We start from the raw sequence: 72,089 nt of genomic DNA, 5'->3' as shown, positions 1-72,089 counted from the left end.
AAACAGTAAAGAAAAGAGATGAAGAAAGTTTCTCTATTGAAGAACTCGGACTTGAAACAATCTTCTACAAAAATCGCATAAAAAAGGCTGAAGGAAAAGGGTTTTTGTAAAGTATGAATGGTTCTCCCTAAAAGCGACCTAAATGACAAGTATTTATAGTCTTCAATACTCCATGGTCTCTAGGGTTCCGGAATTGAGGCTGAAAATGACTTTGGGAATATGGGACTTAATTCGAAACTTGATGGCCGCGGTCGGGAGTGACGTGACCGCAGGGATTTGGTGGTTGGCCGCGGTCGGAAGGCTTCTGACCACGGGAAATAGGCTGTTGGCCGCGGTCGCGTGACTTGCTGGCCGTCTTCGAGTGGCTCCGGGGGAAATGGAATATCTTGAGATCCAACCGTTGGAATGTCTCCAAACCAAGTGCATTTGAAAGCTGGTTGATTCTTCTATAAGTTGTCCAATTTTGAGGGTGATCAGACGGTGAGAAGGTCTTCGTCTCTCCATGAGAGTTCTGACGGTCTGCATTTATCCAAAAGAGTCTTTTTGTTCCAATTTGTGCCTCTTTATCCCAAATTACCTGAAAAGTCTTTTAAAATCCGGAAACATAGAAATCATTTGAAAACCTTTGAAAATGGAGTAAAAACACCTGTAAAAGATATTAAAGTGATCCATAAAAATGGTCAAAATCCGGTGTTATCATTAACCACCCATTAAACCACCTGTAAACCAAAGGAACCCGATTTGATAATGTGACTCTAACGAAATTCGACCACAAAATGAGCCAATCTACACAAATTTCTTCATGGTCAAGCTACTATGTTAAAGGAACTACGAAGCAGTGTTTTAAAAAAATTAAAATAATATAGACATTACACAAATCTCCTCATACACGAATCCATATTCCCTAAAGTGTCATCAGCTTCTATGGTCACTTTGTCAATCTCTAATCCAACAATGATGCAAGTAATACAATATAAAATATTTGTCCGATGTTTCTTTACGAGGACGTTTGTTTATAGCTTTTATAACCTATTAAGAAGCGTCTAACCAAAAGTTTTTCAATTTAATATAAGTATTACTTATAATACTGTAAAACCAGAAGAAGGACAACTACGTGTATGATGAGTATAACTAGAATTATTAGTACAATGACGTTCAACATCCCCAGTTAATATAAACGCTACGTCGGCGAGAATAAAACAAATAATGTCGGCGACACGTGAGTTTAGACATATGTACTTTTCTAGAACACGTGCACATGTGTCCCGTGTAATAGATATAACTGAGACTCAATAAAAGAGAGAAAGTGGGCCCGTTTCAGAGCGACGTCGTTTAGTAAGATGTTAACCACCCATTAAACCACCCGTACACCAAAGGAAACCGATTTTTGACTCTAACGAAATTCGACCACAAAATAAGTCAGTCTACGCAAATTTGTTCATGGTCAAGCTACTACTTTAAAGGAACTACGAAGCAGTCTTTTAAAAAATTTAAAATGATATAGACATTACATGAATCTCCTTATACACGAATCCATATTCCCTAAAGTGTCATAAGCTTCTATGGTCACTTTGTCAATCTCTAATCCAACAATGATGCAAGTAATACAATATAAAATATTTGTCCGATGTTTCTTTACGAGAACTTTTGTTTATAGCTTTTATAACCTATTAAGAAGCGTATAACCAAAAGTTTTTCAATTTAATATAAGTATTACTTATAATACTGTAAAACCATAAGAAAGACAACTACGTATATGATGAGTATAACTAGAATTATTAGTACAACGACGTTCAACATCCCCAATTAATATAAACGTCACGTCGGCGAGATTTAGCGACATGTGGCTTGACCTTATTGATCGAGATGATGAGTTCCAAATTGACCCCACCAAACGAATCTCAAAATTTTTGTTTTCCCCCCTAAATCTGAAAATCAGGAGACATTCCAAATTTGAGTTCCCCCCAAAACACTTCTAAAAGGGATTTTTACCCAAATTCATTTCTGGGAAAAAAGATTTTATTTTGAAAATGCCAAGTCTAGGTTCGTCGTCGTCGTCGGACCTTTCAAGTTTAAGTCCTCCATCCCCAAAGTACAACAACTTTGGAATCCCGCGACTCTGTTACTGTTATGCTTCACCAATCATCGAAACTTTGTTCACCGTTTTGGATCCGGGAAGAAGATTCTTCACTTGCAATAAGGAAAACGTAAGCAAAGTTCAAAATTTTTTGCTATTTTATTTCGTTTCAAGTACCCAATGATCTCTATCTTTATTTGGATTTCGTTCCTGTAGAATCCCGGATGTCATCTCTTCAAATGGTGTGATGAGGCGATGATAGAAGAGCTTGGAGATATTCGGCATGACGTGCGCGATTTAGTCGCCGGAAATGGCTAGGCATCAACAATCGACTGGCTTCACTCGTCGGAGATTTTAAAATTACAAGATTCGGTAAACAAGCTGAAACAGGACATGGTTGAAGCTTCTAGGTCTCATGTACTCCTTCGTGAGGTCGTATGGGACTGGGTTTTGAAAGATATGGATAGGGACTTGGAACAGATTCGGTGCGATAGGTTGTTTAAGGAAGTCAAGGACATGATTGTTCTATCTGTTCTTGCTGTGGCTATGGTTTCTATAATTATCTACCTGTTCAAGTAGTTAAGATGTGTGGTGGTACTCAAACATACAATTTTCTGTTATCCGAATTACTTAGTTATACCAATTCTCTGTTATTCGAATTAAATTTGGTTATACCTGAAAATACTAAGTTATACCAGATTTCAGGCACCCAGAAATACTTGGTATAACTAAATTGGGAAATGGATATGTTGTGATTGTTTTACTCAGAAATACTTAGTACAACCATATTTGGATAAATAGAAATTCATTATATATATGAGACAACTAGGTTCAACTGCATAGCTTAGCTTGGTCAACCTTCCATCTTCTTCTCCAGTGCTGCCTCAAGAGCTTTGATCTTCGCCTCCAGCTTGTTTATCATTGAGAGCATGGCTTCAAACACAGACTTCATATCTTCTTGAGTTTCCTTTGCCATCTTAATCTCCTTTTCAATCGCAACATCCCACCACTTTTTAAATCCACAACTTGGAACCTGGAACACACCAAATCAAATGAAGCTTAATATGGTGCAAAAAAAATAGTGAACATCACTAAAAAGACGAAGATTTAAACACATCTTACTTCTGGGAAGTTTTTGGGTCCACAACAACCGTAAAAGCATCCATAGTACCCCCGGCCCCTGTCTAGTGCGGAGTTATCCATTAGGCCCGATCAAGAAGCAATACGGGGGGACTGCAGTAGCAGAACTCCGGAATTCCCATCTGCTTAGGGCATTCGACGACGGTTCTGACTCCATTAACTTCGGGACCCAATCTTGTGGTGTTGCCGTAATCCTTCTTTGGGAAAAGCGGTAAACCCTTGTCCATTCCTGCAATCGATAAAACAAAACCCTAACAATCGATATACTCAAGCCAAACTAAACGCTCCCAAACTAAACCCTATCTTTCTTGGTAAAAGATTTTCTCAGATCTGAGATAACAATGGGTTTTAATCGATATGAAATAATTTTAAAATTGGGGAGAAAAGAAAACTTGAAATATTTGGAGGGAAATTGAGATAATTTTTGGAAATGGGCTTGGGGGGGAATACTTGAGAAATGGGCTTCGGGGAATAAAATATAAAATAAATTTGGTTATACTTGAGAATACTACGTTATACCAAATTTCAGTTACCAGAAGTAAATGGGGGTTATACTTGAAAATACTGTGTTATACCGAATCTCTATAATCCGAATTTCATGTGGTTATACTCAATAATTCTCAGATATACCAAATTTTAGTTTCCGAATGTTACGGTTTTCCACTTAACTCATAGTTATGCCCATTATTTTAAAATTAATAGTATATTAAAATATTTTACAATAAGTTTTTTTTTTAAAAAAAAAACATACATAAAACAAAAATTTTAAATCACATAAAACAGAAATAAAAAAATTAGAAAATAAAACAGGTAGTTATTTTTAGGGCGAAACGGCATGGATTAAATCATCTGGATGCTTTGGTCAAGCGGCGGGCCTCCTCTTCGTACTTCTCCTTCTCCAAAACGAACATGCGGGCAATCTCGACAAGGTAGACATCGCCCTCCTCCACCTTAGGGTGGAGAAGCATGTCATAGAGCGCCTGGAGAAGTTCCTTCATCGTCGTGCCGGTCTACCACGTGGCGGTGACGAGTAGAGGATGGAAGACGCGTGGATAGTCGATGTTGGGATGCAGGATCGGCGTCTTCCATGACACCGTTGGTGGCCTGAATGGGTACTCCAGTGGGAAACAGAGGGAGAGGAAGAAAAGATTTCCCTCATAGGGACTCCCAGGGGGTCCCATTAGCGTCGCCTGCCACTCGTACATATCGTCTTCCACCGGACCAACACTGAAGCCACTCGCCGGAGACCTCAGCAACTCCCTCAAATGCGTCTGAATCCACATCTTCGATGCCATTTTTTTAGAGTTTGTCTTTGAAGTGATGAAGAGAAAGAGAAAAATTGATTTTAATGTGAGAAGTGACTGAAAAGGATAGTGGGTATATATAGAGAGAGAAAACCTTTGGGTTGCGAGAGGAGCCACATAATAAATACTGTTTAACCGTTTAACATTAAGAGATTTGGCGTCTTTGCACTAAACCCGAACGCGGTAAGAAATTAAGATATAGTGTTGGTAGTTGTACCAGTCTTACGTCAGTTAATGCTCTCATTTACTACTGTAAGACTGGGACAACTACTACCACTACTCCATTATATTTTTTATTTACCGATATATTATTTTTACAGTTGTAATGCGTCTAACTAATGATGTGACTGTTCCTTCTTCTTTCCGTGCAACGATGCAACGCGTCGTAAAGGCCTTATTAAATTACTTTTAAAGAGATATATTCTCTTCATAAAACGAGAGAGTCTCCACACTAATTATTACGATAACTTTAACTTTATCTCTCTACTGACTTATTCTTATTTATTATCATAATTTTAAATGTTCAGAGACAGTTATTCCTCTCTCATAGATTTGTTTCTTATAGAGTCGTGTTTATTCGAGGAGACTTCTCGTTTCCTACATTTTCTTTCCTTTTATTTATATCCACAAAATACAGACGACAGTTCCCAAATCCAGAGATCTCCCAAATCCATCACTTTCTCCTCCTTGAGTTCATCATATTTCTAAGACACTTCTCTTTCTTTTAGGGTTTACAATCTTTCACATGGCAGATTACTCCTACCTTCTAGACCTACTAAACAAACTCATGGAAAAAATTCTAGCAGCGAGTGTTCACATTCTTGGTGACCTAATCCGGATTCGTTTTATTTGTCAGAGATTCAACGCATGCACTAGAAGCCATGGATTCTACGTTGAGTTTGATCCCGTTGACATGGGTCATATGGGTGATCAAGATGTCCATCTCATTGTTGATACCTTCAGAGAACACTATGAAGCCGGAAATCCAGGAATGCTTTTCGAAAGAGGTATGCAACTCTTCTTTCGAAGACGTGATTTTGGAGGAATTCAACTGATAAAGGTTGTGGCGGAAAGAAGATACACCCGTGCGATCTATGTATATGGGATGTTCATGAAACTCATCATGGACCATCCCGAGGGTGATGAGTATCTCGGCCAACTAAGCCGAGACACCATAAGGAAGTGCATCTGCAGAATCATTGCAAACGGATGTCTTCATTGGCCGTTGAAGTTGCCGGAGATGTTCAATCAAGCCCAACGTCGGTTTATGCCTGTCTTTTACCGTACTCTCCACCACTGTCCGTGCGCTCAAGTCAACCAATGGGAGTATTGGTGGGAGGAGATGTATAAACCGGGGAACATCTACTACTCCTGTTTCTTAACTCACGAAGGCGGAAGGTTTTTCCGTTTCGTGTACTGGGTAGTGCGGGTTTTCTTGACATGACGGAATTGTGAATATGACTCATGCATCAAACTAAATAACTTATGTTTTTACATCCTTATGTTCTAGACTCGTTATGTTAGTATTTCATTATGTTTTGTACTTACTTATGTTCTCTGTTTATTTTAATAAGTATTCAGATTTGTTTTTCCTAATTTAGTCGAAATGTTGTTTATAAGTATTCACATTTACGAGATAGTTACACAAGTAATACTTTGTTATACTAAAATTAGGGTTTCTCAATTTACACTTCGTTATATCTGGTAATACTTAGTTATATTCTCTGTCTCCTTTATCTTATTACTTTGAACTAATAAATGTATTAAACTACTAAATAAATAGTTTCCCTCCAATAAGAGAATAACAGAAAATAGAAGTACGTACTCACACCAAAGTTTGCGAGTTTAGTCCCAATACAAATACCAAGAGAAAATACCAAATGTCAACGTTAATAGATGTGGAGAGGAGGAGGAAAAGACAAGACACAACACTAACGTCTCTGCCTTGTGCTTGGCCCTGCCTTCGATTGCTCTTGTCTCCGTTTACCTAAACCCACTCTTTTCTGGAGATTCTCTCCTTTCTCACCCACTTCCTCATTCACAGTGTCAGCAACGTCTGCTTCTCCCTACCAATTAAAGTAATATAGTGTTACTTTATTATACTAAGTGTTACCACATAATACTAAGTATTAACACGTAATACTACGTATTACCGTTTTTCTTCTAAGCAAGTACCGAGATCGGACAAAAACCGGGTCCGCATCCTCTGACTCCTTAAGCTCTGCCTCCTTCGACTCCACCTCCTTCAGCTCGGCCTCCTTCAGCTCCGCCTCCGCCTCCTTCAGCTCTGCCTCCTTCTGCTCCGGGTCCTTATGCTCTTTCTTCTGCTTTGGCTCTTTCTGCTCCGGCTCCTTCTGCTCTGGCTCCTTCTGATCCGGCTCCTTCTGCTCCGGCTCCTTCTGCTTTGGATCTTTCTGCTCCGGTTCCTTCTGATCTATCTTCTGCTTCGGCTGCTTCAGCTTCTTCGGCTGCTTCTGCTTCCTCGCTTTCAAAGTTTTCACCACCTTTTCAACCTTCTCTCCACCTTCTTCTACGTCTATTTCATTTTCTTTTCTACCTTCTTTATTTCGTAAAACTTCTCCTTCTCCTGGTCCTTCTCTTCTTGCCTCTTTCACATTTTGTTCTACACAGCAGAGTCTTGTATCAAAGTCATCCATGCGGGCACTGATTCGGAGAAACTGAGCGTCCATACTCTTCTGCAAGCTCTTCAGTTGTTCCACCACATTGACAGGCACCGCCTTCTCCGTACCTACATTTTTTTTAGCCACTGCATCATCATGGAGTACCCACACCTGCTTATCTCGGGCATCAACATCCATCGCGCATATCTCTTTCCAGAATATCAGCTTCTTTTCCTTAACCAAACGCCTCGTCTAATTGTCAGGAACTATATCATCGACATCTTCCTCTACAATCCTCCTCCCCATGATTCCAGCAAGCATTATATCCTCATCCTCGGATGGTTGCGATATACTCTCGATCTCCCTGGTGTTACCCAGTGCTTCATAGATATCCAAGAGAGAGAAACCTGGAAGGGTGAATGATTGGAACTTCTGCCTGCACATCCGGGGACAAGACCTATCTGCTCTCTTACATCTTCTGTGTACTTGTTCTTCAGACATGGGATGGCTTCAAATGCTAGCAACTACACATAACTCAAGAAATTACATTTCACCATAAAATAAAGCCACAAACCTCCAATGGAGTAACAAAGCTTCAAAATGTCCATGCATCTGTTTCGATCACCCCTTTGAAATGCCTCATTGTATGATCAATCTCCTTCATGTTCACATCAAATGAATACCTACCCCAAGGAAATGTTCTACAAGCATCAAGATCATCAACCATTCTCAGGAATAAGGGGTCAACAGATGGTGCTCCCTTTCCAGTTTTTGTCTTCCCACTAATTATGCAGGATAAGAAGTAGGCGACACACATCTTCAACCGATCAGGATGATCACGATATCGCATTGACTCTAGTTGTTTTTCAACAGCAGCAAGGGAGGGGACAGTATTCTCAAATAGGTGTCCTTAAATGAACTACTTCCTATGCTCTCATAGTCTTCAGGGTAAGGTAGACAGTTTAGTCCAGACAAAAAGGCATGCTATGTAAGGGAATAGCGAATAGGAACCCCATTCACTACAAACCAAGCTTCCCTCTTCTTGTTTGTTTTTGCTGTCCGAAGCAGAAGCATCCACATTCCCATCATCTTGTGTGTTTTCTCCTCATACATGGCCCTATGCATGTGCCAAAACTGCTGTAACTGTGGATGTTCTCTAAACCATCTCAGCTCATCCGGTTCAAGATCTAGTGACTCTAATTTCGCAACAGCTTTGTGGATGTAACATCTTGTTCCCAACTTTATAGCATTATGATATTGACTGGGATCAAAGAACATCTTCACGGGTGGCAATGGCTGGTTCTCCTCCTCCTCAGCCTCATTTTTGGTAGTTACCGTTCTGTCCTGCCACTCCACTATACTCATCTCCGAATTGGCTACTTCTACCATTTTCTCCAGCGACGAATTGGAATCTGAGTACAGTTCTTGCCTAGCATATCTAAACCCACTTTCATCATACCTAAACCCTCTTTCGATACCAATTATGACTCCTATTTTGTAATTACCAACTGAATAGAGAGAAATAGAACACATATAAATCGATTTTGATTCTACACAAAATCGATTTCACATCTACAAAGTTCTCTAAATGATTAGTCGTTCAACCCAAACAATGTAGAAAACAGAGGAGGAAGACGAACGAACCTGATTTAGAGCGTTGCAGCAAATCACTGGTAGTTATCCCAGGGAATACTACACGAACTTGGCGACGACGACGGCGATTTCAAAATTCAAATAACTCAAATCCTTTTTTTAGTATTTTTGATATCTAGGAATTGACCCAATTCTCCATTTTTAACCGAGGATCCGATTATTTATGGTTTTAATCCGAGTGGGCGTGAATCTTGGTGGTTGGGTTTGTAAATATCTAACTTTACTAAGGCCCCCCCCCCAAGAATTGACCACTTTTCTCACATTTTCTTTCTTTAAAATAAATCAAAAACAAATTCATTTTAATGACGATGAATTTTGAGAATTATAATAATGCGAGAGGAGCACGCGAAATTATCTCTCGTTATGAAAATCAATAAAAAAAGTATATGTATATTCAACAATAACAGATAATTTTTTATTTTTGTAAAGTTCATCATCATTATTCAACAATAATTTTTAGTTTTTATCTTCTATAATATAATAATGTTTCGTTCGATTAGAGTATAAATATTTCTCTCACATCTCTTTTTATTAGTATCTCAGATATAAAATTTTCTTTTTTATTTATTTTTATTTTTTATAATCTAAATTATATCTATTATTATCAGTTTGTTCATTTTTCTCTTTTATTTTACTTAGAGCAGGTCCAGTGGGGGTTTGAGGAAAGAATTCGGCTCAGGATCATAGGCAAAATAGGTTTTTTAAAAAAAAAATAAGGCCCATTATTGACGGATCGGTTCATCCTCGAGCCTGACGACCCCGTCTCTTAACCACGTGTCGCACAGAGATTGGAGGAGAAAGCGGGCTAATTTTTGGGAAAGGAAAAAAATATCGGCCAAAAAATCATTTCGTGTTTTCTCGATTTTTCTTCCCCTCTCTTCCTCTTCACCTGCAATTCGCGACGACTCCATCGAAATTGTTCAGTCCGGCGAAAATTTGCTGTGGATTGTTCATCCGAGGATCGTGCATCCGTCTACATCGTCAAGGTAAGCATCTGATCTTGCCTTTTCGCCTATTTCCGTCCGATTTCGTGTATTAGGGTTTGCGATTTTTTTTGGAGAAAAATTTTGTGCTAACTCGGGGGTTTTTTTTTTGGGATTTATGGTTGATTACGAGTCTTTGTCTCCTATTTGAATCCCGATATCGATTTTGCGAACGGTATTTGAATGATTTGAAAAAAATTTGAAAATTTGAAATTAGGGTTTATCTGATTTGGGGAAAAATTTTGGGGCTTTCTTTTGGGGTTGCAATTGGGGTTTCAAACAATGAAATACAACCGTTATAGACCTATTTCAGAACTTGATTGCATGGTTGATGATATATGTGTTGAATTTTGAAGTGATGAAATTAGGGTTTTCTTAATTTGGGGGAAACATTTTGGGGCTTTTGCTCGGGGGTTCAAATTGGTGTTTCCAACTATCATTTGCATCATTCGTCTATATGTTTAACGGCATTATCGAATATGATTTTGTGTTTACGATTTTGTGTGACTTTAAATGCCTTTCTCGAATATGATTAAGTAGTTTATCGGGTTCATATGATTGGATCTTGTGTTTGTTGTTTGGTATATGTGATATGATATGATGATCTTGCATTTGCCATTTTCAAAGTTAACTCTGACATTATCGATGATGAACTGAAACGTTGCAGTTATTTAGATGCTTGGTAGTGTATAGTAGTATACTAGGTACCTGTCCGCGGCGCGCGAACATAATTACGCGGACATAATTACTATACAAATTTTGTTATAATTTGATTATATCAAATTCTTTATTTAACAGATTTTGTAATTTTTTTTAACAGATTTAGGAAATTTTTATAATATATACGTGACATTTTTCGTTCTCAATAGTTGGAACTAAAATATTATATATCCATAAATCACGAAAACTTATTGGATTATTTATTATTCTAAATTGATTCATATAATCCACGTATTAACGTTATTTAACAATCGTCTACATTTATAAATAGATATATATCGTAATATAAGAAGTACTATATTAAACGATAACCAAATGCAAATTATTTATTATTCTAAATTAATTCATATTGCCCACGTATTAACGTTATTTAACAATCATTTACATTTATAAATATATATATATATAACGTAATATAAGAAGTACTATATTAAATGTCTATACTGTATAACTTTAGTGGATATATATATAACATAATATAAAAAGTACTATATTAAATGATAACCAAATGCAAAGGAAAATATAATAAAAGAAATATCAAATAAAATAGAAAGATTCGACATAACATAATATAGAAAGCTTTATCATGAGAAAAAAGAAATGTAGCTTATACAATGATATTATGAGGACATAACTCCATTAAGTCTTGTTGCATGGAATTTAAAGAGATAAAAATTAAAACTCCATCATAATCAAACGATTTTGTTCAAGGGTCCTTTTTGTGCTTGTTCCAACTTGCGTCTCCGTCATGTTAAACTTGTTTCGAATCCTGAAAGCTTCAGAGACACATACGTATTTAAAGGTTATTGTATATATAAAATATTCTTAATATCATTGTCGGATTACTTATTTTCTCTTGAAAATCAGGACATCATCAGTAGTAAGAGCAAAGAGGAGACAGGAAAAACCAATTGCTTCATGAGCATGGATAGTTATTTCATCTATATACATAAAACGATCAGTAAGAACTATACATGCAAAATAAAACATTTATGAAATTAATGAAGATAATAATGGCATATGCTTCATGACGTATACCTTCTTTTTTCTTTATGCTCCAATCGGTTAAAACACAAACTGCAAGAGGACCAGTGAATCCTTTGCTTCTTTCTTTGTTGTCAGCAGCAAATTCTCTGTGTGCGATACATTTCAATTTCAAATCCTTTCAATTTAAACAATAAAAGTTACAAACTTTATTACCAAGTCATAGTGATCATGAAAAAAATATTGCTTACTCGAGATCTCTAATGATGAAAGTTATTTTCTGAACAGTATCTCCATCAAGATTGTCCTCGGTAACGATGTCGCTAACATCATCCATCACACCAATGAGATTTAAAAATCAATCATGATAAATTTCATAGTTATTATATATAGATAATTATCATAAATGAAGTTCACATAAATTGTTTTATAGATATGTACAATTATAAAAACAAAAACTTTATAAGGAATATTAAAAGATAATCTTACCAACAGGGTATAACTGAGCATAAGGAACTCTGTAGATCTCACTGAAAAGGATAAATTTTATGAAGGGATCCACTATCAATGGTCGTAGAGATGATACTTTTGTCTTGGTAGTGAGAATGATCTGATAATTGTGTCTTGTGGTCCTTCCCTCGTTCTTCCACTCAGATGGTATCAAGCCGAATCTAGACAATTCAAGCCAATACCCTTCAGGCCCAACACGACTAAAATATGGGAGGGAGAGGTTATCACATGAAGCATTGATTCTGCAACCCTATATACAGTGAAATTCGAAGAGAGATCAAACAAACAATAAATATAAATAAAAGACTTATATTTGTGTTATATAATACTTACATTTTCGTCGACTAAAATGAAGTTCATGCCTGGTAAGCCTTGTCGATCAGGTTTGTTCCATCTTTTCAAAACTTTGACACGGATTTTCCAATCTCGTCTCCATCCATGCAACTCATCAACAAAGTGATATGCAGCCATAGAGAAAGTGTTTTTAAAAAGGAAAGAAAGGATCGCGGAGAAAGATTGCTTTGCTGTTAGTTTTTATTGAGGAAGAAGATTTGCATGTATAGAAATGAGGATATATATAACGTCTAGTCAACAGTTAAACGGTTGTAGATATTTAAGGGAGAGGATTCGGTGAGTCGATGCCTTTTACATCTTTTCATAATTTATAAATGTTCAATATTTTAAAAGTTGCAACTTATGATGAAGATTGTAGAGATTTTATTAGTTATTGCGGTTTATATGTTAGTAAATGAAGTGCTGAAAGTTGTTTTAACACAAAAATATTGGGCCCATATGGTGTATATAATTGGGGTGCAACATAATTAACCGTTTATATCAAACCAATTCAGGTTTTCTATTATATTAACTGGTTTAAATTATTTTATTAAAATTTTGGACCCTCATCGTAATGCTTGGAATTGAATTTAAAATTGTTAAAGACTATACTCTTTACAAATTTCTCTATAACTTGCTAAAATAAATTTGTTTTCGATATGCTTTTAAACGACATATCACATTTAAAATAACACAAAACATAAAATAAAAATAGGAAAAAACAAACGATACTAAATCCTTAATGAAAGAAACTATAATAAGTTTCCATTTGGAAAAAAATTTATAATAAAATTCGTAAGACTTGACGGATACGCATCATATATATTTGACTAATATTTATAAGTTTAGTGATATGTGTCATTTTTAAAAAAATTATTTGATACATGTTAATTAAATGCATCCTTATAGTTATAAATAACATTTAATTTTATATGACCGTTAAATAGTGAACCTAATTATAATATTCATCATATAATGATTGGTATTTTTGAAGGTGGAATTAACTGGTGTCTTAATGATACACTTGTTCGTTATCATCTATAAAATGACGAAACGATAAAAAAATTTATTAAACAGAGAAAATATTTTTTAAACTCAAAACTTCACAATACAACCATCTTCTCGTTTCTGATCAACTAAAAAAAGGTCTCCATGTGAACGTATCTGAGAACTGGATTTAACTTCAGAGAGTTCTTGGATATGCATTCAGGTTATCAAAATTATCATCGGATACAACGGTTCCAATGCATTAAAAAATGCTTCTCTTGGCGGATGAACATGTAAGTACATAATTGCAATACCATATATTTTAACGAAACGGTTATCTAAATTTTTTATATATTTTGGTCAAAGGATGATAGAATTGTAGCAACAATACCCAGTAATTTAGTGGATCAGTACAGTGACCAAATTTCTGAAAGAAATTGGTATTTTATTCGTAATTTTGGCGTCATACATGATCTACGTTCATCAGCTGCGGTCTTCAACAAATATCAAGTGTGTTTCAACGAACATACTCGCATCCAAGAAACATCATCAGTTCTTAAAGATCATCTATATTCATTCATATCGTTCAGTGAAATATTCAATACTCCATCTACACGCTCAAGGAAGGATTGGTATGTTTCGTATACAATTTGATCGTGTTGTTTTAGACTTATTTAGTATTTAGATCTAACCATAGTGATAAATTTTAATTTTGTAGTTGACTTGATCGGAAGAATTATCAAAGTTCGTAAATTAAGCGAATATGCCGGGACGAAATATGGAAGATGCCATGTTGATTCACATAAATGCATCAAGTTTACTCTTAGAAGTTTGAGTAAGTAAACATGTCATATTTAAAAAAAAAAAAATACACGAACTTAATTTTTTGTATTAGGGAATATTAGTTAAAGTTTGTGAGTGACCATTTGTTTATGTTCATAGATGTGTCAATATCAAATGTGTGGCATTTGGCAAAGATGCTATTGATTTCGCAGCACTCTGGCTAAATATTGAGATGCGGCGCGCGGGCATACTTTAGAATTTTATACAAAATAACATACTGAATTTATAGATAATTAGCTTGTTCACTTATTCATTTTTGAAATTCACTACTCTTTATATCTTTATTGAATTATTTTGAAATTAAAAATTCTAGAAGACTTCTATAAACATTCGTTATAAATCACTTATATAAAATTTATTTTTAACCGATGCTCAATTGACATAATTTTATTAAATATACATAAAACGTAAAGTAAAAATAGAAAAAATAAATGGTATTAGGTCCCTAATGAAAGAAATATTAATAAGTTTTCCTTTTTAGTATACTCTCTAAGCCTGAGCATCTTGAATAAGCTTCTTGAGGCGGTAAATTTCAGGGAATGCAGGGTTTAACAAAATTATACTGCATTTGAAGGGTGTTGTAATAATCCAAACTTCATGCATTTGGATGACCTTCACAAACCTCAACACACAGATGATCACATGTTTATTGGTTGATATAAATATAAGTGATTTTTCAACTACATATATCACTTTTTTTTTAAAAAATAGTAAACATTTTGTATTAATCTATTGAATTTTTAAAATTTTAATTTGTAGATAAGATTAGATAATATGTCTTCAATTGTTGGCCACTTCTCTGCAACATCTCCACACACCTTGGACTTGAAATATTAGAAGAAAAATTAGAATATAGGTAATATGTTGATACACAAAATAAATAATTATTGGCCTTAAAATAAGAATAATATCAGAACTACATCATTAAATAATAAACCCAATTTATTGGAATCAATGAATACCAACGAAAAAGTGTTGATCAAAAACTTTTTAAAGAAAATCAAAATCAAGTAATAAAAGAATCTATAGAAAAAATAACATGAAAATGCATAATATTGTCATAAAGAAACTTCTTTAGAATATGATTTAGATCCGTTTATGTATTAATTTTGATCGTTAAACACACATCTGAATTGGATATAGCTATATACACATTTAATATTTTATGACCATTAAAAAGCTAATCTAAATCTTAATAATTCTCATACAACGATTGGTACTCTTAAAAGTAATTGGAGTCTTAGTGATATATATGTAAGTTATCATCTATAAAATAGTGAAATGATACAATTTTACACAAAATAGAGAAAATTTAGAACTCAGAATTTCACAATATACAACCGTCTTTTCGTATCCGATCAACAGAAAAATGTTACATGTGAACGAATTTCCGAACTGGATTTGACATCCGAAAGATCGTGCATATGCATTCAAGTTATTAAAGATATCATTGAAGACATTGGTTCTAGTGTCTATCCAAGAAAGCTTCTTCTTGCTGATGAACATGTCAGTATAAAAAAAAGAAAACTATATTACTTATTTTTAAATTCACTATCTAACTTGATCATATATTTTGGTTAAAGGGCAACATAATTGTTGCTACGATTCCTAGTAGTTTAGTGGATCAGTACGATAGCTAGTTTTTCGAGGGAAGCTGATATTTAGTTCGTAATTTTAGCATCATTCCTCAACTAAGATCATCAAATACACTCTTAAATAAATATCATGCATGTATAAACGAAGATACTCATATCCAAGTAATATCATCAAAGTCTGAAGACCATGTCTATTCGCTAATGTAAATTTATTAATACTTTTTTTTGAAAAAATTATTAATGTGATTTTTTATGTGAGAAATACGAAATTGTAATTATCTAATGAATTTTTAAATAATTAATTTGTACATAATCATTACAAAAGAAGTTAGGTAAACTTAAAATTTTATAAGATTATAAAAACTATTTAATTTATTTTACCGAATATTTACATTGTCTTCTTACACTTTTTCCAACTTTCTCATCTTCTTATTCTTATTTCTTTTTGTTTTTCGTGATATCCTTATTTCGTTTTGTTTTCCTTTTGTTTATATATTGTTTTCTTACACAAATACTATAATAGATTACAAAATGTATTTAAACGCAGACGCTATTTCCATATTCACGTACATATCAGCATCTCATATAACATTTCACCTGATTCTTGGCTTATCTAGTAAAGCCCTCCTATTTTCCTTCATCGTCAGCACTCGCCTTTGTTGTCTCCTGTTTTTTTTCTTTAACTTTACAAAATGAAATTCAAATGTAAACAATGAATTTAAAAGCATAGACCCCGGCCCCCTCCCCCTGTCTATGAAAACAATAATGAAATTAGTATTAAAACCCTTAAAACTGATATCTTACAGCATCTTCAATCTTCTTGTGTTGTATAAGCTATCTAAAGGGTCAGTACACAGACGTTGTCCACAGGTTATGTTCAATCAGATCAATGAACTCAAAAAGACCAAACTTTGAGTTTACTTCAAGTGTATCTTTTTGTCATTATCGGTAGTTCCTTGTAATTAAAGTTTTCTCTTTGTTCTCTGCAGCTAAGCAGTCTAACAATAACTTTATGAAAGAAATTCCAGTAAATTAAACCAAACCAAAGCCAGATAGTGTATGCATTAGTTGTGTTATTCCAACAAAAAAAAAAGATTATTGGATTAAAAACCGACTTGTATTTTATTAATGTTTGGAATGATTTTATTCATCTATATTTAAAACACGCACTATACGTCTCTCAAAATCAGAAAAAGCGAAAACCAGTAATCTATAGAAAAACCTATATTTATGGCTGCTGTTTGTTTTGAAACTGGTATGGCCTTTGATGATCTAATAACTCAAGTCTAAAGATATTTTCTGTTAGAACAAAAAGAAAAACGACAAAAGAAAAATTAAATAGATAAACAAAGAAAGAGAAACAAATAAATATTCTGGCATACAAAGAAAGAGATCGAGATCATCTCCTTTAAAATTCTTATGACTGATATTTGTCTCTCCTATAATTAAATTTGGTTAGTGAAATAGATTTCTCTATCTATATTGGTTTGTGTAACTGTAAAGTGTTTCTAAGGAATGTTATAAAAAATGGAGTCTGAGACGAATAGAGCAAATCATAGATATGAACACAGAGATTCAAAGAGTAGACTATCGATTGATCAAAAGAATTCCAAAACCCTTAAAAAAAGAATCTCCTTTTTAATCTAATTATTAGAATTTCTCAGAGCTCAAAAGATAATATAAAAATCTAAACCATATATAGATAACAAAAATATAGCAAATCAAAGTGTGGGCAAATCAAGAACAAAGCAAATCTGGTACATAGATCATAACCTCTCTTTCGTATATAATCATCAAGATCACAACAATACTCCTCCTTATCATCTTCTTGTTCTTATTCTTGTTCTCATTCTTTGATTGTGTAGATTAGACCACAAAATTGGAAAGCTAAACAACAAATCAGATAACAGTGATGATTTATTTAAAACGAAATAACAAACACTACTCAGAGGACAATAAACAAATTGAAAAAAACACTTAGATGACTTAAGAATTACCTTCATCTTAATAGTTGTATCCTTCTCCTTTCTTGTCTTGTTTTTGCTCTTCTTTGCCTTATACTTTAAAGATTTTTAAAAAATGTAGACAACTACAATGAACCTAAAGATCTGACACGCTCTTACTACGTATTCTTCTTCTTCTTGAAATAAAAAGGGAAATAATTACATGATACTTATGATTTATTTAGCTAAAGCTAGTATTGAATGTACACATATACTACATTGATGCCCTTCGTTGTGGAACTTCATCTCGAAAACCATCTCTTGGTTTTTCTGGCTTGTTTTCGTTTTTACTCCTGGCCAAAAAGAATAGTCAATCATCAAAACAAACCACTTCAAAACTTATGATCCAACATTTTTTTGGTTAGAAGACATAAATTTAAATCAGCACAATTAAAATAAAGAATCAACTTCTGCTGTCTTGATTATAGTTGTTGCCATATCCGGTATATGTCACGTTTTTTTGCCACCGACCATTTTCTATTTCATGTATATGTGTCAGTATAATAAAATTCATATTACAATAGGAGATATCAAACTGAACACAAAAACCTAAAGCATATATCTAACCATCTTGATCTCGATCAAAATCGATTTCAAACTCTCGTAGTACCTGAAGTAGATCAGCTTATATTTGAAAAAATTATATAAATAAATTATCAACTAAAAAGGCATCACAAAACATGAAATATATGAAAATATGACAATGTGAAAAAGAGATACCCATATGTTTGGAATTGAGATGGTGCAGATTACGCAACTCAGTCTTCCTCCAAATCTTTCCTAGGCATAACAAAACACAAAATCTATGAAAATATGATAATGAAAAAAAGAGATACCCATTTGTTTCTAATTGAGATGGTGCATATTACGCAATCTGTCTTCCTCAAATTCTTTCCTATGAATATTACCTTCATCTGATGTACAAACAAAATCCAACAAAAAGAACATAGAAGTAGACCAAACGATTGTATAACTAAGGAATTACCTTCTCTTCTTTGAGTTCTCTTCACCGTCTTCCTCTTTTTCTTTGAGGATATAACATGCTTTTGAAAATTATAACAAACAATTAGATGACGGTGAGGAATTATTTATCTATAATGATTTATAGAACATAAATATCAGAACTGAACAACTTAAAAAACATATCGAATAATCAAATAGACAACACAATAAGATCACAACAACAGTAAAAAAATACCGATTAAATATTCAAATAACACCAAACCAAACGAACACTACAAGAAAACAATCGTTTTCCAACGGTCCATTACGACGGTTTTTAAATCGTCGCAAATTTACAACGATTTTACGACGATCGTACGTCTAATTTAAAAACCGTCGTAAAATCATCGTATATAAAAATCGTCGTAAACTCGACGTACAATTTACGACGAATTACGACGATTATACATCGATAACGAGAGATTTGCTAGTAAATGTAAAATTGTCGTAAATTCGTCGTATAATTACAATGAATATACGACGACTACATTTCGATGTACATATTACGACGATTGTACGTCGAAAAAGGAGTTAGGTGAAAAACATTTAAAACATGTTTACCTAACAATTGTAGATGAAAAATTTTATCGCAAAATCGTCGTAAACTCGTCGTAATATTATTGTTGAATGTAAAACCGTCGTAAAAAGTCGTCGTAAAAGCGTTGTAAAGCCCGAAATTTTCCTATAAATAGATCTTCATTCCTTCATTCAATCACAACACATCATCATTCAAACATAACAGCATCTTCATCTTGGAGACCCATTGTAGGTCTCTTAAATTTTAGTATAGTGTTGTAAAGCCTTATATATTGGGTTGTCCATTGCTGAAAACCCGAATTAAGAGTTATATTACTTTGAATCAAAGAAGTAATAATATTATAAGGTTAATTTACTTCATTCACGTGGCTAGACGTGACACAAGAGACCACCTCCTTTATTGTCTAATCAATAAAAAGAGATAGTATTTTGAGTTTATTTTCAAGATGTCTATATACGAGCTAAGAAGTTGGATGTATATGCGTAAAGATTCAGATGGGGCGTTGACAGAAGAGTTCAAGAACGGTTTAGAAATATTTATGTATCAGGCTACAAATATGGAGAGAACGAAAGATAGTGGGAAGATGTTTTGTCCTTGTTTGAAATGCATGAATACGAGGTATACACTAACCAAAACCGTGTGGACGCATTTATTAAATAGAGGGTTTATGCCGCAATATTTTGTTTGGTATCTACATGGAGAAGGATATGGCAGTAATACTCCTGGAAATGCTAGTAGTAGTAGTAATTATCAAATTCATGTTGATATTGATGAATCGAATTATGGTCATCAGCCTAATCAGTATCAATATGACCAAAGTGTAGATCATGATAGGATGCACGAAATGGTGACTGATGCATTTCATGAAACGCATACGGGTAATGCTGTTGAGGAACCTAATGTAGATGCCAAACGATTTTATGATTTGTTAGACAATGCTAATCAGCCAATCTACAAAGGATGTAGAGAAGGCTTGTCTAAATTATCGTTGGCAGCTAGGATGATGTCAATTAAAACAGATCATAACCTGGCTGAGGTTTGCATGGATGATTGGGCTGATCTTCTGAAGGAGTATCTACCGGAGGATAACTTGGCAGCGGGAACATACTACGAAATTCAGAAGTTGAGTTTTAGTCTTGGTCTACCTTCTGAGATGATAGATGTATGTGTTGACAATTGTATGATTTTTTGGAAAGACGATGATCAGCTGGAGGAATGTCGATTTTGCCATAAACCAAGATACAGGCCTCAAACTGGTGGGCGTAAAAGGATACCGTACCAACGTATGTGGTATCTCCCTATAACTGATAGGTTAAAACGGCTTTATCATTATGAAAGGACAGCTGCATCAATGAGATGGCATGCGGAACATACACAAGTAGATGGAGAAGTTGTTCATCCATCAGATGCAAAGGCATGGAAACACTTCAATATGGTATACCCAGATTTTGCTAAGTTCAAACGGAATGTCTATCTTGGTCTGTGCACTGATGGTTTTAGTTCATTTGGTATGTCTGGTAGACAATATTCATTATGGCCAGTAATCCTAACTCCTTATAACCTTCCTCCAGATTTGTGCATGCAAAGGGAATTTCTTTTCCTAAGTATTTTGGTTCCAGGTCCAAATCATCCGAAGCGAGCTCTCGATGTATTTCTTCAGCCACTCATACATGAGTTGAATCAGTTATGGTATACTGGCGTTCGTACATATGACTGTTCTACGAGGAAAAATTTTACTATGCGAGTTGTGCTTATGTGGACAATAAGCGATTTCCCCGCTTACGGTATGCTATCAGGATGGACTACACATGGGAGGCTATCTTGTCCTTATTGTCTTCATCGAACTGATGCGTTTCAGCTAAAACATGGTAGAAAAACTTGTTGGTTTGATTGTCACCGGAGGTTTTTACCGGATAACCATCCATATCGGAGGAACAAGAGGTTATTTTTGAAGAACAAAAGTGTACATGTCCCTCCACCCGTTAATTTAACAGGAGCTGATATACAGGCGCAAATAGATCATTGGAGGACAGAAGAAACAGTAACTCGTGGGGGAAACTGGCACACTCCTGCAAATATGCCTGAAGGTTATGGAGTTCATCATAATTGGCACAAGAAAAGTATCTTCTGGCAACTACCTTATTGGAAAGATCATCTGCTCAGACACAATCTTGATGTCATGCACATTGAAAAAAACTTTTTTGATAACATCATGCATACAGTTATGAACGTAGCGGGAAGAACAAAAGACAATGGTAAATCAAGATTGGACTTGCCTGATTTATGCAACAGAAGTGAGTTGCATCTACTGAGAAACGGGAAAGCACCAGTTCCTGTATTTCGGTTGAGTGCAGATCAAAAGTCAGCATTGTTCAGATGGGTTTCTTCTGACGTTAAATTTCCTGATGGGTATGTCTCTAATCTTTCCAAATCTGTTGAGAATGGGGTAAAGTTTGCTGGGATGAAAAGCCATGACTGCCATGTCTTTATGCAACGATTATTTCCATTTGCATTTGCTGAACTCTTGCCCAAAAACGTCCATGAAGCTATTGGAGGCATTGGTGCTTTTTTCGGGATCTTAGTACACGAACATTATCAGTTGATGTAATATCACAACTGGCATTGAATATTCCAATCTTGTTGTGCAATTTGGAAAAGATCTTCCCACCATCATTTTTTGATGTTATGGAACATCTTCCTGTTCATCTCCCATACGAAGCAGAGCTCGGTGGACCCGTTCAGTACAGGTGGATGTATCCGTTTGAGCGTTTCATGAAGCATCTTAAAGGTAAAGCCAAAAACCTAGCTAAAGTGGAAGGCTCAATTGTGGCGGGAAGCTTAACGCAAGAGACATCACACTTCACTTCATACTATTTTGCACCGAAAGTACGAACTCGCAAAAGAGCTACTCGTCAATATGATGATGGAGGAGTTGGCCATACATATGCCGTTGAAGGTGTACCTGACATATTCTCGCCGATCGGACGTCTTAGTGGAAAACTAAAAGATGTTTGGTGGTCCAATGAAAAAGATTATCACAGTGCACATACGTATATCCTGTTAAATTGTGAAGAGTTGTCATCGTATGAAAGGTACCTTTTTAATTAATAATATCTTTATATGATCGAGTTGTCAGAATTAATAACTATTTGTTGTTTTTCTCAGCACATTTGTTGATGAGGTTGAAGAATGCATATCTGGGGTTTCTGAAACTGAAATCAATGATCGTAAAGATCAACACTATGCCCAGTGGTTAAAAGGACAAGTACGTATAAAATTTTAATTAAAAGAGTACTACTTTAATTTGCTATATATCGAAATCAAGAAATCAAAGCAGAATTTTTTTCTTATTAGGTGGACCCGAATGATCCGGATGAATTTCCAACATGGTTCCATGAGTTACTACTAGGTCCGATGGCAAAAATAACTACAGCCTCAATGTATTTCACTCGGGGCTATGTTTTTCACACATACCGTCACGGTGCAAAGCGGGCAACAACAAATTATGGAGTTTGTGTGAGGGGTGAAATCGATTTTTATGGAGTTTTGCAAGAAATAATTGAAGTAAAGTATCCTGGATTGTTAAGGCTGAAAACTGTTCTCTTCAAATGTGATTGGTTTGATCCAACTGTTGGACGAGGGGTACGTCAAAACAAGTTTGGAGTTGTTGACGTGAACAAATCATGACGGTACAACAGGTTTGAGCCATTTATATTAGCTTCTCAAGCAGAACAGGTAACGTTTCTGCCATACCCTCGAGTTCGATTAACAGGAATTTCATGGTTAGCTGTAGTTAAAGTGGCTCCGAGGGGCAAGATTGTAGGGGTTGAGGATGTTCCACTTCAACAGGACACTTGCGTAGATCTGTCTGAACCAGATGTTGACGAGAATATTTTCTTAATAGACCCTCGGAACAGGCAACTTGAAGATCTTCCCGATGATACAGAAGAAGAATGTGATGATGAGTTTGCTGAAACCGATGAAGACGATTTGGCGGAACAAGACGGTGATGGTGATGAAGTAATAGAGGAAGATGAATCTGATTGAGTTTCATGCATTGTATTTAGTGAATGTTTGTTATTATGTAATTTGTAACTTTGTTTGTTTGAATTTTTTAAAAACCATAAAATTCGATTTTACGATGGTTTTACGACGGTTTTTCTAAACCCTAAACCCTAAGTCTAGGTTTTAAACCCTGAATGAATAGGGTTTCAACATTACGACGTCTTTACGATGAACCATCGTAATATCGTCGTAAAGTTACGACGGTTTTACGACGAGTACACTATTTCGTCGTAAAAGCGTCATAATGTTGAAATCCAAGAATTTGAATCTTTTATATCTTATTGGTTGTAAGGTATTTCACAATTGTTTTTGATTGGTTATCTTATTTTATATGAAATGCTATCAATCTGATCAAAATCAAAAATTTGAAAAAAAACATACATATTTACAAGTTCATGCATGTTTTCGTAAATGTTAAGTGAAAGGTTATATATTAGATTACGGAATTTCATTTTTTACTATCTCATGTCATAAATCCATCATACATGCAAAGTTGTAAACCTTTTATTATATGTTAGGATACACCTTTGCATTGTTCTTTATGCAATATCCCATTTATAAGATTTAGGGTTTACTCACTTTTTTTAAAAACATCGTAAAACCGTCGTAATATAATCGTAAAGTACGACGATTTTACGACGATCCCATCACGACACGTGTCGTGTCATGCAGTGGACCGACTGTTATACAACCAAATCGTCGTAAAACCGTCGTAAAGTTACGACAATTTTACGACGATCACAAAATCTATATAAGAGACGCGAGATTTCTTCATTCGTCGCTCATTCCTCTCTTCCCTCTCTGTCTCTAGAAATCTCTCTATCTCTCTAAAAAACAAAATCTCTCCTTCTCTCCCTACTCTCCAGCCAATTAATTTGTAAGTATTTTTTAAATTAATTTCATTACATATTATTTTAGATTTAGGTTCGGAATTTAGATTTAGATTCGGAATTTAGATTTAGGTTTCGGAATTTAGATAGGCCCGGATTTTGTAAATTTTAATAAAATGTTTTTGAAAATTAGTAACAAATTTTTTAAAATTTTGTAGATTCTGTCTCGATGGCTCCTCGAGCTAAGAGATTTCACTACCGACAGCTCGTCGATTCTGACGGTACGGCCCCGTCTACCTCGGCGACCGGATCAGCCATCCCGGAGTCCTCGGGAACACAACGGACTGTTTCCCAACCGGTCGTTGTTCCACAGCCGGCACCACCTCCACCACCACCAGCCGAACCAGCGGCTCCGGCACAGGCCGAGTCTGAGGCTGATCCGATCCCTCGTGTACCGTATGCCCAGTTTACGGTACAGGATCTTCTAGCGCAACCCGATCGTGGGACCATGAACAAACTCGACCCGGATCGAGTCCCCGGCACCTATTGGTACGTAATTTTTTTCCAACAATATTTTTAAATTAATTAATATTTATTCTTATATATTTGATACTAATTTACTTTTTCTCTTTCCATTTGACTAGGTTTACGACCGACAATGCAGTCGGTCGTAACGTTGCAGATATCATCAAGGGGTTTTTCGTACAATCCCATACCAGCTAGAAGAAGCTGGATCGGGCCACACTTGACACTTGGTTCAAGTGTTTTGCGGTAAGTAATTTACCATTTCGTTTAATTTTAATTTTAAATTTTAACTTTTTACAATAATTACTAACTTCTTTTTTTTTCCTAGCAAAACTGGCATTGGGAAACATCCGCACACGGACGTGTGGAGACGGCCTTCAAGGAGAAGGTCAAATTCCGCCTCAACAACACCGTTTCCGACTAGAAACGGAAGTGGGAGGTTGACGGCGACAAGGCCAAGCCGGCGCCTATGTCCAATACCGTCTTGCGGGGCCTTGTCCAGTACTGGTTGGATCCGCACAACCAGACTACGGCCGCCAAGTGTTCCGGATCTAGGTAAGTCGTAGTTAATTTCAATAATATTTACATTATTTTTTTCTTATAATAGATTCTAATCAAAATATTTTTCAGGAACGCTACTGACGATGCGGGAAATCGGAAAAGCGTCCCGCACACTTCCGGCCAGATTCCTTTTGCCGGAAGACGGCTTATGATGGTAAGTAAATTAAAACTATTAATTTTTTTGTTTTCAAATATTTAACTCTTATTTTTTGATACTAATTAATTTTTCCATTTTGATTTTGTAGGTCGAAGATAACGGAGGAGAACTTCCTCCGATGACGAAGGTTTTCGCCGAGACGCATAAAAAGCGTAACGGCGAATTCACGGATCCTCGGGCGGAGGAGATCTACAACGCCGCCTGTGCGGCGATCGAGGAGCGACAGACGCAGCTGACTCAGCAGGCGCGTCAAACATCTCCCGGAGGTAGCTCGGTCCAATCGACCCTGGCGCTGACGGTGGCGGAGATGGACCAGATCTTCGAAGAGATAATTTTAATTACTATATTTAATTAATGTAACTTTAGTTTTAAATTATATTTCTAACCATAATGTTTTTAAATATTTGTAGGTTGCCCTAAAGAAAAAGGGGCGGGTATTAGGGATGGGGTCCATCCGTGATACCCCGAGAGCTACGGCGACTGGTCACGTCCGGGTTCCGGATCCGGTTATCCGCCAGGAGATCGATCAGATGCGGACCCGGTACGAGACGAGGATCGACCAGCTCTACGGTCTCTTCGAGATCATGGGAGCCGACAACCCGGTACTCATAGCGCAGTTGGACAAGCTGCGGGCTGATGGGGTTGTCGGATCATCTGCCGCCGGGTCATCCACTAGGACGCAACCGCCAGTGCAGACGGACGAGGAGATGTTCCGATCTCTCGGGGTTGAGCCTCCTAGAACCGGAGATCAGGCGCCGGCGGAAGCATCAAACCGACGACCCGGCAAGGAACACGTCCAGGACGATGGGGAGGAGGCCGGTGACGGGATCGACGGGATCGATTTAGATTTAGATTTAGATCTGTAGGGTTTTTTTGTAAATTACAATTAATTTTAATTTCAAATTTTCATAAATTTTAAATTGTAAATTATTTTTTTTATTTGAATTTTAATTCGAATTATTTTTTTTTTTTAATTTTCAATTATATTAAACGTTGTATAATCGTCGTAATAGATTTATTAAAACCGTCGTACATTCGTCGTAAATATTACGACGAATTTACGACTACAATGTACGACGACAAATACGACGATTATACGTCCGAGAGTTACGACGATTTTACGACGAAATGAAGAAATACTTTACGATTGATTTACGACGATTTATGCGTCGTACATTTTACGACGATCTTACGTCGACCATTAACGACCACTTAACGACGGTCCAGGCGAAGATCAAGTCGACGCAATTCGATGTAAACTCGTCGTAAACTGTACGACGCATTTACGACGATTTTGATTGCCTCGACGTTACGACGAAACAAAACCGTCGTATATTATACGACGATTTTACGACGATTTTACGATGATTTGTCTATTACGACGATGACTTTACGACGATTTCGAAATCATCGGTAGTCCGTCGTAATGGCCCTATTACGACGAAATAAAGACCATTTCGGCCGTTGTAAAATGATGTTTTTCTTGTAGTGGAAAACTTACCTAACAATATGCTGCGAAGCCCAAAATTGTGATCATACTTTTCGATGGATTCAAAATACCATATCTAGAAGAATACATAGTTAAATTAGTCTGTAAGCAAAGGAACATATCGGAAATAGCACAAAAAAAAACTAAAAAAACCACGTAGAGTAACCAATCGCCAAAACCCTAGAACAAAACGTAAAAAAAATAATAGTATATGAATATGAGCGGAGGCAGAAAATATTTATTTATATAGAAAACGATTTAGGGTTTCTTTATAAATATCATTAATATGGGCTTGGACTCACTTTTCTCTAGATCTGATCCACGATTGGTTAAAAAAATTGATTTAGAATTAGAAAAATTTAGGGAAAAAACACGATTAAATTAGTCTAAGATTCGAACTTGCTACCTATGAGATAAGAATTCATGTCACTAACCATTGTAGTTTGTGTTATTTTTATGTTAACCAATCAGCATTTAAATATATATTTTTATTGTCGACAAAAAATGATATTATGCCAGTTATTTTGTTGTGTATTAATTATGGAATATTTCATTTTAATCAGATTTTATTTTTAATTGCAGAATAATCAACTGACCAATCAGAATAGAGTATTTTTATTAATGGCATAAGTGTAATTTAACACCTTCCATCAAAACGACAGAAAAAATAATAATAATTAATTAACATCAACCAATCAAAATATAACATCAGATGACCAATCAGAATATAAGGATTTCATTAATCAAAACGGCATCAAAAGATGTGCATTGAATCACTGTTCAAATCACTTCACAAATACTATAATAGATAATATGGATGGTTGTGGTAATGTAGTAACTTGATAATATTGAAAATCAACTGAAATGGGCTACATGTTTGTATTTGTATTGGTTGATCAAAATGTATTTGTGCTGTATCGTTTGTCTTTGTATTGTACTGATCCCTTTCTGTTTTGGGCAGATAATGCCAAGGTACAACAGCGGTTCATCTGAGGAAGCTTCGGAGATCCCGTACTGGGCTTACGCGGATGCCACTTATGGCATACCCGAGAAGTGCTTCTGTGGGTGGGTTGTGAAGCTCCAAGAAAACGCAGCCGATCGTAAGTATTATTCTTGCCCAGAATGGATTAACGAGGTAGGTGTTCTGTCTCTTCGTTCAGTCTAAATTTTCAATATTTATGTTATTCTCGCTAACATTTTGTAATGTTTCTAGGGCACTTTTGACCACATTCACCAATGGTGGGATCACGCGGTAACAGAACAGTTTGAAATCCTTGAGACAAGGATAGAAAAGCAGCAGGACCTGATCCTCAGTGTTGATCGGGTCACCAGCACCTCTGTTGATCCAGCCATAGGAGAAAACCGGGAAGAGATTGCAAGGCTTAAGGGTGAAGTCAGGGATTTGGAGGAGCAGCTTCGTACTCAAAGTGACAGGTTGTCTATGCTTTTCTTTGTTTGTGTTATTGCAGCTTTTGGTTATATCTGTAGGGTTTAGAAATGGCTAGCATTGTTTTTTAAGTAATGTAACATTAAGTAGTTACCTTCGGCTCAAGTTATTTAGGGCTTATAATGGTCTGTTTTAATGTTTTTTGTGAGGGAATTTGGACTCCACGGGAACTGAAATGATAGTTGACGGCATATGGCTCACCCAGTAAATGTCAGTTCTTTTGTAACTTGAATGTTTAGTAACTGGTTCTTTGTTTGTGTTTAATGCGTTAGGTAACTGGCTAGGTTTTTTTAGTTAGCTTTATGACTGTTATTGTTTATCAATGCTTGATATGACAGGATAGGTTTAGGTAGTGTTTTTAATGGTTGTTAAAACCTGTTCGCAAATGTTTACAACTTTATCGTTAACTTGAAAACTCAAATTAAAAGACTCCCAACTACTATTTTATTTAACATAAAAGACACTTAACCATAAAGACACAGAAAAGACTGTCAACCATAATTTAAAAGACAATCAACCATAAATTAAAAAACACTTAACTCTCATTCACTCTCTTTCACTCTCTTTCACTCTCTTCCACTCTCTTTCACTCATAAACACTTTCAAACTGTCTTCTCTATGTTCACTCTCTTCTCGGGTTCCATTCTCTTTAACTCTCGTCTCTCTGTTCAGTCTCTTCTCGGGTTCCATTTTCTTCAACTCTTTTCTCTCTTTTCCACTCTCATTTCTCTTTAAGTCACAGTCCTCTTTCACTCCTTTCACTAGTCTTTTAACTCCTTCCACTCGTTCCAGTCTTTATGGCTTCTCAGACCGCTTTTACACAGTCGGAAGGGTTTGTAAACCTTCTAACCAGTCAGTTAAACCCTGACTGTTACTCACCGTGCATAGAAATAGGATCATCAGAGATTCCTTTGTTTAGTACACAAGGATCTGATGATCCTACTGATGGTGCACTGAAGACGAAAGTCTGGTCGCCGAAGGAAGACTTGGTCCTCATCAGTGCGTGGCTCAACACCAGTGAGTAAGGACCCGATTGTCGGCAATGAACAGCGAGCTGGTGCTTACTGGAAGCGTATTCAAGCGTATTACAACAACAGCGAGGATATAGTTGGAATGCCAAGGAGAGAGTGGTCTCAATGTAAACAAAGATGGGGAAGGATCAATGACCAGGTATGTAAATTCGTGGGATCATACGCGGCTGCGCAGAAGGAGAAAAGAAGCGGTCAGAATGAAAACAACGTTATGAAGCTTGCGCATGAGATCTTTTTCAATAACTACTCCATCAAGTTTGCTTTGGAACATGCCTGGAGAGAGTTGAGGTTCGACCAGAAATGGTGCACGAGTAGCAAGTCCAAGATGGTGCATCGACCAAAAAAAGAAAGGTTGAAGACTCGGCTCAGTCATCAACCTCCATACCTGCAAGCGAAAATGAAGATGTAGTCGAGGTTCGTCCACCTGGAGTCAAGGCTGCGAAGGCCAACGCAAAGAAGTCATCACGTCTTAAACCCGAGAACAAGGACATGAAGGAGTTTTCTTCCATGTGGGAAATGAAACAAAAAGATCTAGAGTTGAAAGACAAGATTAGGGACAAGAGGATTCTTGAGACCATTTTGGCTAAGACTGAACCACTCACTGAGATTGAAATGGCATTAAAAAACAAGTTAATTTGTGCGATGTATGATCTTTAGGGTATGAACTCTGATATTGACTTTGTGTTAGTCTTTGTTTCTATGTTATTGCTTCATCCGGTTTGTATGATATTTAGTTTATGAACTTTTATTTGCTATGGGCCTTCGGCTTCTATATGTATGAACTTTGTTAAACATTTCTTTATGAAGTTTGGTTTCAGTTTTGGTACTTTGTTCAACTTTTGTTGTCTATGAACTTTGTTAAATTTTTGAGTTTCAACTTTGTAACTATGTGTTGCTTTGTCATTCAATGTCTGTCATGGGACATATATCTCTAACTCTCTTTGCTTTTATTTTTGCAGGTAGTGTCACATCAATTTGGCCACTACAAGTTGGCTATTGATCCGTGACCACATGCGCCAATATTCGAGGGGCCATAAAGCTTTTGTCTTCCTTGTTTTCTAACCGCATATTTATTTTGTATGTAGACCATATGTTCCAACTATCATTTTGGCCACATCTTTTAACTTATTCCGTGTATTTATATGACAGAAAACAGACCATATGTTATTCATAGTTGTAAACTTCTTTCTTTCTCATCTTGATATCAAAGTGTTTTACTTTCTCATCTTGCTATCAAAGTGTATTTCTTATCACAACCTCTATATCAAACACCATAAAGTTCCCAAAAACACAAACCTCTTTATCAAAGACAAAAACCGCCTAGTACTTTTATCAAACACAAACCTCTTAAAACTCATTTCTTTTCACAAAGTTTTCATCTCTTTATCTCTTATCTCAAACTTAAAAACACAAAAAATGGCAGCTTCTTCAAGCAATGGATTTGATGATAAAGCTGATGATGCATTTGATGATGCATTTGATGATGCATTTGATCAGAAGTTTGATGATATGTTTGATTCTATAGTTAATCAACATGCAGAAAAAAAGAAAAAAAGAAAAAAAGCATTTATTGAAAGAAAGCGGGAAGAAGGTCACAACCGCTTATGGAACGATTATTTCAGCGACGAAGCAACCTATCCGCCACATACATTCCAACGCCGTTTTAGAATGAACAAGGACTTGTTCCTGCGTATTGTTCACCGCCTCTCCGATGAAGTTCCATACTTTCAACAAAGAAGTAATTCTATCGGGAGATTAGGTCTATCTACTCTACAAAAGTGTACAGTAGCAATTCGTATGATGGCATATGGTACAGCAGCTGATGCAGTTGACGAATATCTCCGGCTCGGTGCTAGTACAGCATTGTTATGCTTAGAAAATTTCACTGAGGGCATAATATCCTTGTTTGGAGATGAGTATCTAAGAAGACCTACACTTGATGATCTTGAACACTTACTGGACCTTGGAGAGGAACGAGGCTTTCCCAGGATGATTGGAAGCATCAATTGTATGCATTGGGAGTGGAAGAATTGCCCAACCGCATGGAGAGGTCAATATACACGCGGAGCAGGAAACCCGACAATCGTTTTAGAGGCACTAGCATCACAAGATCTTTGGATATGGCACGTATTTTTTGGACCTCCAGGTACATTAAATGATATTAACGTTCTTGATCGGTCACCAGTTTTTGATGACATCTTGCAAGGTTGAGCTCTATAAGTGAGATACTGGGTAAATGGTAACGAGTATCGTTTGCCATATTATCTCACAAACGGCATTTATCCGAAATGGACTACATTTATACAATCAATTCATCTTCCTGAAAGAGAAAAAAAATAGGTTATTTGCAACTAAACAAGAATCCGTCCGAAAAGATGTGGAGCGGGCTTTTGGCGTTCTGCAAGTTAGATTCGCAATAATAAAAAATCCCGCTCTTTTTTGGAATAAAGAAAAGATTGGGAAGATTATGCGGGCCTCTATCATATTACACAATATGATAGTAGAAAACAAACAACATGGCTATAGTCTATACAATTTAGAAGAATTCGAACAACCACAAGGAAGCAGAAATTCGCATATCGATAGGACGTATTCTACACGTATGTCTACAAATGTCTCAAATTTGATGATGGCAAAACGAAACGAACTCCGTGACAGACAGATACATAAATGATTGAAAGCAGATTTAATCGAAAATATCTGGAATAAATTTGGTTAACTATTTTTATATTACAAATATTATATGTTTTTAATTTTCTTGTATTAAATTGTGTTTTTATATATTGTATGTTTTATGATTATGTGTACTGAATTCTATTTTTAATTATAAATTATTGTGGCTTTTTTTTTAAAGAAAAGAAAAAATTATTTTTAATTCGGGATGAACCTCATTTTTACTCCAAGTTTTTCCCAAACAACACAAACCAAAAATATTATTTTTAAATTCGGATGAGGTTCACTACATCTGCTAATTGTTTCGTCTAAACTATCCACTGTATATCTGTTTTGACTCTGCGTCGTCTATAGTCTTCCAGTCACACCGGAAACGTTGAAAAAAATACCCGAGTTTTCTATTCTCTATTGACTCTGCGTCGTCGCAATACTCCAAAACCTTCGACGCTCGAGTCACCATCTCTTTTCAATTCTCCGATCTCAACTCTCTGATTGCTTTGATCCAATTTGTGTGGTTTTGTCCAATCCTTTGAGTTGGTTGTGCTGCTAGCGGAGATCTCGAAGATGAAGCAGCTCCTATGTTTTCTTCTTCCATGGCTGCTTCTATCCATCCCCTTTTCTTGCGAGGCTCGATTCGTGGTGGAGAAGAACAGTTTGTCGGTGACGTCGCCGGAGAGCATTAAGGGGACTCACGACAGTGCAATTGGCAACTTCGGGATCCCTCAGTACGGAGGAAGCATGGCCGGCACGGTGGTTTATCCCAAGGAGAACCAGAAATCGTGCAAAGAGTTCAGCGATTTCTCGATTTCTTTCAAGTCACAGCCGGGTGCTTTGCCTACCTTCCTCTTGGTTGATCGTGGAGGTACTCATTTTATCTTCAATGTCAGAACTAGAATCGATTTGATCCATCTCTGCTTCTCGCTTTCGTTTCTCCTTGGCTTGATTTAGGAGATTTTGTTTGTATTGCCTTTTATCTTAATTGGTTCAAGTGTGTGCAGAACTTGCCTTACTCTTGTTGTTATGCATAGACATATATACACTTTAGCGTAATGGATGGTTATATTATGTTGTGTAGATTGTTTTTTCGCTTTGAAAGTCTGGAATGCACAGAAAGCTGGTGCTTCTGCTGTTCTTGTGGCAGACAATGTTGATGAGCCTTTGATTACGATGGACACACCAGAAGAGGATGTTTCGTCTGCAAAATATATTGAGAATATTACCATTCCTTCTGCTCTTGTCACGAAAGGTTTTGGTGAAAAGTTGAAGAAAGCAATCAGTGGAGGGGATATGGTCAACTTAAATCTTGACTGGAGGGAAGCTGTTCCGCACCCTGATGACCGTGTCGAGTATGAACTGTGGACCAATAGCAATGACGAGTGCGGGGTCAAGTGTGACATGTTGATGGAGTTTGTGAAGGATTTTAAGGGTGCTGCTCAGATTCTCGAGAAGGGTGGTTACACGCAGTTTAGACCTCATTACATTACTTGGTATTGTCCTCACGCTTTCACGTTGAGTAGACAGTGCAAGTCTCAGTGTATAAACAAGGGAAGATACTGCGCTCCTGATCCTGAACAGGACTTTAGCTCAGGATACGATGGTAAAGACGTGGTTGTAGAAAACTTGAGACAGCTTTGCGTTTACAAGGTGGCAAATGAAACCGGGAAACCCTGGGTCTGGTGGGATTATGTCACTGATTTCCAGATCAGATGTCCCATGAAGGAGAAGAAATACAACAAAGAATGTGCTGATTCTGTTATCAAGTCTCTTGGTGAGTGTTTCTTGTATAGCTCGAAAATTAAAACTTTTTTTCCCAGGAGAATAATCCAGTTTTTCTATGTCTTTACAGGAATCGATAGTAGAAAACTTGATAAGTGTATGGGAGACCCTGATGCGGACTCGGACAATCCAATTCTAAAGGAAGAACAAGATGCTCAAGTAAATTACTTATGTTTCCTTACTTATGTTTTTCTTACGTTCCTCCGGGCATCTCAGAATCACAGTCATGTTTGGGATTATTATGTAGGTTGGCAAGGGTTCAAGGGGTGATGTTACCATATTGCCTACCTTGGTTGTCAATAACAGACAGTACCGAGGTTTGTCTTGCAGTGTTAACTTAAGGCTTTTCATACTCTATGCCCTGGTTTATCTTGTTAAATAAATGTTTCCTTTCAGGCAAGTTGGAGAAGAGTGCAGTACTCAAGGCTCTATGTTCTGGTTTTGAGGAGACGACTGAACCAGCGATATGCCTGAGCACAGGTGAACCTTTGTGGGTTTAGTATCCAAAGTCTGTGTTCATCAAATATTTGAAAAACCCGAAATACCTCACCCATACCCGAGAAATAACTGGTCTTGTACCCGAAGTATCTGATCCTTACTATTCTTGGGATTAGTTTGGTTATCATACTGATATACCAACTTTAACTTTGCTTGATCACACCTTTTAACACTTATGTGAACTTTGAAATTCGTATCTTCTATTGCAAATGACAGAGATGGAGTCAAATGAGTGCTTAGATAACAATGGCGGATGCTGGCAAGATAAATCAGCCAACATAACTGCTTGCAAGGTATAATTTGATATTATTCCTGGCGAGAGTTTCAACAGTTTCAACATAACTGTTTCTATATATCTTTTTTTTTGGTCAAACGTTTCTATATATTTTAATCTGCTTAATTTGCAGGATACTTTTCGTGGAAGAGTATGTGAGTGCCCTCGAGTTGATGGTGTGCAATTCAAAGGGGATGGATACAGCCACTGTGAACGTGAGTGTTCCGTGTCATCTTTTTAGTAATTTTTATAATATTAATGTTCGTCGCCTTTGTTGGATGTCACGTTTCATAATTAATTGGTGTTTGCATGGCAGCAAGCGGGCCAGGGAGATGCACGATCAACAATGGAGGTTGTTGGCATGAAGAGAGAGATGGACATGCGTTCTCTGCTTGTGTGGTTAGTGTTTCTTCTGCACTTTGCTTCACTTTTGAGGCACAATCTCACCGTATAATAAGAGACTCATGTCTCAACTCGTAATGTCTTCAGGATAAAGACAGTGTTAAGTGCGAGTGTCCTCCTGGATTTAGAGGAGATGGTATTAAGAAGTGTGAAGGTTAGACTCTCTGTTAAACTTTTCGTACCGTACATCTACTTCTAATCATCTTTTTAAGGATTTCCGTGCTTCTTTCACCAGACATTAATGAATGCAAAGAGAAGAAAGCCTGTCAGTGCCCGGAATGTAGCTGCAAGAACACCTGGGGAAGCTACGAATGCTCTTGTAGCGGGGATCTTCTCTACATCAGAGATCATGACACTTGCATCAGTGAGTTTTCATGAAGTTGAATATCTGTAATTCTATTAATATGCATCATGCGTGATTGACACGTACTAAAAACAATACTCGTGCATACACAACCTCTCTGTGGCATTGGTTCTTACGTATGAAATTTAGGCAAGACGGGTTCACAAGTGAGATCAGCGTGGGCAGCTGTTTGGCTTATAATGTTATCATTGGGACTTGCGGCCGGTGGGGCATACCTCGTTTACAAATATAGGTTAAGGGTAAGCTTCTGATTCATCCTTCTGATCTTATATCTGCTGTTTTGTTAAAAGCAAAGGTTAATCTTTTTGTATTCTGGCCTGAAATGTCTGTTAAAACATATCTTTGGATCTTAAGACGGTTGCCATATCCGTTGCTTGGGGAAATTGTTATGAACTTTCTTATGTCCCTGATTTTACAGCGATACATGGACTCAGAGATCAGAGCTATAATGGCACAGTACATGCCACTGGATAGCCAACCCGAGATCCCGAACCACGTGAATGATGAACGTGCCTGAGAGAGCGGAATGGTGCATCTATTTATTCCTCGGAAAGGACTCAAGGTGACACGTTCTTTTTAACCGTTGTGGCCTTTGATGCTTGTGTAACTTATTTACCAAATAGTGTATTTGCAGAAAGAGGTTTGGGAATCTTCAAATGACTTGATACTGTTTTATACATTGTAACTCGTGTCTTTTTTTTTCTTTTCACTTGTGTGCATGGAACTTCTGTTATAGGGAAACTTTGATTGTAGAATGGAGAATTAGACAAGAAAGAATGAATCGAATTAAAAGTTCATGTTGTTGGTTGCTTTTCTTCTAAAATCGTTTGTGTTCGAAAAGTCTGATTCTGGTTATTTTCGGGTTTTGAATTTAAAATCCGAACTGTCCTAGAATTGAACCGAACCAAACCATATTTTACTCCAATTAGTTTCATTATTCGAATAATAAACTTAACAAAGAGGAAATGTTAACAATTGGATTTTAAAATTATTATAAAGAATATGAAAAGTATGTGTTGCCATTAAAGAGATTATTTATTATATAGTTTTTAAAGTTAAATTTTCTATTATATATATATGTTTAAATAATAATTAAATATCATTTGGAAGTTTATATTTTTTTTTCTCCTCTGTTCTCTCTCCTAAGGCGACTCTTAGAGAAAACTTCCATTCTCCATCGTTTCCGGCCGACGCTGGTTTTTCTGGCGTCGGTACAGCTTTCCATTCTCTGTAATCTTTCATATTTCTTTCTATTGTAAGATTTACGTGAAAAACTACGGCAAAAATCTTCTCTCCATGATGATTTTTAAGGTTGGTATCCATCTTCAAATTTACCTGGAGATTTTCGTTCCGATGTTTGTTCGGCAAAATTGTCCGACCATTAGTGTCGGTTTCCTTCCGTTGGAGAAAACTCCAGGCGGTTTCCAGTTTCAATGGAATGTTCAGATCCAATTCCTTAAACCGCCGTGGAATCTCTCCTCTATAAACAGCCTCATCAATATGATTTTCTTATTAAATCAAATCATCAATGATCATGATCGATATTACCACACACCATCGGCAAGAGATATTTGGTGTTCCCCTCTTCTATATTCTATCACAACTAGTAGAATGGCAAATATGTAATTACTTTGTAATTGAACAAAACGATTTGTCTCCACTCAGCAACCCAAACGCTGTTCATCGGAGACATATGCATTTGTTTAATTTATATGTTCTTTCTTTCATTCTTGTATATTTTTATTCCTTTGTAATGTCGGCCATGGGTTTAGATCGAGTTTCCTTTTATGGGCAAGGTTTTTATTCTTTGAAGTTAGTCATGGCCTACACCGATGTAGAAGAGGAACATATGGACATGATTAGTTAGTTCGAACATTTCTGAAAGTAGGCAACTGGAGAATGCAGTAATTAAATGGAAAGTTTCGGCGAGACATGAATATGCATCGATTTGACAAGGAGACAAAGTCAAAGCCAAACCCTGATGGAAGGTATTGGATACGAAAGCCTTGGTATCCAATTGTAGACACAAAACTTCACATGACGGAAGCAATGGGTTTTATCATGTGTGTAATTACGAGGTTTAGCCAAAAATTGCTAACCCAACACACAATTCGCATCAGAAACAGAAAGAATACAGAGAAGGAAAATAACAGACTTAATTATCTATTAGCGAATAAGACTTTACCTTGTAAAGCATCGTCAAATTCACTTCTCATGTTATGTCGCATATGGCGCATATATTTGCATATGTAATAATTTGTTTTTCGGAAGTTTTGTATATTGATTTTATAACCGTATGTTTGATATTAATGAAATTGTTTGCGAAAAAAAAAGTTTAAATAATAATTAATCTCTATATATTCAAAAAAAATCTATTCGAAATTTTCTATATTTTTTACTATAATTTATTATATTTTATTTGAATATATGTTAAAAAAAATCAAAAATATATTTTTCTAATTTTTAGAAAATTAACATAAAATTGATTTTTATAAAAGCTTATGGACTAACTACAAAATCAGAATCATTAGATGGTGCATATTAGAGTTATGTTAACAAAATTAAAAATTTTTTGCTGATTTGTCAGAATAATATTTTATTTTTTATAAAATAGATTAAATAGATAAATTATTCTGACTTAGCAGCTATATTTATAATCATTAAGTTATATATATTGTAAAAAATTCAGATTAAAATTTTTTCTTAAATTTTACAACCATTTTTATTAAAAAAGTACTCCACGTAATAACTAACCCGGATTAAGTCCTATTGAATATTGCAATTATAGTTTGTTAACTGGTTACATAATATGTTTGAGTTCTTCTTCATTCAAGGTTTCGCATTAGTCGCAAATGTCAATCTACAATGGGTTTGTCACATGGGTTATGCTTTGTACTTTTGTGTGAGTGAAATTAAAGAGGTGGTGAAAAAAGACGAGAAAAGCAAGAGTTAGATTGTCAGAGTCTTAAGCCGTTTCTACTTTCTACCTTCTTCTCATTCAGGAAAGTTCTTTGAAATTTGTACTCTTAAACGACTAAACCACTACGTCCGATTTGGAGAAACTAATTATATCTGGTGTCATTTTTGTTTTTTTATATATTTTGTAAGATTACTAAAATATGTGAGATCGTGAATGCATTTTCCATTAGAGTAATAAGAACACCAACATGTGAACTGTTGTTTTTTTAATCATATACTATACTTTTTTTTTAATCATATACTATACTAGATTCTAATTCCGTACGTATGTACGGAAAGTTTTTTGTTTATAAAATTTTATAATAAAATTTGCATTTATTTTATGCTTAGATATAATTTATTTTTGTAGATTTTTAATTTTTCCTAAATCAAAAATTTTGTTATTATTTTTGAATAAAGATATGAATTAGTTATAATATATCGATGTAATGTTAATTGTAAACTTTTATTATTATGTGAATTTAGATTACCACACAAATCTATATATTTATGAGTGTTAAAATAAGCTAATCCATCTGTTTAATTTCCTCAAATCATTTTAATATCTTACATGTTTTAACAAACTAATATGTTAAAATAAACGAATTCGCTCAATCATATTATTGTATAATATAAATATTTACTAATTTTAAATATTTGAAAGTTTAGGTTAATTGATTATGATAAAAAAAAGACAATAACATATTAATTTTTATGACCCACTAAATATAAATTAATATCTCGCTATTAAAATCCCACTACTTTTTTTGTTAAAAATATAATAAAAAGAATTTTTGTGATTTTTGGTAAGTAAATTAATCTATATTTAAGAAAATCTAAAATTATATACTATTTAAGTTTTTGGAATTAAATATAAATACAAAATAATATGCCTGTTTAAATACAAACTAATATTGATTTTTTTGGTCAAATTTATTTTCAAATTAAATCTAACAAAATCCAAAATAATATAAATAAATATCTAATTTTGAAATTATATTTAAATATAAAATTTTGGAATATTTGAATGTTAAATTAACTCTAATCTATGTACATTGAGAAAAATCAAAGTAATCTGAACAAAAATCTTAATTTTTGGAATTAAATGTATATATAAAAGAAACTTGTAATTTTTAAAAATTGAATTATAATAAATTGGGATAATTTTAAAACTGTTTTCAAACTTAATTTTTTTTGTAAAACTTTGGAAATGTTTAGAAGCAAGCACTAAAAGTGTTTCTATTTTAATATAATAGATTCTTTCTTTTTTTTGCCAAAAACTTTCTTTTAATGATATTTTACTAAAATCAGTTTTCTTTTAACAACGATAAAAAGTTGATTATTGTTGTATTAAAAATCTTATAGACTTCTATACTTTGTAATTGAAATGACTGAGACACTTGTAAACTAATCGATCAAATTTGGACACTTGAAAAAAAATATTAAAATTAGAAAATAAAATAAAATAAATTTAATTAAGGGGAAATATGGATAGAAATAGTTAAACATAAAAGAAGAAATAGGAAAACTTAGATATTTTCGTAAGAAAAAAAACCCTAAAATATATGAAATATGCCACATATATTCAGTTTAGAAAACAAATAGTAGAGAAACATAAGAACTAACATAAAAAAATAGCTATTAAGTTTTTCTCTTCTTAGTTTCATCGAAGCATTTGTAATCTTATTTTATTTTATTTTACTAGTGATCTAAGTTTTTTTCTATGTTTTTTTTTTTTCATAAGTTATCAAATAATAGATAATAATCTCACGTAAAAACATGATCTTAATCTAGTTAATAATAAAATATAGAAATATTAAGTCTTTCCAAATACAAAAAAAAAAAGAATGCAATCATCCAACCAAACCATGATTTAAAAATGCAATGGAAAACAATACTATTGCCTGCTATTGATATCTTTAGTACAAGAACTCACGTATTAGAGAAACAAAAACATCTAAGGTTTAGCAATCACTATTGAATCAACGCCATTTCTATAATCTATACAGAAAAATAAAAACTGTAGTTTTTAACCCAACTCGATAGTCTTGTATTATATGTGGTTTGACTTTGACTGGTATGGTCATTGTGTAAAGTTTTAAGAAACTGTTCAAATGACTATTGAAATTTGAATCCATGCCATTTTAGTACAAAAATATTTGGTTTACATCACTTAAAAATAATATTACAATATTAAATAATATTATTTTGAATAATTTATTTGAATTACTTATCAATAAATCATAGAAAATATATGGTTTAACACCAGTTATGATGATTGATACTGTTATTGAATAGTTTGACATCAATTACATAATAAGTGATACAAGTCTATATTAATTTACTTCACTTTTACAAAATTGATACAATAGATTCACATTAACTGAATTATCGATGTTACTATTAATATTTGTTAACATTACTTATATCAAAATATTTAAATCATTAAAATTTGAATTTAGTAATTTTATATTTGAAAATATCTTTGCAAACATATTTGTAGTTTATCCAACATTGCTAACATATAAGGAGCTGAAAGAGAAACCCTTTCTATAGATACTCGTACCTATACCCAACTTGACATGGTCAAATATCTTTTGGCTAAATATCTTTTGGCTGATTTTACTTATGATAAATTACTCTATAAATTGTTTCTTTTCATTTTCAGGGTTATTACAGTATCATCTATAAAAAAAACAAAGTCTACAAAAATAACCAATGATGTCAAGTCTACCAAAAAACAAAATTCATTATTTGGATATGGAATGTAAAATTCATGAGGCTACCAGAGTCCTCCTTTATTCAGAGATCAACACTAGATTTGTATGGCATGTTAAACATAAAAAATGGAGCCTCAGATTAAGAGTGAAGGAAATGCATGTCATATTCGAAACTATTCCATTGATGCTAGTAAGATGTTTTATTTGCGTTGTTTGTTACATATAATAAGAAGACCTTTCTGTTACGAAGATATCAGAACGTCTGATGGTATTATCTACAAAACTTTCAAAGAAGCATGCTACGCAAAGAGATTTGTACCATTCGATGAAGTTGAATGAAGAACTTATGTTTATCATTTTTTAGTGAAATATTATATTTATTTCTTATATGCATTTCTTATCTATTAGGTTTCAGTGTTCTCCTAATACACTAATATTCTCCTTTTTAAAAAATATAAAAAATATTAATTACAAAACAAAAAATATTGGTATATTTTCAAATTTTTACTATTCTTAAACATATATGATACATTGATATGAAATCCGCTGGTAAACTGAAATATATATGCCAAACCATTATCCACTATAATTACTTTATATTTTAATCCTATTCTACTATTGCTGTCCCCAAAATCTGTCAATAGTAACAAATAAACGTTATATGAATATATGACAAAACATTGGTCAATGATTAAATATTTTGCAAATCGTCGCAATCTATATACCAATATGAGTCTATCAGAAACCCACCTACTTAATTTTAATATACTTAATATCAGCCCAAACTACATTCTATTTTTAAAAAAACGTTCAAGCCCGTACGCATATTCTAGTTATTCATGAAACTAATAATATTTTAAATTATTTTTTATTTTTATTTTTGTTAAAATTTTTTTATTAAAATATAAAAGATAAAGTTACATGGAATTAAACTCAAACCAGCAAAAAGAAAATAAAAGGGGACGGAACCTAGAAGAAAGAGGGGGGGGAAGAAGTGTTTACAGCGTAACACCTAGAGCTAGGGAAATAACCAGACAAAGAGACAAACAGACACCAAAAAAGAGCAGCTTATCTAGAAGACCAAAAGAGATCCAAAGCTTCACCATTCTTAGTTCTCAGATTCATAGAGCCGAAGCTTTGTTTTTAACCACCAAGCAGATTTTGCATAGTGTAGTCGAGTGAGGAAGAGATAGGCCACTATAGAATCGATGGTTCCGCTCATTCCATAATTCATAGATGCAGGCTTGCTAAGCTTGAAGAATGGCAAGAGAAGTTATCGCATTAGTAGAAACCATGGTCAACCAGAGAATAATATCGCATTAATAGAAACCATGGTCAACCAGAGAATAATTTGGTCCCAAGATAGTCGAGGGGATGGGAAGTCCATTTTGGCAATTAGAGCTTCCCATAAAGATGCAGAGTAAGCACATTCAAAGAAGGGAAAACGACGTATTTTCCCCTTAAAAGTATCATATAGTAACAGATTCACCCAAAGTTTCGACCTCGTCTTAGATCCCCTTATTTTAAAAGTTAATAATGTATATCCCCTAATCATAAAATTTAAAACGTATTTACCCACAAAATAAAAGTTCGAAACTAAAAACCACCTAAACCACAATTTTATTCGGTTTACTGTTAACCAAAACAATTTAACCACTTAAAACCAAATATAAAATTTGATGAAAACTGATAAACCAAATTATGACCCGATTCAAATAAGTAAACCGAAATTAAACCAACCTAAAAACTAAATCCCAGAAATTCCCAAAGTAAACCCAAAGCCCTAGTTCAAATATCTAAAAGAATGTAACAAATTCGAGAATCCAAACCTCAAATATGGAATCCGTCTCCGCAGGAACGTTTCCTGCATGCCTGTTAAATTGTTTGAACCAATTTCTTCAATTCTTTTAGTGTTTTGTGAATTAAGACTCTGTTGGATAAGCTTGAAGTCAACTTGGTGATCAAGTTAGATATTTCCTTTTTTGATTAGGAATATGTTTAGGAGTTATCTAAACATAAACTAGGAGTTATCTAGAATAAGGAAATTCATGTGTCTATTAGAATTAGGAGTTATCTATTCTATCTACTATATAAGAGATACCAAAGTTGTGGTAATCCTTATTAGTTGTGTGGAGAGCTTAAGTTTTGAGTGAGTTTCTTAAGCAATAAAGAAGAGTTATTTCTTTAAACTTTAAGTGTTCTTATCTTTGAATTTTAGAATTGGTATCAGAGCCTTCTCTAGAAATCAAAACCAGAAATCGACAAACATAACATCATGGGTGATTTGATACCAGCAATCGACAAAACTAAAGAAGGAGGTGGAACATCTACAATCCAATGTCCAATGCTCAGCGCAACTAATTACACGGTTTGGGCTATGAGAATGAGAGTATGTCTCAAGGTGCACAAGGTATGGGAAGTTATAGAAGCTGGGACAACAGATGACGAGAAGAACAACTTAGCGATGGGATTATTGTTTCAATCCATTCCAGAAACTTTAGTCTTACAAGTTGGTGAACTAGACACGGCGAAGAAGGTTTGGGAAGCAATAAAATCACGACATATGGGAGCTGACAGGGTTAAAGAAGCAAGATTGCAAACCCTAATGACAGAGTTTGATCGCCTCAAGATGAAGGATACAGAATCCATCGACGATTTTTCAGGAAAATTGTCGGAGATATCAACAAAATCCGCTGCTTTGGGAGTTACTCTTGAGGAATCAAAAATAGTTAAGAAATTTCTTAGCAGTCTCCCACGGAAGAAATACATCCACATCGTTGCGTCCCTGGAGCAAGTATTGGACCTCAATACAACAACTTTTGAAGACATCGTTGGCAGATTAAAGGCGTACGAAGAACGCATCTTTGAGACAGACGAAGAAGTCCAGGAAGATCAAACCAAACTAATGTGGACAAATACAGAGTCACAAAGAAAAACAGAGTCTCAAAAACAAAATTTCAACAGTGAAAACAGAGGCAGAGGACGTGGAGGACGTTTCGGGTCAAGAGGAAGAGGACGCGGACGGTTTAATAGAGAACAAGGAGATTCAACAAGGAATGTTGATCTCTCTAAAATCACGTGTTATCGCTGTGATAAACAAGGACATTATGCGTCCAGCTGCCCAGACCGACTACTAAAATTGCAAGAAGCTCAAGAAAGTCTTAAAGATGATACCGAAGATGCAGACGAGCTGTTAATGCATGAAGTAGTCTACCTGAATGAGAAAAATTACACGCCAAGCAACTATGAGACAAACACCAAAAACGATAATATATGGTATCTTGACAATGGTGCTAGCAACCATATGACTGGAGATCGGAGATACTTCACAGAGATTAATGACTCTATTACCGGAAAAGTTTGTTTCGGTGATGACTCAAGAATCGACATCAAAGGAAAAGGCTCAATATCCTTCACTGATAGGAATGGAGATTCAAGAGTAATGACGAATGTATACTTCATTCCAGACTTAAAATCTAACATCATAAGTCTCGGCCAAGCAACTGAAGCAGGGTGTGACATACGAATGAAGGGAGAATACCTTACAATGCACGATAGTGAAGGCAAATTACTTGTTAAAGCCTGCAGGTCTCGAAATCGCTTATACAAAGTCAAGATGGGATTAACTGATGATGCGTGTCTACAGCTGATAACTATGAGCGACTCAAGCAGATGGCATGCCAGGCTAGGGCATGTTAATCTTGCCAATATCAAAAACATGATACAACAGAAACTTGTAGAAGGAATTCCGCAAGTGCACATAGAGAAAGATGTTTGTAGCTCGTGCTTACTTGGGAAACAGGCCAGAAGAGTTTTTCCTCAAACCACCACATATCGAGCAAGTAAAAGACTTGAATTGATACACGGTGATTTATGCGGACCCATAACACCAAGCACAGCTGGAGGAAACAAGTACATCTTTGTACTCATTGACGACCACTCAAGATATATGTGGACTGTTCTTTTGAGAGAAAAAAGCGATGCTTTTGATAAGTTTAAGAGATTCAAAAGTCTAGTGGAGCAGGAATCAGGAGAAAAGATACAGGTTTTTAGAACAGATAGGGGAGGTGAATTCGTGTCACAAGAGTTTAACTCTTTCTGCGATAATACCGGCATAAAAAGGCATCTCACAGCACCATATACCCCTCAACAAAACGGAGTGGTGGAAAGACGTAACAGGACAATGATGGGGATGGCAAGAAGCATAATGAAACACATGCAAGTGCCAAATTATTTGTGGGGTGAAGCTATATGACACTCGACCTATCTAATAAACCGAGTGGCTACAAGAGCTGTCATAGATAGAACTCCTTATGAAGTGTATCGAGGAAGGAAGCCAAACATCGATCATCTTCGGATTTTTGGATGCATATGTTTCGCCAAGATGGAGGGTCCCCACTTGAAGAAATTAGATGATCGATCGCGTATGCTCGTGTATCTTGGCACTGAACCAGGATCGAAGGCTTATCGCCTCTTAGATCCACGATCTTGGAAAGTAGTAGTAAGCCGAGACGTAGTATTCAACGAAGCAAAAGGATGGAATTGGAACGAGAGATGTTCAGAACAAAACGAAGGTTTCAAAGTCATACTTGGAGAATTTGGAAACCATGGGATTCAAGAGTCGAACAAAAAAGCTGATGACGAAACAGAGCAGGAGCAAGAGCATTCGGAAACAGTAAACGAAAGAGAAGATGATGAGCTCGTAAACTCGTATGAGCAAGAAACACCAGCAGAGGCCCTCAATGCTCCTACTCAACAATCATCACCGGTTTTAAGAAAATCTTCAAGACTATCAGTTAAACCGAAATATCTTGAAGATAACTATGTTCTCTTAGCAGAAAAAGAAGGGGAAAGACTATTACTCTGTCTGAACGATGAACCGACTACCTTCCAAGAAGCAAAGGATTCGAGAGAATGGATGAGGGCTTGCGAAGATGAAATCTACTCGATCAAGAAAAACAGAACGTGGGATCTTGTAAGCTTACCACCAGGAGCAAAAGCAATTGGGCTTAAATGGGTGTTTAAGCTTAAGAGAAATTCTGATGGGACAATCAACAAGCACAAGGCACGCCTTGTTGCAAAGGGATATGTGCAAAGGTATGGTGTTGATTTTGAAGAGGTTTTTGCACCAGTTGCTCGGATAGAAACAATTCGACTCCTCATCAGTCTTGCAGCAGCAAAAGAATGGGAGATACATCATCTTGATGTTAAGACAGCCTTTCTACATGGTGAGTTAAAGGAGATTGTCTTTGTGAAACAACCAGAAGGCTTTGAAGAAAAAGGAAACGAAGACAAAGTTTACAGACTTAATAAAGCTTTGTATGGTTTGCGTCAAGCTCCAAGGGCATGGAATAACAAACTAAATCAAATTCTTCAAGAGCTGAGATTCGAGAGATGTTCTAAAGAACCATCGGTGTATCAAAAGAGGATAAACGAACACATCCTCATTGTGGCAGTGTATGTCGATGATCTTTTTGTCACAGGAACAAAAAGAAAAGTCATTGATGAATTTAAGAAAGAGATGGCTTCTAAATTTGACATGAATGATCTTGGTAGACTCACATACTACTTAGGAATCGAAGTTCATCAATACAAAGGAGGAATAACCTTGACTCAGAAGAGTTATGCGTCCAAGATTCTGGAGGAAGCAGGAATGGCGGATTGCAACCTAACTCATACACCGATGGAAGTTGGTCTGAAATTGTCGAAATCAGAGGAAGAAAAGGAGATTGATGCTACAAAATATAGGAAAAACGTTGGCTGTCTTCGGTATTTACTACACACCAGACCTGATCTATCCTTCTGTGTAGGAGTCCTTAGTAGATATATGCAGAGCCCAAGATAATCTCATGGAGCTGCAATGAAGCAATGTCTAAGGTATTTGAAAGGAACTACTGATCTTGGTTTGAAGTTTGAATGTTCAGGCGAAAAGATACCGAGACTTTTAGGCTATAGCGATAGTAGTCATAATGTTGACCCTGATGATGGTAGAAGCACGGCTGGACATGTGTTTTATCTTGGGAAGAATCCAATTTCGTGGTGCTCACAAAAACAAGACGTTGTAGCATTGTCTTCCTGCGAAGCTGAGTTCATGGCTGGAACTGAGGCAGCAAGACAAGCTATTTGGTTGCAAGATTTGCTTGGTGAGGTCACTGGTTTGGGTTGTGAGAAGGTTGTTATTCGCATCGACAATCAGTCCGCGATAGCACTAACTAAAAACCCTGTTTTCCATGGCCGAAGTAAGCATATTCATAGAAGATTTCATTTTATAAGAGAGTGTGTAGAGAATGGACAAGTTGAGGTTGAACATGTTCCTAGCAATGAACAAAGAGCTGACATTTTGACTAAAGCTTTAGGGAGGATCAAGTTTAAAGAGATGAGAGATCTCATTGGTGTTCAAGTTTTGAGAAAGATTGAATTCAAGCTTAAAAGGGAGATTGTTGGATAAGCTTGAAGTCAACTTGGTGATCAAGTTAGATATTTCCTTTTTTGATTAGGAATATGTTTAGGAGTTATCTAAACATAAACTAGGAGTTATCTAGAATAAGGAAATTCATGTGTTTATTAGAATTAGAAGTTATCTATTCTATCTACTATATAAGAGATACCAAAGTTGTGGTAATCCTTATTAGTTGTGTGGAGAGCTTAAGTTTTGAGTGAGTTTCTTAAGCAATAAAGAAGAGTTATTTCTTTAAACTTTAAGTGTTCTTATCTTTGAATTTTAGAGACTCCATCTCCAACATCATTTTCAAATATATTTCGCAGCTTTTGCTTCATCCCTTGAGAATTTTGCGTTTCTTATTCAAGTTATTGTATATGTATGCAGGAAAGATGTTTAAACACTATTATAAGAACTGAGTTTACAGTGGGAAGAACAAGATTTGGATTTCTCAAACATACTCAAACAAAATTGATACAAAATTGATACAATTTTGACTCTAATCAAAGGCTCTCGATACACAACCTACGTTACTCATTATCATAGAAGAGAAGAATTTTTTTTTTCTTTTTTGCTTTCAAAAACCCAATTTGAAAGCATCAACAAAGAGACCCAAAAAAACAACAGCTTTCCAGAAATTCATAAACACAACAAAAGGCTGTAACTTCCCATACGACATTGAATAAGATGGCATCTATAAGCATACTGATTCCTTCAACGAGGTCTCACCACCACGAATCGTCGTCGCTGCAGTCCGCAGCTGAAGCTTTAGGGAGCGAAGGGTAATATCGGACGGTCGTAGTAAGCCTTCTGCGAGTGACTTTTAGGCAAACGTGAAGAGAAATTTTAGAGCGAAGGGGAAGATTGACGCCGATCTAACGCTTTAATGGAAGAGCCATGTGAGAGAAAGAAAGAGAGAGAGGGTCTGTGAGCGTGATTTTGAAGAATTATGAAAGCATTATTTTTTTCTTTCTTTCGTGGTGGAGTCGGTGTGAAGCAATCTGGTAGCTTGATTTAGCTATGTGAATTGTGATTCAATCCTGGTATTCTAGTCATGTTTGATTGGAGAAATCTATGCTGCGACTGATGATTACGCGTGAAGAAGAAAAATAATAATGGGTCAGGTTTGGTGTCGACTCGGGTCGGGTTTGGGGATCAAACTTTAGTTTGGGCGTGTTTTTATTCGATTTGATATCGGTTAATTGGTTTTATATCTGGTTAAGCTTTTTAACCATTTAAACCAATAATTTTGGGTAAATATGTTTTAAACTTTTAAATTGGGGAAAAATACATTTTTAACTTTCAAAATAGAGAGATTTAGGACGAAGTCAAAAGTTTAGGTGGATCTATTACTATATAATACTTACGAGGGGGAAATACGTCGTTTTTCCTTCAAAGAACAAATGGTTATGAGATTCATTTGAGGATCCACAGAGGAGACATAGTTTCAACATCTGATCGCCAACCACTCATCCTATCTAGTGTTGGGTCACAGTTAAGCATGAATAACCACACCGCCATAGAATGTTTAGGCACATCTGCCTTATGCCAGACAATTGAAAACCAAGAGACGGTGGGTTTCATGAGACGAAGGGAATTCCACACATATTTGGATCTGAAAGATTTACCTTCCCTATTATTTGTAATACATAGAGGATCACTAAACAAGGAAGGAGTAAGAGTAGTATTAAAACTCAGAACGTCGAGAAAAAGATCCGACCGAACATGAGGAAGACGCCATCCTTCTGCTGTAATGCACTCTTTAACTAGAGATCCAATCGGAATCCCCAGGCTTTGAGGAGCGGATGGTCCAAGGTGATGAAATAGAGTGCCAAAGGGAGTCCAGGGATCTCACCAAAAATAAGTGTCTTCTCCATTTTCCCAATTTAATATGAAGGAAAGAAATGCCCTTATGCCTTAACTTTAATAATTTTCTGAACATCCAAGAGACCGAGGGACTATTCTCGTTAAGTTCCCAAAAGCAAGAAGATGAAAGGAACTTTCTCCTTACCCAGGCAACCCAAATCGAGCCCGGCCTGAAATAGAGCATCCAGATGAGCTTGAGGGCACATATATCGTTCCATGAAGACCACGATCTAATCCCAAGACCACCTTCCTTCTTAGGGTATGATAAATCAGCCCAAGAGACCTTCGCACCGGTGGGTTTATCGAGACAACCATGCCAGAGATAAGAGCTAGAGAGACTGTTTACATGCTTGATGACCTGCTTTGGGAGGATAAATGCAGCTGTCCAAAATCCCACAATACTTGAGATGACCGTAAAAATAAGACGGAGTCTTCCTGCGATGTTGAGATTACGATGAATCCAAGAGTTCATCTTCAGTCTGATCTTAGAGATCAGTGGGTCACAGTCTTTAATCGATAATCTCCTAGAGCAAAGAGGAAGTACTAGATAACGGACTGGGAGATTCACTAAAGGAAGCGAGAATCTTGACCTGATCCGAAAAAGAGCATCCTCATGAATACTCGCAGAAAACATAGAGGTTTACTAACATTCACCACAAGCCCTGATATTTTCTCAAACTACGATAAAACTGTGAAAACACCAGCTATTGAAGTCTCAAACCCTTCCATAAAGATAAGCATATCCTCAGCAAAAGACAGGTGCGTGAGCTCCGTGTCTTCACAATCTGGATGATAACAGAAAATGCCATCTTTCGCTGCCTTGTTTAGCATTAAGGAAAGGACATTCATTAAGAGCACAAAGAGGATAGGAGATAAAGGATCTCCCTGCCGCAGACTGATGTGAGTGCAGTGGGCAACACAAGTTTTACCCTAGACAAGCTGCAAGTGCACAACAAACGCAGTAGTACTTAGGGATCGAATCCACAGAGATCTGTGTGTTGAGGACTTCTAACTGATGCTAAAAACAATCGTAAACCTAATCTAATAAAAAGGGGTTTTGGTTTGTCACTAAATCTAATTATGCAGAAAATTAAAAAGAGCTTTAAGTAAAAATCGGTTGAAAAACAGTAAGGAAAAAGCGCTGGATTCAAGGTTCATCTTTAGGGTTCATGTTCTAAAACACAAGGAAATTAGGTAAAGATTTTCTATGACTCTGAAAATAGGATAGTCACATGTCAGATTAGCCAACTCTCGTCACCCTAATCATCTAATCACATGTTCATGGCAATAATTAACCGCTCTCATGCCATAACAAGATCATACTTTTTAGATTGGAATCCATCTCTGCTTACGTATCCTCCGTAGGTAGCTTTCGTCTCCTACGACGGGGACGTCCATAAGATCTGGTTCAGGCTACCCAGATACAACACTCTCGTGGTTCAGATTAAACCTAGGATCGGATTCTGGGTGATCAATCCGAAATTACCGCTTTGAGAATTAGATGAATGGGAGAATCATGTTAAAAATCGAAATCCTTTTTTCCTAAAAACCTAATCCCATTGGATTACCCTTTCACCCAACTAGGTGACTACTCAGACATGGCTGAGGTAGACATCATCATCGGTTTAGAACTAAGAAGAAGAAAAGTAAAAGAAACAAAGTTGCAGAAAAACTTCTCTTATTGAAGACAGTATGGCGATGGAGAGCTTCTACAAATGCATAAAAATAAAACCTAAAAATACAAATGAGTTCTCTTTCAAAGAGAAGAAAGGGGCTCTCCTACAAAAGACCTAAAAAATGAGTATTTATAGTGTTTCTCCAAGTCTTGGGCATCTAGGGCTTGTAAAATGGGTGCAGGAAGTGTCTTGGTCCTTATTTGGGCTCCTGAGGTTCGGACATAGGTCCACCGGGGGTGAAACCTCCTGAGCCGCGGTGGGAAGAAGGCTGGCCGCGGGTGAAAGCACTTGTGCTTGACTGGCTTATGTTGATCGGCCTTCAGTCCATTGATGATATCTTGAGATCTAACCGTTGGAATGCTTTGATTCCAAGTGTGTTGGAAAGCTGGTTGTCTCCTCTATAATGTCTCCAAATTTGGGGATGATCAGACAGTGAGAAGGTCTTCTTTGGTTGCAAAACTTTTGACGGCCTGAATTTATCTAAAAATGTACTTTTGCTCCAAAATGCACTCCAAAGTCCCAAGTTTCCTGAAAAGCTTTTTAAAACTCCAAAACATGGAAAACAATTATAAAACCTTTAAAACTGAGTAAAAACATCTGCATAAGATATTGAAAGTGATCCATAAAAGTGGTCAAAATCAGGTGTTATCAACTTCTCCAGACTTAAACCAAACCAAAGATCTGAAGCTGGAAAAGAGGTTTGAAAATCGCAGGAACTAACAAAATCTCAGAGACCATGCTTCTAAACAATAGTTAGTCATTATGCTCAAATCAAGGATAGTCTAGAAAATTCTCACCAAAGCACAAGCATAACTAGTCCGTTGATCCGTCATGCGAAAGTCTACACACTTAAACCTATCCTCCAGTCAACTAGCTCTTAACATTCATTCAATAGTTCAAGTGGTTCTCATCAAAAGGAGTTTAGTGAAGCAATCAAGGCTAGGTACTCAAAATGGCTCTTTCAAGGGTAAGGTTTGATGTGTTTAGGGTTACCTTTTCTCGAGAGACAAGACATTATGCAAAACAGAAAGAGAGGGTGGAGCTGTTGATATCAACAGTTTCCAGTCACATTCTTTTTGCTTTAAGATTCTTGATCTCCCTTCTTCAGGTTCTCCTCATAACTCCCTCAGACTTAGATTTTTGTCCAGGTTTTAAAACCAATGCTCACAATTGAATACTTGCAGCCTTTGCTTCAAATAATTTCGGCTACCCTAGACTCTTTAGGCTTTTAGTTTCCTTTCCTTTCATTCTTTTTCTATTTTTTTGATTTTTTTTTCAGAAAGGGGAAACCGCCTTTGGATTGAGAGCCTTAGGAAGCACGAAATTTACCTTTAAATTCAAGCTTTTTGAGGCACCATCGAGCTTTGATAGGATTTCTGATACTCTTCTCTGCAAATTTCTTCAGTCCTTCTCTTGAGTGACTGAAAACCATGTTGTTCCTCCCTCTCCGGCGTTTTTGCACATATCTGCCAAAATAGCTAAAGAGAGAATGCATGAAGTTTGAAATTATGGTTTTGGGTAAAGGGTGTGGTACCAGCTAAAGATGAACTGGCCATCTAGGACAACAAAGAATGGTAACAATGATGTAAAGATGTCCTAGATGTGTATCATGATGCCTGCTAAAACCAATGATGAGAAAATTAGATGTCAAGATTATGTTCAAGTGAAATGAGCTAGTCTATCCTGTCAGGACAAGTCTCCATGAATAGAAATCCTTTAGTGGGAGTTCGTAGTGCAAGTACTCTAGCTACCGCCTAGTCTAGTACTTACCACAAAAGAAACTAGCATGAAAAGTCTAGAAGCACATGGGTCTTACTCATCATAGTTTTGTGTCAAACATTCCTGAAAAATACTCAAAGTCTTTTAATAAGCATAGAAAAATTTAAAAATTGCAGAAAAAGATAAGAAAGAAAGAAAAATAGATTAGTATGGATAGACATCCTCCCCCAGACTTAAATCACACTGTCCCCAGTGTGAAAAAGTTGGTGGGAAGATGGTGAAATAAAAGAAAAAGAGTCTAAAATAAAAGAAAATAAAAATGGTGATAGAACCGTGGGTATGATGTGGTGATGGATAGGCGCCTATGTCTCATGGCTGTCATCTGTCTTTGTAGATGAGGAGTCATCAGACCGGCGGAACTTCAGTAGTCTCTTCATGCGCCTGTTGATCTTCTCTTGCTGGTCAAGCTTCTTCTTCAAAGCTGCAAAGTCTGCATCACTCCTAGTGGATGCTCTGAAATGAGAAGAACTGGCTCTGAATGAGGATGGTGCAGGCTGTAGTCTCCTGCTGTTTGCAGCTACCTCTCTCTTGGCTTTTGCAGTCAGAAATTGTTTCATGGTCTGAGATAAGAGTGGCAAAGATGGTAGGAAGTTGCTGGTCTCTGGTTTACATCCTGGGTCTGAACCATCTCGGAGACGGGGCATTGAATCCGATGGTAGTAGTACCCTGTACTCGGTGGAACTGGTGGAGAACTTGTAAGCAAATCCAAGTGGGTCCATCTTGGCCTTGGTGATAGTCCTGTCTCTAGAGAACTGAGAAAGATCAAATCAACCCTCTCTAAGAGGTGTCTCAGCTGAAAAATCAACTCATGTTGCTATCATAAGCGAAGTGATGATGCTCCCAAAAGCTGGTGAGTAGTCCTGACAATCAGATGTAAGCATCTCATGCTTAACCTTCACTAGGTTCCTTGCAATGATGCAAGCAAAGCAAAGAAACCTGGGGTGATCTGCGAATGGTAGCTGTAGTGTCACCAACTCTGGCTTAAGGACATTTGTTTGATTGGCTCGCAAAAACATAGTGTGTGCTAGTAGCTTATGAACATAGCGAACAGAAGGATGAGAGAGTAATGATGCCTTTGACCTTCCTTTGTCATAAACTCCATAACCCATTAGCTTCCAAAGATCCTCATCTGGATCCTTCTCCAATGCAATCTCATCACAATTAGGCAACTTCAAAGCATCACAAATCTCTAAGATGGTAAGAGAGTAAGGATGACCTCCAAAGAAGGAGAGTGTGCCATCTAGAGCTCTAGGAGTAGCTCTCTTCTTGTAGCTCAAAGTTGCTGATGAAAGGAACTCCTTGGTGTGGTTCTCATAGGTCTGAAAGTTCTGCTCCATGAATGATCTCATTCCAAGCCTATCAAGATACCATATCACATCTTCTCTGATTCCAAGCATCTCAAGAGTTGAGTAGCAATTGCTGGAGTTGGCTTGATCTTCAGCTTCTCAAGCTGTGCCAAGTAATCGATGTCTGGGTCAATGGCTTTACCAACAAACTTCACTTTCGGCTTAGAGGAAGACTTGACTCTTCTTGGGAAAGATAGCTGAGTGGAGGTCTGCTCAATCTCTCCTGAAAAGATTCTCATTTGCGCAGTGATGAAGGTGGATAGAGGTTCATCTTCACTCAGTTGTGTCTCGTTCAATGCATCATATGTCTCCTGCGAATGGGGCTTTTTCGCATGAGGGCTTGTCTTGGTTCGAATTAGTCAAACTTGAGAGAGATCCATGACCTGCAAAAAAGAGATTCTCGAGACAAAGGATAAATCAAGCTGCTTTGGTATCGATTTTTATGAACAAGGTGTTTATAAAGATATCACAAACACATTATCATGACAAACAAGCTGTAAATGCATCAAACATTACAAAATCTGAGAATTTCTGGTCAAGTTCGATATACTGATGTTCAACACATGAGATTTTTGAATCAGGATGTTGTTTATGCTCACTCACATGTAATCTAATCTAGTTTTCTATCAACAAGAACCAAACAATTCAGATTTGCAAAACTGAACCAAACAGATCTCCAAATTTTGATTTGCTCAAAGTCTCAAATCTCATATTTTCAAAAATTTAAAATCTCTATGGTCTAAGTGTTTAATCATGCAATTAAACTACCCAGTAGTCCAGCGTTAAGTCCAAAGACAGTTTCCAATCATCCTAAGGTGAATTTCTACTCATTCTAAGAAAACCCTAAATCCGAGTTCTTAAGAAAAAGTGAGAAATTTGAGCTCATACCTTGATGAAAGTGTTATGTGATGGTAGATTTGAAATCTCCTTGGAAAAAGAGTGAGATATGTTCGAAAATTTGGAAAGGATTTGTCAAGTTTGAAATCTGTCTTTTTCTCTAGATCTCCAAGCTTGTTGGGGAAGATGAAGAGAAAAGACCTTTTTGAAATTTTAAATCCTCTTTTTCTTTTAAAAAGGTGTTTTTTCCTAAATTTTTTTTTTTAAGTTTAGAGGACTTACCTGGCGTGTTTAACACGGAAATTATGCTTCGGGAATTTCTCGGTTAAATCCCGGGATAAAACGGGAAATTGAAGTTCCGGTTTACGGGAAACATGAAAAACTCGCCTGGTGACCAAACCAAGGCCGGCCGCGGGCCAGGCGCGCGCACCTGCGGTAAATTTGAGTCGGACCACGGCTGAAATGCACGGGCTGCGGTAAACGATAGGTCGGCCGCGGCTGGATTGATCGCGGCCGCGGAAAATGCTTCCGGGAGGTCCCGGTTTCTTTTGTTTTTCTGCTTTCTCATCCTATCTTTTTGTATTTTCTGGTTTTTGAATGTTTTTGGTTTTTCTGGGTTTTATTAAAGCCTGAAATGCATAAAAAGAAAAGAAATCAAATAGAAATAAAAAGAAAAGAAAATCATACCAAATGGGTTGCCTCCCATTAAGCGCTTTTGTTTAAAGTCTTTTAGCTAGACTCTTGGCAGGATTAGGATTGAGAAGAAGAGATAGGACTCCTTGAATTAAGAGTCCTTGTAGTCCTTCTTAGCCTGAACTTTGGATTTCCTTCATCTTGAATCACAATCTCTTTTCCTTTCTAAAGGATTTTTGCATCCTTGAGGACATATTTTGTCTTCTCAACAATTCCTTCAAGATTTTTCTCCTTTTCCTTGCTGATTCTGGTGGCACCACTATCTTGATGTTCCCAAATTGCCTAGATGCAAGTGCTTTAGTTCTTTTTTTCCTCCAACATCTTCTCCTTGTCTTTGTCTTTTTGATTTGGAGCTTGGTCTGGTGTGGTCTTATAGAACTTTCTCCTGTCCACATTTAAGAAAACTAAACAGCGATTTGCATGGTCAATAACAGCACCTACAGTAGCTAAGAATGGGCGACCAAATATCAAAAATCTGTCTTTGTCCTTGTCCATCTAGCAAACTTGAAAATCGGCTGGGATTGTTTTGTTTCCAATGATCAGTGGCAAATCCTGGATCATTCCTTCTGTTCTCTTTTGAGATGAATCACCAAAGATTATCTTTACTGGAGATGGGACAAATGTACCTATACCAAGTTTCTCAACAACAGATTTTGACATGACATTCACATTAGCACCAGAATCACATAAACAATCTGAAAATTCAATTCCAAAGATTGAACAGGTTAATGAGAAACGCCCTAGATCCTTAGACTTTTTGAGTCTTTGGTCAGGCAAGCGTTTGGGTACCTTAACTGGAATGACTCGGCTTCTCTCATGCTCGGTTTCAGAGTCCTTTATGAGAGGTTCAGGTGTCAATCTTTCCTTAGAGTCTGCGACAGGTTCTTCCTCCAAAACCGCTGTCATAGCATTACAGAACTTCTTTGGGTTATCTTCTACTCTCCCTGGTAAAACTCCTGGCTGTCTCTTCATTGAATCTGCAGTTTGACCTATCTGATGTTCCAACTTCTTGACATGGGTCGCAAGAGATTCAAAATTCCCGTTCAAATCAGTGTAGATACAATCGATCTTCACCCCCATTTCCCTGAATGACTTCTCATTGCCTTGAATAGTCTGCATCATAATTTGTTCAAGCGATTTTATCTGATTACTTAGCTGGGAAAGGGTTGCTTCTAATGAGCTGGTCTGTGCTTGTTGAGGATTGAATGCTGGTCTTTGTTGGAAGTTTTCTCCTCCATAGTTTCCAACTTGAAACTTGTTTTGAAAACTCTTTTGCTGCTGTGGATAAGGCTGATTTTCGGCTCCTTGATTTCTGTAGGAGAGATTGTTGAAGTTGGCACCAGAGTTCCTAAAGTTGTTGTTGAAAGCTGGACTAAATCGATTATGATATGCCTGGGCTCGCATAAAATTGATTTCCTCCTCTTGGTACATGCCATCTTCTTCATATCTTCCATCTTCTTCATTTCCTACAGCAATATCACAAGCATGTATATTCTTGTTTTGAAACTTAAGAAGTTGACTTACCATGCTTTTTAGCTCAGCAATCTCCCTTGATTCATGACTAGTGATAGTCTTCTTTGATCTGTCATACTCAGGGTTGTTGTTGCAGTTAGCTACAACCATATTTTCGATGAGTGCTCTCCCTTGTGGTATGGTTTTTGAACTGAAATCTCTATTGCTGGCAGTGTCAAGAGAAAGTTGATACTTCTGCTGAAGTCCTCTGTAGAAGGTGCTTAGCAGGTTTGCTCCAGAGAAACCATGATGAGGGCAGTCTCTCTCATACTCCTTGAATCGCTCCCAGACTTCATAGAATGATTCTATTGGGCCTTGTTGGAAACTTTGTATCTTGTTTCTCAGCTGGTTCGATCTTGACTTAGTGTAAAAGTGGTTCAGGAAAGCTGACTTGCATTCTTCCCATGAAGTAATAGAACCAAATGGCATAGATTTCAATCATCTAAAAGCTTTATCACTTAAAGAGAAAGGAAAAAGCTTACACTTCACATAGTCCACAGTTTCTGGAGTTGTTCTCACCATTCCAGAGATTTCTTCAAAAAAATCAATGTGATCCATTGGATGCTCAATAGAGATTCCATGGAATTGGTTCTGCTTCATCAAAGAGACAATCTGAGGTTTTATCTCATGATTTTCTCTTGGAACAGGGATTTGAATAGCTATTCGATTTCGAAAGTGTTGGTGAGGTGCATCAAAATCGGCAATGAGTCTGTTCCGAGGCTGTCTTCTCGCAGGATTTGCAAGTTGTATTGGTCGATTGGCTTCTCTAACAACTGGTGGAACAATGTTTTCATCATTCTTTCTTCCTTCAGCATCGGCCTGGTCTTGTCTCCTTTGATTTTCAGCGGCTTGAGCAGGATTTATAGGGACTCGGTTTCCCTCTTCATCGAGTTGTGGCTGTCCATCTTCTTCATGAGCAGCATCTAGGTCATCACCATGAACTGAATCACGGTCATCATCTCCAATGTGATCCTCCTGATCACGGTTTAAAAGATTTCCCGATGGGCATTAGGATTGGCCATCTTGAGCGTTCTTTGTCTGAGTTTCCTAAGTGTTCTTTCGTGTTTGTCAATCTCGTCTAAGGGCAATACGATTTTGTCAGGATCTCTCCTAGTTTTCATGCACCTGTGAGCAAAGAAAGCAAAGATAAAAAGAGGAGTTAGAAAATCTCCAGTATAACTCGAAAATCTTGAGGTTTAGGATTGAAATTATATTAAGAAGTCAAGTCAACAGCGAAAGATCCCCGGCAACGGCGCCAAAAACTTGATGTGAGTGCAGTGGGCAATACAAGTTTTACCCTAGACAAGTTGCAAGTGCACAACAAACGCAGTAGTACTTAGGGATCATATCCACAGAGATCTGTGTGTTGAGGACTTCTAATTGATGCTAAAAACAATTGTAAACCTAATCTAATAAAAAGGGGTTTTGTTTTGTCACTAAATCTAATTATGCAGAGAATTAAAAAGAGCTTTAAGTAAAAATCGGTTGAAAAACAGTAAGGAAAAAGCGCTGGGTTCAAAGTTCATCTTTAGGGTTCATGTTCTAAAACACAAGGAATTTAGGTAAGGATTTTCTATGACTCTGAAACTAGAGTAGAAACATGTAAGATTAGCCAACTCTCGTCACCCTAATCATCTAATCACTTGTTCATGGCAATTAACTCTCGCTCTCATGCCAGAACAAGATCATGCTTTGTAGATCGGAATCCATCTCTGCTTACGTATCCTCCGTAGGTAACTTTCGTCTCCTACGATGGGGACGTCCATAAGATCCAGTTCAGGCAACCCAGATACAACACTCTCGTGGCTCGGATTAAACCTAGGATCGGATTCTGGGTGATTAATCCGGAATTACCGCTTTGAGAATTAGATGAATGGGAGAATCATGTTAAAAATTGAAATATTTTTTTCCTAAAAACTTAGATGTCATTCAAATATGGGGTCCCTTTGTATTACCCTTTCACCCAACTAGGTGACTACTCAGACATGGCTGAGGTAGACATCATCATCGGTTTAGAACTAAGAAGAAGAAAAGTGAAAGAAACAAAGTTGCAGAAAAACTTCTCTTATTGAAGGCAGTATGGCGATGGAGAGCTTCTACAAATGCATAAAAATAAACCTAAAACTACAAAATGAGTTCTCTCTTAAAGAGAAGAAAGAGGCTCTCCTACAAAAGACCTAAAAAAATAAGTATTTATAGTGTTTCTCCAAGTCTTGGGCGTCTAGGGCTTGTAAAATGGGTGCAGGAAGTGTCTTGGGCCTTAGTTGGGCTCTTGAGGTTCGGACATAGGTCCACCGGGGGTGAAACCTCCTGAGCCGCGGTGGGAAGAAGGCTGGCCGCAGGTGAAAACACTTGTGCTTGACTGGGCTTGTGTTGATCGGCCTTCAGTGCATTGATGATATCTTGAGATCTAACTGTTGGATTGCTTTGATTCCAAGTGTTTTGTAAAGCTGGTTGTCTCCTCTATAATGTCTCCAAATTTGGGGATGATCTACTTTGGTTGCCAAACTTCTGACGGCCTGAATTTATCCAAAAATGTACTTTTGCTCTAAAATGCACTCCAAAGTCCCAAGTTTCCTGAAAAGCCTTTTAAAAACTCCAAAACATGGAAAACATTTATAAAACCTTTAAAGCTGAGTAAAAACACCTGCATAAGATATTGAAAGTGATCCATAAAAGTGGTCAAAATCAGGTGTTATCACAGACCAGAACACCCCTTGAAATAACTAGAAGTCACTCCATTCAGACTAATTGAGATACTCGGCGAGCAGATATGTGCTTTGATCCATTTAATGAACTGATCTGGGAACCCATATCCAGACAACTTAACAAGCAAAAAATCCCACCGAATTGAACTAAAAGCTTTTGATATGTCCACCTTTAAGGTAATTCCGGGAGTTATAGAGTCCAGATGATATCCCTGTAACACCTCAAAAGCTAGAAGCACATTTTCTAGCAATAACCTGTCCTTGATAAAAGCTATCTGCTTTGGCAAAACAATAGAAGGGAGAATTGCTTTCAGCCAATCAGAGGAATGCGTGAAATCACTTTGTAAGTAGTGTTTAGGCATGAGATCGGTCTGAAATCCTTTAGATCCTCCGCCCCTTGACGCTTGGGGATCAGAACCAAGGAAGTAGCGTTGATAGAAGCAGACATAAACGATGTAGAGAAGAAATTTTGCACTGCCGCAATGAATTCCTGACCCAAGAAATGCCATGAAGTTCTAAAGAATTCTGCAGGAAACCCTTCAGGCCCTGGCGATTTATTTAGAGGAAGGCGCATCAAAGCAGACCTTATCTCCTAAGCCAAAACATCACTCGAGAGAGCAGCACTCTGAACCAGAGACACATGAAGGGAGATAAGCCTGCCCAGATAATCAGGGAGAAAGGGGCAGTAGTCACCTCTTATGGACCGTGATAAATCTGAGAAAAAATTATCAGCAAGCTGATGAACTTCCTCCAATGAATCTGACCGTGTGCCATCAAGCCTTAGGATATCATTTACAGCGTTTTGAGCATTCATTGCTTTAGTAACACTATGAAAAAAACTCATGTTAAAATCTCCTTCTTCCAACCATTTGATACTAGAGCACTGCCTGAAAAAACTTTCCTCTGCAATTCTGAGAAAACCTAGAATCCCGAGCAATTTTTTCTTGACTGATATTATAAGGAGAGGGATCATCTAGAGAGAGAAGCTGCAGATTGTGCAATGTTTTCTGCGCTTCTAAGACCCTCTTCTCAATTTCACCAAAGCTCTCCTTTAGCATAGTTTTCAACTGTTTTATTTTATGGCTCAAATCTGAGAGATTAGTAACTGCGTCACCATAATAAGACCATAGACCAGCAACTAAAACCACAAAGTGAGAGAGCTTTGTTAGAATATTAAAGAACTTGAAAGGCCTGGAACCAAAATAAGGTGGCTGTGACTTGAGCTTGATGAGACATGGCGTATGATCAGAGAAATCAGGGGGCATGAAAGTGCAGACTAGAAGGGAGATCAAGAATCCATTGACATTAACCAAACATCTATCAAGCTTCTTTGCCACGAGATTAGAAGGACAGTTTGACCAGGTAAACCTTGGACCTTGAGAAGGGAGATCGAAGAGGACCGTGTTGTCTAAACACTGGCTGAAGTTTCTCATGCCCGAGGTTGAGGAAAGAAGATTTGGATTTGATAATTCCGGGGAAGTCAAAATCTCATTAAAATCACCACAAATTGGCCATGGATGAGCAGATAATTTAGCCATGGATGGGCCAGGGAAGTCAAAATCTCATCAAAATCTCATTAAAATCACCATAGAACGCTGGCAGGTTACCTTTCTCTTCTTCTTCTTCTTCTGCTTGGAGGAAGATTACGATGAAGAAGAGCCACTATTGTGAACTGAAAGAGCAGGTAAGATGGTGATTGCTTCCTCAACTTCAACCGTAATCAATTCAAATTTCTCATGCAGCAGGCTATAAGGATTTGTTGCTAACAGGATCTTGTTTTGAGGAATAATGTCTCCCAATGCTTTTGCTGGAACAGTATTCAAAGCTGGCTTAAATGATTGATCATCATCTGCGGGAACTTTCGAGTGCTGTTCTAAATCCAAGGGTGAAACTTTCTTCACAACAGATTAAAATGGCACTGAAATCGGTTGAGCTTTCACTAAATCTTTGTGAGGAGAGGGTACTGAGTCTCCAGGAGCATCAGAAACCGCCAAAGAAACCGACTCAAGAGGAGTTTCTTTTAGCTCTGAAGGATCATTTGATAAATCCAGGATTACACTCTCCACTTGAGCTGCCATCTGCAACTTATTTCCCACAGGCTCAACCAGAGATGAACTATTTACCATCATGACATCATCACTAATTGTCTCTTTGGATTGTGAACTTTTTAAACCCTTTACTGAATTCTCAGTCTTCTAGATCGCTGACGTATCTTCCTTGCCTTTGATTGACTTAGGACATAGGGAAGGTTTGTGTCCAAATTTGTTATAGACTGAACAGAAAGGGGGAGCCAAAGATAAGAGACAGATAGGGTAACAATCTCCCCATCTTCTCGTTCCACTTCCACAAAATTTGGAAGAGGTAATGCAAAGTCAACCACAACTTTTACCTGCGCAGAACTCGCCGAAGGAAAAGGTTTTGCACCCACAATATTTTTTCCAGCGGTTTAGTGATGAAACTTAACCCCTCTTCAGTGAGAAGATCGAAAGGAACTTGGTTCAGAATTGCCCAAATTGGAGCCTTTTGCAGTGAAGGAGGATCAAGGCTAAAAGAAGCTTTCCACTCCATGACGAAGAAAAAGGAATCCCGACTCTCCAGAGCTCATGTTGCAGGATTTTATTGCGAAAAGAGACAGAGGGTATATGAAACAAGAACGCATTTCTAGTGAGGTTTATCACCCTTCGGTCCTTTCCCCAAAGATAATTGATAATTCCTCATACTTTGTTATACAAAGGAGTATTGTCGTAGAAGATACCCACAATATAATCAGAGTGAATACGCACTCCTCTCTCGAAGACTACATTTGGAACCTTTACACGAGAAATACCATCTGCCATGACGGTAACATCGGCTGTTGTATTCGGGAATTTGCTAGCTCCCTTACAACGAGAGGCCCAATTGAATTCAGAAGAATTGTAAGAAGAAAGACTTCAGAGATTTGAGTTTACTGCACCAGAGCCAGCTACTTGAGCTGAAACAGAATCGACTGGCTTCCCTAAGAGAGAAGAGGGCGAACTAGCAGTGGAGAAGGGAAGAGAAGAAGGCGTTTCACCCAAGATTCTTTTCTCGGAGGCCGAGTTAGGAGCCATTAACGCAGGTAAATCAGACTTGAGAGAAGAAGAAAAACCAGAACCAGCTACAGGGGAAATCAGATATGAGTCAGCTATGACTACATCCTGAGCAGGGAATGTGTCGATTGACTGAGAAGAAAGAGGGATGTCATCAGATGGAATCAGCCGCATTGGAACCGGCAAACCGGTCATCAGAAAAGAAGCTGCTTTAAAATTATTTATTTAACATATAAGATATTTATGATATAAAAAACATTAATACAAATTTTTATAATCAATTTTATTATCGTAGTAAATATTTAATTTATTTATATTAATTGATGTAAATATTTTGATTTTTTCAAAAAAAGCAATACAAATAAAAAATTTACATTGATTGTTTAAACTAATATTGTATTTATTATATTAAAATTACTTATTTAATTGATGGAAAATACTTTTATCTTATTTGTAATGATGCAAATATATAAAATATTAAATCAGTGATGTAAAACATATATTATTTTGAGTGTTTCTCTAATCTATACACCAAAACATCAATTCCTGATGGACCAACATAGATTCACTTCCTCCAAATTTAATGGTTGTGTTTTCTCTCTTCAATACATACCACACTTTTCTAATTCTGCTTTTAGGAATCTAGATGCAAATCCATGTTAAGTACATTTGTTTAACAATAGATACATGATACCAAAAAGACGACGTTTTTTTTTATAATCAACTAATAATGCGATAATTGCAAAAAAACGTGTCCAACAACATTTTCATTTCACCAGTTCACCTACCCAATAATCGCTCTTTTTAACGGTCACATTTTCTTCAATCCTTAATTAAATTTCCAACATTCACTAGAAAAGAAAAAAAAATTACCGCTTCTTCTCCGGTTTCGCTTCTAAATTTCCGATTTCAATATGATCGCCGCCGGAGCTAAATCGATTTTAGGGCTTTCGATTGCATCATCTCCCAAGGGGATTCCTTCCGATAGCAATTCGAGATCTATTGGTGTTCTTCGTGCTTGTGTTTCCATGGAAGGATCTCAAACGATGAGTCATAACAAAAATGGATCTATTCCTGAGCTGAAATCTATTAATGGTCACATAGGTATATAAGATTTCGTTTCTCGTTTTCACAGATTTTGATTTGATCCGACTATCTCGCCGATTTTAGCTTTGAATTTGGGTAATTCAATTTTTGGTTTCTGTTTCATTTGTTCTTTTCATATATCATCAATTTCTCAACTGGGTCACAAATTTAGGGGAAAAAAGATTTTACTTTCTTGCATTTCTTTCGGATTAGGACAAAAACAAGGTCCATTGTCTACATTAGGACAATATTTGAATGATTTTTAGCTTTTGATTTGTTAAGAATTTCGGAGAAATTGGCTAATTCAATTTTTGGTTTCTCCTGCATTTTGTTCTTTACATATATCATCAATTTTGGGTCACAAATTTTGGGGAAAACGGATTATACTTTCTTGAATTTATTTCGGATAAGGCCAAGAACAAGGTTCACTGTCTACATTAGGACATTCATGAATGATTTTAGCTTTTGATTTGTTAAAAAGTTTGGGGGAAAAAATGTCGGAGTAATTCTATTTTCGGTTTCTCTCTCATTGTTCTTTACGCACATCACAAAATTCAACAAATTTGGGGAAATTTGATTTTACTTTCTGGTATATCTTTCGGATTAGAACAAAAACGATGCCCATTGTCTGTCTACATTAGGACAATCGTTATATGATTTTAGCTTTTGATTTGTTAAGAATTTTGGGAGAGAAATGGTCTGAGTAATTCAATTTTTGGTTTGACCTTCATTTGTTCTTTACACATCACAAATTTGATTTTACTTTCTTGTTCTTTGTTATTGCATTAGGACAAAAACAAGGACCATTGTCTACGGTTGGAAACTCGACGAACATAAAGTGGCATGAATGCCCTGTTGAGAAAGTTGATAGACAGAGATTGCTTGATCAGAAAGGATGCGTGATTTGGGTCACTGGTCTTAGTGGTTCAGGTTCGTGTAGCAATCAAATTGTTTCAAAAGATTAAGTTTTGGTTCTATGTGATATCTAAACATTATTGTGTTTGTAGGGAAGAGCACTTTGGCTTGTGCATTGAATCAGAAGTTGTACCAAAAGGGAAAGCTATGTTATATTCTTGATGGAGATAACGTAAGGCATGGTCTAAACCGTGATCTCAGCTTTAAAGCGGAGGATCGGGCAGAGAACATTCGTAGAGTCGGTGAGCATAACTATACAACCAATGTTTACTATTGTTGTTTAGCTTTGTATATTGACATGCTGTTGGTATTTGCTTTGTTTAGGAGAGGTTGCCAAGCTTTTTGCAGATGCTGGAATCATCTGCATTGCAAGTTTAATATCTCCTTACAGAAGAGACAGGGACGCTTGTCGAACTTTACTCCCGGAAGGAGATTTTGTTGAGGTAATTGGAGAACAAGGGTGGGTTTTGTAGTTTCTATGTGAAAGTTTCGAGCTTTGAGGAAAATTTGGTTTTTGATCAATTAGGTGTTTATGGATGTACCGCTTGAAGTTTGTGAGGCTAGGGATCCAAAGGGTCTGTACAAGCTTGCTCGTGCAGGAAAGATCAAAGGTATCTCTTGAAATGCAGTTGGTATTTCTGTAACCTGATTTTATCACCATGAAATCCCCAAATGATGTTATCGTTTGAAATGTTTCTTCAGGTTTTACCGGGATAGATGACCCTTACGAGCCACCATTGAATTGCGAGGTAAATGTTAATAATGTTTTGTTTTGTTTTTGTTGTAAAGAGAATGTGATACTGCAAGAACAGGAAATCACTTTTGTTCTTTATCTAGATCCTGCTCTTTTCCCGTCATTCTCGTCTTACGTATATTCTTGTGTTCTGTTTTGTGAAGATTGCTCTAGGACACGAAGCAACTGGAACTTCTCCGATCGAAATGGCTGAAACAGTCGTTGCATACTTAGAACACAAGGGTTATCTTCAGGCCTAAAATAATTTAGTTTACGGGTTACCTTCAAGCGCACGCATTTGTTCTTCCACAGTCAAAGTTATATTTTAAACAGCCAGAGTACAAAATTAAGCAAATTAATGGCTGTTTTTACGGAATCACGAGTTTTAAAATAATTATAATCTCATCATTTTTGTTGTCCGTTTTGTATTTTAAATCTTCTTGTTATGCTCTGTATATAATATGGGTGAAGAATTAAGCCTACTCAACATTTATATATGTAGTTTCCAATATACTTTTTTATGCACAACCTGATGAGTGATGATAATCGAATTAGTTATGAAGATCATGCATAATATTAGATTCTTCATCAACAACACTTTGATTATTGTTACTACTACTGCCTACCCCATCCCAACCACTTCCCATTCCAACCATATTTTTCTGCATGTTGAAACTAAACAAAATACACAAAATACTGCAACACAAAGTAACATTTTATTGAATAAAGGCATCTACACAAAGTAACATTTTATGGTCTTTAGTATTCTCGCACTTCTTGCATGGCATAACATCGTATAGATCTATACCGTTCCATCCACTTTCCTAGTTCGTATAGGTATATAAATATATATATATATATATATATATATATATATATATATATATCATTACCGGAAGACATTTGATATTTTATATGGATTCAGAGAATTTTGTTTCTCTCTTACAGGGGTTTAAGAATTTTTTTTTCAAGCTTTTAAGATGGTGAGAGCTATATATATATATATATATAATTACTACTACAAAACTGTTGATTAAAAAAAACAAGTTTTTCAATAAATTAGCAATGATTGAAAAAACCCAAAGGAGATTAAAAGCGTCTAAGAGAATTATTAAATACGGGTTATACCACTTACGTACGTGTACAACACAAACAAATCCATTTATGAACCCAAAAATAATTAAAAAAAATAAACGAATCCATTACAAAAAGATGTTGTACAATATCTAGAATCACAAAAATGTTGGCATAACATGACTTGCACAGTAAAGTAAAACTATATTCTAACCACGTGCATCCGCACGAGAATATTTTTTATTGTTTAACGAATTTTGTAATATAATTTGAGTTTTTGAGTTTAGATATAATTATTTTTATAAATATATTTTTTAATAAGTGAAAATATTGATTTTTGTGTTTAGATATATTTTTTTAATATTAAAATTAATTATGATTATAAAAATATAATTTTAACCTGTCCGCTAATAATAATTCAAAATAAACTATTATAAAAACATAATTCTAACTTTTCCGTTTATATTACCGTATAATATAAATATTTGTTAAAAATTTGAGATGTATTAACAGTATTACTTAGCATTATAGTTTTCTAAAATTTAATCAACGAAAGGAGTGTACAACTGGTTTTTCAAACCACATTATAGTGCATGCAATAATTTTTAATTTTTTTATGTTTTGATTTTGTATGGAAAATATATTTTTGATATATATGTATAATTCAAAATTAGTGATTTTAGTTACCAAAATATTTTTAACCTGGTTTTCTTTTATATATTTTTAGTTCTATGAATTTAAAAAAATATATTTTTAATATTTAAATTATACATTTGAATTTTACCTATTATTTTATTATTAATTTGTAAATAAATCATAATCATAAATATATTATATAAGCAACATAAATATCATATCATTTACATCATTATAAAAATATTTTATATTTCAAATATGACCATTATTTTTTATATGTGAATTATGTTTTATATTTTTGATAAAAATGTTTAATAGTATAGAAATTATTTAAATTAGAATCTTTAAATCAAATCTAAATTAATATCTGATTTGTTATTTTTAATCAAATCAAATCAAATCTAAATTACCTATATTTAAGGAATTCTAAGAATATTTAAATTAATAAATAATTTTCGAAATTAAATATAAATAATTATTAAAATTATTTTTAAACACTTAAAAAAAATTAGGAGTGTTTAGAAGCAAGTACTAAATGTGCTTTTGTTTTAATATAATAGATAAGACTGGAGTATAAAACGTCAAATGTGACCCTCCATTCATTTGATATCCTACGAGAGTTTATAATCGAACTGTAAGAAAAGAAAAATATATACATCTCAGGTTATTTATATATCTGTATAAACTTAGAATTAAAATCCGAAAGGTCTCTCTTGAATCATATGAGTGAGTTGAGTTTCATATCGAGGCCAATATCCATCCCGTTGTAAGCAATTGGAGCGTACATCCATAGATCATCAGAGCTCAACAACTGTAAAAATTATTCATAATAAATACTAGCATTTAATTCTCTATATTTGTTAAAACATAACTTACGGTATACTGTAATTGTTTATATATAATGCCGTCATCAAATAATTGAAAACCTAACGTACCTTAATTTGGAGCTGCAGAAATTTCACGTATTGTACTGCTTCCTCCAACATCGTGCTAATATCGACCTGTTCCATATTTAACACATTTAAAAAAGAATTGAAATTCTAGTAACCAAGTTTTAATAATTGATGCTATCACGTAGTAATTTCTTCTAATATGTTTGCATGAATTACCTTTGTTCCATTAGGGACGAGGTTTTGCAAAATCCTTAGCTTGCTCGTTTATCCTCTCTCTTCTTTTCTGCACCATCACAAGAAATATTATTATTTTTACATAATGCATACATAGTTATGCATACATAGTTTTAATAAATTTCCTATATATCATAAGAAAGACTCATCTCGATTTTTTTTATTTGTTTGCTTGTTTTAATATCTAGTGAATATTTGTTGAAATATATCTATTCCATCCTAGTATAATATTTATTAATTTTTAAAAGAAGACATTCATTTAGATTTGACCTTTTGCGTTTATATTTTGCGAAAAAAGAAGAACTTTTATGTTGTAAAAAAAAAAGAACTTTTATATACCAGAGAACTATGCTTTTTTAATATATATATATATATATATATAATACATTTTCTTTGAATGTTTGGTATACATTTATGCGTTTAGAAAAACTGAAGCCTTAATATATAAATATATGTAAAACTTACCCTTGCGTAGAGGCTTTGAGGATCGGTGGCAGCGCCCCGGCTAGCCCTAGTCTTGCCACTGAGGTTGAGAGATTTAGAGTCGTCGCCTCCTTCTTTGCAAGAGGAAGTGTCTCCACCGTTTGATTCGTCCTCGTCTGAACAACAAGTCTTTTGCAGCTTAAGTGGTTTGGTCTTTCTCTTCGCTGCAGCTTTCTTTGTCGTCTGTTCTTCTTCGTCGTTATTGTTATTATCGTCACTCATCTCCATGCTTTTCTGATTCCTCCTTGCCTTACTGGCTCTCTTGTTCTTCTGATTTGGTTATAAGAACAAAAGAAATATATGAACTATGGCTGCGACCACAATTTTAAGAAATTAGTATGTGCGATCACTCCAAAGCGTGCCTACGGCCTAAGCTTAGGAACAATAAGTCAATGGCAAGCTTTTTTAAAAGTAAAACATTTCATGGCCATAATTCAAAATGTAATAGTAACTTGGGGGCCATTTGTATTGTAGAAACTCGTATATATATAAAAAAAAGTTTCACTCCTTCCTTATTGGTTCACTTGGCGTCTCTACGTTCAAAACTAAATAAACAGACATGAAAAGTGTCTTACATTTTTTTCTCAAAAGTAGAAACAAAATCGAGAGTAAACCAAAATTTGGAACTAAATTAATGCAAGATATTGAGACCAATTCTGTCAAACTTATTAGTTATTTCTATATATATTAAAAAAACAAATATACAACTTACGTCTGAAGATGTGCCACGCGACCTCTTCTTGGAACTCTCGCATGGGTTGAACAGTTTCTGATCATCAGTCGTAGCCAATAAGGTCTCAGACTGCAGCATATTATCGTCGTGCTTCTCCTCGACAGTCTCCAAAGGCAAAAGGCTCTTACCAGAATATTCCGCCGCGTCGCATTCACTCGTCTCCTCACCCACCAGGTACAAGTTCGTGTTGATCGTTACATCCTTCATCCCATTGTTGTTTTCTTCTTGTGGTGGCATAACCGCGTAGTAACTATAGTTCCCGGCGCTGTAGCTACTGCTCTCTTCAGAAAAGCAAAAGCTGCCGCCAGTCCAATGAACACAGTTCTGGCGGTGGTATGCGGCGGTTGTTGCTGTTATCTCTGAGGACGATCCACCACAGGGGTGATCATACGAGGCAAGAAGCTGGTTCATGAAATCAGCTTCTTCTGTATACATTCCGCCTAAGCCGGTACTCCATTCTCCCATGGTTTCCATTTTTTGAGAATAAAGCACTAAACGACTTTATCAAGAGAATTAATCTTTAATTACAGCTCGATTATATGAGAAATGAATGAAGGAATGATTGAGAGGAGTTTGATGATGTGTGTATATATATATAGGATCATGAGAAGTAATGGATATAATTTATATGTCAACCAATCAAACATTATAATTATCATTGGAATAAAGTATTTTTGTAACCAGGTCTTGATACCCTTAGATATGAACAGCTAATTATTGAGCTTAAAGAAATTTTTGTCTTTCTCAAAATCTTTTAAGCTTGAGTTAAAGTTATTTGTCTTAAGTCATTGGTAAGTCGATACATCCTCCGATAGTTAAATTGAATAAGCATGTTTTGCGTATAAGATGTGAAGTTAATTAAAGACACTAAAATAAAAGGAAGAAGATCATAACTATATACATCCGAATTCAAATGTACCTATTACAATATTAATAAATATTGATGAAGAAAATAATGAATATAAAGAATTGTAATGTATCAATCCCGAAATAACTAGGAGAAAAGACCATTGTAATGTATCAATCCCAAAATCATTTTATACAAATTTATAACTAGTGTATAGTTGTATTGAGAAATCGGCTGAGCAAGTCTACAATCAGAAAAAAAAAATTCCGTCTTAATTGTCATCAATCTCGTTACAGCAGAAAAAGACGAATAACTTTCTCTACAACCTTTGATTAGTTGCGTCTAAGATATCAAATAACTTTTAAACTTCTACATTAAGTTTTCCTATTCTATTTCCATCCTCAAAAACAATGTTATGTTTTCACAAAAAGCATCATTCATCATATTAATAAAACCTACGTTTTTATCTACTTTTCATGTTTATCCCTCTAACCTATAGTATAAGGTTCAGTACCCTACCATAATCCACCATTCAATTATTTTCTCCATGCCAATACCAAACTTTAAAACCGAACAAAACCCTCTTCTTAATTAACAAGTGACCACATATATACTGTAGGTTCAAAGATAAATCTATGATTCTGACATTTAGGACATAGAAATACATATTACCAGTTTGCAAGGTTATTTCTTGGTTTGTCGCAAATTCCATGAATTGCTTAATACCTTCTACAAACTCGAATGTAAGTTGCCCTGTCACTGTATCTGAGATTTGTCCATCCAAAACTGAGATAATTATAAGGATTTGATGAAGCCATTTCTAGTGTTTTTTATGCACTGTTGTCAGAGCCGTGCCCACATTAATTGAGATCCTAAACAAATTTCCAAAAACACAAAAAAAATTAAGAGAGAAAAATATACAAATACCACAGTTAGAGATTTTAAATCTTATACTATTTTTGTTTTAATATTTTAGTTTTGTTTTGATATTTTAATTTTGTTTTTAACTATTATGAGATAATTGTAGAAACTATGCTGTAATATGAAAATATCTATTTTTAAGCTTTAAAAGTATATATATACCTTTCAAATTATAATATTTTATATTTTTGGTAAAAATAAATAAACTTTTCAAAATGTTAAAAAAAATTTTGGCCCTAGGCCAATGTTTCAAAACTTACTACATAGGCACAGCCCTGACTGTTGTGAATAAGGGTGGAAGGGCTTTATATTTGATTTTCAGAAATTTTCAGTGGACTTTCAAACCACTATAAAGATGGTTATAATAACAGCTATATTTTGGCCGTCAGAAAGTTATGGGAAACTTTTGTCGGATTTCTCTATCAGTTTAAAATTTCTGACTATTCCTGCGAAAGTGTCTGACAATTCCTTGGGCCTTCTGAAAACCGTCGAAAATCTTGTCGTTTTCCCCTGGTACTGGTAGTGCTACATTTTTGTAGGTCCAGGA

At 35.9% G+C, this 72,089-nt stretch overlaps 4 protein-coding genes and 1 non-coding gene across 5 annotated transcripts; 4 read left to right on the top strand and 1 right to left on the bottom strand.

Moving 5' to 3' along the window:
* The first annotated feature begins 30,814 nt into the window (after positions 1–30,814).
* On the top strand, positions 30,815–31,609 carry LOC112089811. Its single transcript, XM_024160566.1, has one exon. The coding sequence runs from the start codon at positions 30,815–30,817 to the stop codon at positions 31,607–31,609; it is 795 nt and encodes a 264-aa protein (XP_024016334.1).
* An 810-nt stretch (positions 31,610–32,419) lies between these two features.
* Positions 32,420–36,182, top strand: LOC18026169 (vacuolar-sorting receptor 3). Its single transcript, XM_006409575.2, has 12 exons — positions 32,420–32,933; positions 33,147–33,839; positions 33,918–34,006; positions 34,095–34,164; positions 34,244–34,327; positions 34,562–34,638; positions 34,753–34,834; positions 34,936–35,018; positions 35,109–35,175; positions 35,257–35,385; positions 35,515–35,624; positions 35,804–36,182. The coding sequence occupies exons 1-12, from the start codon at positions 32,636–32,638 to the stop codon at positions 35,900–35,902; spliced, it is 1,881 nt and encodes a 626-aa protein (XP_006409638.1). The 5' UTR covers positions 32,420–32,635; the 3' UTR covers positions 35,903–36,182.
* A 21,270-nt stretch (positions 36,183–57,452) lies between these two features.
* Positions 57,453–57,558, top strand: LOC112090043. The gene has a single exon (XR_002901402.1). It is a non-coding gene; the product is annotated as a small nucleolar RNA R71 (small nucleolar RNA).
* Positions 57,559–63,819: 6,261 nt separating this feature from the next.
* Positions 63,820–66,232, top strand: LOC18026168 (adenylyl-sulfate kinase 1, chloroplastic). Its single transcript, XM_006409574.2, has 7 exons — positions 63,820–64,091; positions 64,863–65,003; positions 65,081–65,230; positions 65,313–65,431; positions 65,515–65,599; positions 65,691–65,737; positions 65,886–66,232. Exons 1-7 carry the CDS (start codon positions 63,902–63,904, stop codon positions 65,979–65,981), a joined length of 828 nt encoding a protein of 275 aa, XP_006409637.1. The 5' UTR covers positions 63,820–63,901; the 3' UTR covers positions 65,982–66,232.
* A 1,917-nt stretch (positions 66,233–68,149) lies between these two features.
* On the bottom strand, positions 68,150–70,248 carry LOC18026167 (transcription factor bHLH84). The gene is given in 6 exon segments (XM_024160565.1): positions 68,150–68,242; positions 68,367–68,432; positions 68,541–68,582; positions 68,584–68,607; positions 69,024–69,311; positions 69,754–70,248. Coding segments are annotated over 6 exon segments (1,008 nt in total).
* Positions 70,249–72,089: the final 1,841 nt, after the last annotated feature.

Source organism: Eutrema salsugineum, unplaced genomic scaffold, assembly GCF_000478725.1.
Source record: "Eutrema salsugineum unplaced genomic scaffold, Eutsalg1_0 scaffold_11, whole genome shotgun sequence".
Classification (NCBI taxonomy): domain Eukaryota; kingdom Viridiplantae; phylum Streptophyta; class Magnoliopsida; order Brassicales; family Brassicaceae; genus Eutrema; species Eutrema salsugineum.
The sequence above is the reverse complement of the archived record's forward strand: the minus strand, read 5'-3'. Positions and strand labels throughout refer to the sequence as shown.

What these genes read in the sequence shown, in the direction of transcription:
- LOC112089811 (XM_024160566.1), top strand. Translation starts at nt 30,815, where the DNA reads ATGGCAGCTTCTTCAAGCAATGGATTTGATGATAAAGCTGATGATGCA.
- LOC18026169 (XM_006409575.2), top strand. Translation starts at nt 32,636, where the DNA reads ATGAAGCAGCTCCTATGTTTTCTTCTTCCATGGCTGCTTCTATCCATC. An exon ending in AGGAAGAACAAGATGCTCAA is followed by an intron (nt 34,007 to 34,094) that starts GTAAATTACTTA and finishes ATTATTATGTAG; the next exon opens with GTTGGCAAGGGTTCAAGGGG. An exon ending in TGGTATTAAGAAGTGTGAAG is followed by an intron (nt 35,176 to 35,256) that starts GTTAGACTCTCT and finishes TTCTTTCACCAG; the next exon opens with ACATTAATGAATGCAAAGAG.
- LOC18026168 (XM_006409574.2), top strand. Translation starts at nt 63,902, where the DNA reads ATGATCGCCGCCGGAGCTAAATCGATTTTAGGGCTTTCGATTGCATCA. An exon ending in CGGAAGGAGATTTTGTTGAG is followed by an intron (nt 65,432 to 65,514) that starts GTAATTGGAGAA and finishes TTGATCAATTAG; the next exon opens with GTGTTTATGGATGTACCGCT. An exon ending in AGCCACCATTGAATTGCGAG is followed by an intron (nt 65,738 to 65,885) that starts GTAAATGTTAAT and finishes TGTTTTGTGAAG; the next exon opens with ATTGCTCTAGGACACGAAGC.